The 61074-nt window shown below is 47.3% G+C and overlaps 2 protein-coding genes across 5 annotated transcripts; one reads left to right on the top strand and one right to left on the bottom strand.

Annotated features, from left to right (window-relative positions):
- Positions 1-16142: 16142 nt before the first annotated feature.
- Positions 16143-28043, bottom strand: SSC4D (scavenger receptor cysteine rich family member with 4 domains). Of its 4 annotated transcripts, XM_066274494.1 has the most exons (11): positions 27782-28043; positions 25563-25759; positions 24063-24098; positions 23510-23815; positions 22030-22107; positions 20956-21270; positions 19869-19946; positions 19234-19308; positions 18828-19139; positions 17792-17860; positions 16143-17163 (listed from the first exon to the last, which is right to left on the bottom strand). In XM_066274494.1, the coding sequence occupies exons 2-11, from the start codon at positions 25723-25725 to the stop codon at positions 16847-16849; spliced, it is 1749 nt and encodes a 582-aa protein (XP_066130591.1). In that variant the 5' UTR covers positions 25726-25759; positions 27782-28043; the 3' UTR covers positions 16143-16846. The 4 variants fall into 4 exon arrangements, with proteins under 4 accessions (XP_066130591.1, XP_066130593.1, XP_066130592.1 ...); XM_066274496.1 differs by lacking the exon at positions 20956-21270; XM_066274495.1 differs by lacking the exon at positions 24063-24098.
- Positions 28044-48518: 20475 nt separating this feature from the next.
- On the top strand, positions 48519-58050 carry ZP3 (zona pellucida glycoprotein 3). The gene is given in 8 exon segments (XM_066276828.1): positions 48519-48803; positions 51361-51479; positions 53536-53639; positions 53722-53899; positions 54000-54117; positions 57046-57137; positions 57276-57403; positions 57830-58050. Coding segments are annotated over 8 exon segments (1245 nt in total).
- Positions 58051-61074: the final 3024 nt, after the last annotated feature.

Raw genomic sequence — 61074 nt, 5'->3', positions numbered from 1 at the left:
TGTCACACCTTTCAGTTCTACCTGGCACAGAGGTCATGCCACCCTCAGATCTTGCTCCCCTCTGGGCCAGCACTTCCACCTCTGTGAGATGAAGACAATTAGAGGTAGCCCAGGGTTTAAACAAATTGGAGTATGACTACAGTATTCCCCTGCTTTGTAATATTTTCATCCACTGGGTCATGCAGGCAACTGAGGCCAGGAAGCAGGCAGAGTGCGGATAACTGTGATTCCTGAGGGGCTGAATGTCCTGGGGTTACTCCTGGAGCAGGGGAGGAAGGGAGTTACTCGTGGCCAGGAAGGAGGCTCTGAGGCAGACCAAAAAAAAAACCCCAAACTGATGAGAAAAAGGTAATGACAGAGAGATAGACCCAGTGGCAGACTTATACCCAGGAAAGAGGGGCAGGGGCATGAATCCAACAGAGAGATAAACAGGAAGACAGATTGCCTGAGACAGAGACAGGGAGACAGAGCAGGCTGGCCAGGTGCCGACGACTCATCCCAGAAGCTGCTGGGCTGGACCCAATCAGTTCAAGATGGATAGCTCCTCTGGGAAGGCAGAGGTCGCCAGGCCAGGCAGCTGGGCCATCTCCTCCACCTACAAAACCTGCTGCAGAAAGCTCAGCCAGGAACCCTGTCTGCCCAAAGCAGACTGAATGCCCCTGGAGGGCTTCCTCAAGAGCAGCCAGAGATCTGAGAAGGGGCTGCTTTGTAGGCATGGACCCCTGCTCTGCCTCTCGCTAGCCATGAGGTTTGGCAGCCACTGAGCTTCCTGCAGTCTTAATTCCCACCTGTCAAGTAAGAACAACCACCCAAACCTCAGTGGTCCTGACACTTTCAACTGTTCCACAGAGACAGGGACCTAGATAGCCTGGGGCATTGGGGGTGTTTTTTAGGTCCAACAAGAACTTGGAAGTAATAGATGCCTTCTGTTCCCAGCACTCTTTGAGGATAATTCCAAAAATCTGGCCAAGCAGATTGTGCTGAGGGTGATGAGTCATGACAGTAGGTTGTGGCCCCAGCTCCTGGGGCTGCACAAGTGATAATGATCCCACCAAGTAAGGGTTCCTATTCACCTCCCCTCACACCCAAACCTCAGCACTGACCATCTGTGCTGGTGGTCAAGCCTTGTCACAACAAGGAAAAAAGGACATGTTGCCCTGGCCAGACGGCTCGGATGGTTAGTATTGATCCAATGAGCAAAAGTTGTGGGTTCGAGCCCTGGTCAGGGTACAGTACAGAAACAGATTGTTGTTTCTGTCTGTCTGTCTGTCTGTCTCTCTCCTCATTCCTCTCTCTAAAATAAATAAATAAATAAATTTTAATTAAAAAAAAAAGAAAAAGCCTGACCAGGTGGTGGCGCAGTGGATAGAGCATCAGGCTGGGATGCAGAGGACCCAGGTTCGAGACCCCAAGGTCGCCAGTTTGAGCACAGGATCATCTGGTTTGAGCAAAGCTCACCAGCTAGGATCCAGGGTTGCTGGCTTGAGCAAGGGGTTACTCAGTCTGCTGTAGCTCCACGGTCAAGGCACATATGAGAAAGCAATCAATGAACAACTAAGTGCCACAACGAAAAACTGATGATTGATGCTTCTCATCTTTCTGTTCCTGTCTGTCCCTATCTATCCCTCTCTCTGACTCTCTCTCTGCCCTGTAACAAAAAAAAAAAAAAAAAAAAAAAAAAAAAAAAAAAAAAAAGAGAGAGAGAAAAGAAAAAGCCAGAAAGGACATGTGTCATTACTCTGTCCTAACCATTCAAGGGATCTACCCCAGAACGGTAGCCCTCCACAACTGGGCTGGAAGAGACTCTCCTGATCACCAAGGCCACCTGCACACTGGCCTAATCCTGTCTTTCAGCCACTTATTGGCCCTTTCATTTGTTCAAATGTGGAGTGCCTACAAGGTACGTAAAATCTGGTAAGTGAGACAAGTAATACGTGAACAGAGGGCAAGCTGGGAGAGGACATAGAGGGGACCCATCACCTTATCCTGGCCTATCCAAATCTGTGGCCTTCAAGTCCAATTTAATTTAAATATTCCCTCTTGCAGAAGGCTTTCCAGAACTTCTACTAGGAGTGACTTATACCTCTAAGCCCCATACATTGGGATCTTATACAAGAGCTAGGAATGTATATGCATTATATCCCTATAGATTGTCTCCTCTTTGGAGAACCCAGATCCCATTCATCTTTGCATCCTATCAAGTACAGCACAGTAAGAGGGCATCAGAGTTCGATGGATACATATTAATTGTGTGTCTTAGAACTTTAAGGGAGTTCAATAATAGATGTGTAATAGTTGTGTCTTTAAGCCTCATTTGTTTCAGTTGTGAGGTGGGGATCATCTTCACTTCCCAGTATGGTTAGATGGAGCAAATGAGATATTGCATCTGAAGTTCCTTGGCAAGCTGGAAGCTGTACAGTTCTGCGCAACTGTAGGCTGTTGCTAATAATATAGCAATCTCGAGGTTTGAGCTGGACACAGAGAGGCAGAGAGCAGGTGCCTCTCTGTCTGCAGCTTCTCCTCCTGTCTGATAGTGGCGGAGGGGCTCTCTGAGTCTGAAATAACCCATGTGGGCAGCCAGGCTGCAGTGTAAAGAGAAGCCAGTGGGAGCCCAAATCTCCAGGTTCTAGGCCTGCCTCTAGCTCAGGGTAGGTGACCTTGGGCAGGTCAGTCCCTTCTCTGAGCATCAGTTTCTCTATCTGCTAAGTAGGAATAATAATCTCTGGCCAGCTGGCAACAGAGAGGTGGCAAGTCTTTGGTGAGAGTTGGAATACACAGGAACCCCCCCACAACCAACATCCAAATACTATACAGTTGTGAGGTCACAGTGAGGTCTGCACCAACCTCTCCGCAGACATCACCTCTTCCCTTCCAGACCCTGATTGGGTCAGGAAGTAGCCCTTCTCCCTGAGAGACTGGGCATATTTATTGAATAAGAGAATAAATGAACAAAAAAAATAAATGGAGCCCTAGAGAGGGAGTGAGATTCTAAGTCTCCTGAAACATTAGGGCCCATTTTAGACAGGTCAATTCATCCCTTTGTTCACTGTTTCTGCTACTTCCACCAGAATCCAAACCATCATCATCTCTTCTTGCATTACTGCAGTGCTCTCCAGACTGGTTTCCCTGCTTCCATCTCATTCTCCTACTAGTATCTATCTCTTCTCCACAGATTCCCAAATACCTTTTAAATATTCCAAATCTTTTATTTATTTATTTATTTATTTATTTATTTATTTATTTATTGTGACAGAGAGACAAAAACAGGGACAGATAGGAACAGATAGGGACAGACAGGAAGGGAGAGAGGTAAGAAGCATCAATTCTTCATTGTAGCACCTTAGTTGTTCATTGATTGCTTTCCCATATGTGCCTTGACCGAGGGCTACAGCAGAATGAGTGACCCCTTGCTCAAGGCAGTGACCTTGGGCTCAAGCCAGTGACCTTTGGGCTCAAACCAGCAACCACGTGGTCATATCTATGATCCCACGCTCAAGCCAGCAACCCTTCGCTCAAGCTGGTGAGCCCATGCTCAAGCCGGATGAGCACGCACTTAAGCCTGTGACCGCAAGGTTTCGAACCTGGGTCCTCTGCATCCTAGTCCGACTCTCTATCCACTGCACCACTGCTTAGTCAGGCTGAATATTCCAAACTTCCAAATCTTTTAAATTCCTAAGATCTTTTAAGTATTCAGATCTTATGTCTGTCCTCTGTTTAAAACCCTCTAGTTAGCTTCCTAGTACCCTCAGGTCAATGTTGGTAGTCTTTAATAAGCTTACAAGTCTCTCCTTCCATCCCAATCCACTTTCTCCCTTGAATCTGTTACAGCTTATTTTTTAAATTTTTTTGTATTTTTCTGAAGTGAGAAGCAGGGAGGCAGAGAGACAGATTCCTGCGTACACCCAACTGGGATCCACCCAGCAAGCCCATTAGGGGACGATGCTCTGCTCATCTGCTCACACTGAGAATGTGGCCTCTATGGTCTCCAGAGTTGTCCCTGAAGTCCTTGGAGATGTAGGCAAGGCAGGGAGGGTGATAGCTGGATCTCAGGGTTTTGCTTCTCAAATTCACAGTCAAGGTCTGAGGACATGTCCCCGCCACCCCGTGGGATCCCTGTCCTCTCTCTTACACACACACACACACACACACACACACACACCCCTTTTGCTCATGATAGGTCTTGTTTGGCTGGAGTTTATTTCACTCTCAAAGACTACTTTCAGTCTTTCTTCCTTTCAGCTCACTTAGCTACTCAGCAAGTATTTGGGCCCCTTCTTGTGCCAGGCTCATTCTCAGAGCCACTCTAGCACCTGAGGCAGAGGCCATGGAGCCATCCTCAGTGCCGGGGCCAACTTTGCTCCAATGGAACCTCGGCTGCGGGAGGGGAAGAGAGAGACAGACAGGAAGGAGAAAGGGAAGGGTGGAGAAGCAGATGGGCGCTTCTCCTGTGTGCCCTCGCTCGGAATCGAACCCTGGACTTCCAGACACTGGGCAGACACTCTACCACTGAGCAAACCGGCCAGGCCCACAGCTGATTTTTATTCCATTTCTTCAATAAGGATAAGCTCCCTTTCCCCTCCTTAAAAGCTTTTCTTTGTTGTTCCCCAAAAGCTTTCCATGGATCCTCCCTCCCAGACTCAGGGCACCCTGCAATCTCCCCCCACTTAGCACTCTGTTCTTTCCCATCCCAGCTCTCATTAGGCTTTGATGTAACCATTGGTCTGTCTCTTGCTAAACTGTAAATTCTAGAAAAGCAGAGAACTGGTTTCCCTTGATTGGCCTTTTCACCCCTGCCTGGCACAAGAAGGGGCTCAAATACTTGCTGAGTAGCTGAGTGAGCTGAAAGGAAGAAAGACTAAAAGTAGTCTTTGAGAGTGAAATAAACTCCAGCCAAACAAGACCTATCAGGAGCAAAAGGTGTGTGTGTGTGTGTGTGTGTGTTTGTGTGTGTAAAGAGAGGGGACAGGAACCCCACGGGGTGGCAGGTGATGGGGACGTGTCCTCAGACCTCGACTGTGAATTTGAGAAGCAAAACCCTGAGATCCAGCTATCACCCTCCCTGCCTTGCCTACATCTCCAAGGACTTCAGGGACAACTCTGGAGACCATAGAGGCCACATTCTCAGTGTGAACCCACACCCCCATGCCTTCACTGGGGTACTTACTCTTACACAGCTGGTTGTTAAACTCTCAGTCTAGTACTCATGTCTGTGAATGTCCTGGCCCGCTCCTTTTTAATTTCACGTTTTTTGAAAGCTGGCCTTATACTTTTAACAGGCCTCTCCCTAGGTTAATCTTACCCGCTGAAAACAAGAATCAAGAAGATCCCAGCCTGAACCGATTGGGGAAACTAAATGCTCTTTTTCAGCTGCGAATGACCGCTCAGACTAAGAAAGTCACCTCTACCCAGGCTCTTGGGGGCCCTTCCAGACCCTTCCCGTCCCCGTGTAGGCCACACCAAGACTCTGTGTCCAGGGCCCGGCCAACCCGCCCTTCCACCGGGCCGATCCCTGGACCCTCCCAAAAGATCTCAGAGGCGCGTCGGGCGGGGCTGACTGGAGGGGCGGAGAGGGCGGCTCCTTTGCCTTCCGTCCTAGGCTCTCCAATCAAGAGGCTGACGCGGAACCAGGGGTGGGGCTTCGGCTTTCCCGCGGGATGGGCTCCCGCTCGCCCTCCACTTCCCTGCCGGGTCCGCCCCACCCGGCACTACCGCGGTGACTCAGCAGGAAGGCGCGACCCTGCTGGGGCGAAGTGCCCGGCCACACCATCACCTCCAGGTCCTATCCACTGAGCCGACTGTGGCTGGAAGAAGGATTTGTGGCTGAGGAGGGAGTTCCTAGACCTGATCCTCGAGCCGAGCTTTCTGTGTGACTCAGAAAAACTGACGCTATCTGCCTTTGGTTTTCCTTCGGTACAGTGGAGACAATGATAAATAATTCCCAGGTGGTCAAGAGACAAGATAGTATGAAAAGTGTGGGGCTTTTCAGAGTTTGTCCATTCAGGGTGTGAATCCCGCCCCCTAGTTAGCTAGATGTGTGATCCTGGCTAATCTTTCAATCCTATTGTATAAAATCAGAGAACTATTTTACCTCCATCTCAGGTTGTGGCAGTGCAATGAGACAGTGTATACAAGTTGGGAGGGAAAACAAAACGACTTAAATTTCATAGGTGGTTGTAGAATTCTAATTAAGAGGACCAGCTTTGACTAGCAAAACAAAAGAGACAATTTTGGAAAGCTAGTCCTGGAAGCTAAGCAATAGACAAGATAACTGGACAGTTCTGCATAAGAAATAAACAAGAACCCAATGAAAAATGGGCAAAGGGCCTGAAATCCAAAGAAGATATACAAATATCCAATAAGCACAAGAAAAGATACTCAGCATAATTAGTCATTAGGAAAACCAAAACCAGGAGATAACACTTTAATTTTAGCCACAAGAATAGCTAACATTTAAAAAGAGGAGGTGGAGTAGGGTAATAAGAATTAGCAAGGAGATGGAGAATTGGCACCCTTATGCTTTGCAGTGGGACTGTAAAATAGTGCAACCACTGTGATAAACAGTTTGGCTGTTCCTCAAAATGTTAAACATAGAATTACCATATAACCTAGCAATTCCATTCCTAGGTGGTATATACCCAAGAGGTTTAAAAACAGTTCTCAAGCAGATACATGTATAGAAGTATTCATAACACTACTTAATTCACAGTAGCCAAAAAGTGGAAACAGCTCCTCTCTATCAACAAGACTGGATAAACACAATTTGCTAAGTCCATACAAAGGAATCTTATTTCACCATTAAAAGTAATGAAGTAGCCTGACCAGGTGGTGGGATAGTGGATAGAGTTTTGGCCTGGGATGCTGAGGACCCAGCTTCGAGTCCTCCTGAGATCCTGGCTTGAGTGTGGGCTCACTAGCTTGAGCGCAGGGTCACCAGCTTGAGTGTGGGATCATAGACATGACCGCATGGTTGCTGGCTTGAGCAAGGGGTCACTGGCTCAGCTGGAGCTGCCCACCCCCATCAAGGCACCTATGAGAAAGCAATCAATGAACAACTAAAGTGCCACAACTATGAGTTGATGCTTCTTATCTCTCCTCCCTTCTGTCTGTCCCTCTCTGTCTCTGTCTCTCTCTCCCTCTAAAAAAAAAAAAGAACAAGTAATTAAGTACTGATATAGGCTACAATCCAAATGAACCTTGAAAACTTTATGTTAAGTAAAGAAAGCCAGACACAAAAGGTTCCATATTGCATGCTTCCATGTCTATGAAATGTTTAGAATTGGCAAATCCATAGACAGAAAGTAGATTAGCAGTTGCCAGGGGTTGGGAGGAGTAGGAATAGGGAATGACTGCTAATGGATATGAGGGGTATTTTTGGTGAGGATGATGAAATGTTCTGGAATTAAGATGGTGGTTGTTCCACAACCCTGCAAATATAACCCTCTAAAGAACTACTGAATTGTATATTTTAAAGGAATCAACTTTATATTATGTGAATTTTATTCCAGTAAAACTGTTATTTTAAAAAGAGCAATGAGAAAAAATGTGGGGGTCAGATGGCTTGCAACAAGGTAAGAAAAGAAAGAAGACAGTAATAAGAGAGAGGAAGAGTCCTAGCATTGGGGTAGTCCATTAGGGCTAGAATAAAGAAAAATGAATGAAAATTATCTGGGAGTGTGTGTGTATGTGTATGTGTATGAGGGCTTTTTAAAAAACAGGGTATCAGTGTCTGCCCAGTGTGTGGAAGTCCTGGGTTCGATTCCTGGCCAAGGCATACAGGAGAATTGCTCATCTGCTTCTCCACACTTCCCCCTCTCCTTTCTCTCTATCTCTCTCTTCCCCTACTGCACTGGAGCAAAAGTTGGCCCGGGCTCTGAGGATGGCTCCATGGCCTCTGCTTCAGGTGCTATAATGGCTCCAGTTGCAATGGAGTAATGCCCTAGATGGGCAGAACATCGCCCCCTGGTGGGCATGCCAGGTGGGTTCCAGTCAGGCGCATGCAGGAGTCTGTCTCTCTGTCTCCCTGCTTCTCACTTCAGAAAAATACAAAATAAATAAATAAATATAAATTTAAGACAGGGTATTTAGGCCCTGGCCAGTTGGTCCAGTGGGAGAGCGTCAACCTGGCATGTGGATGTCCCGGGTTTGATTCCCGGTCAGGGAACACAGGAGAAGTGACCATCTGCTTCTCCACCCCTCCCCCTTCTCTCACACTCTCTCTTTCTCTCTTCTGTACCCACAGCCATGGCCCAGTTTGCGCTAGTTGGCCCCGGGTGCTGAGAATGGCTTCATGGCCACAGGAGTTAAAAAATGGCTCTGGTTGCTAAGCAATAGAGCAATGGCCCCAGATGGGCAGAGGATCGTCCCCACGCCCGGATGGATCCCTGACTGGCACATGCAGGAGTCTGTCTCTCTGCCTCTTGTCCTTTCACTAAAAGTTAAAAAACAAAACAAACAAAAAACAGGGTATCTAGCCTGACCAGGTAGTGGCGCAGTGGATAGAATGTCAGCCTGGGACACTGAGGACCCAGGTTCAAAGTCCCAAGGTCACCTGACCAGACAGTGGCACAGTGGATAGAGTCAGACTGGGACACAGAGGACCCAGGTTAGAAACCCCAAGGTCACTGGTTTGAGCGCAGGCTCACCAGCTTGAGCTTGGGGTCACTGGCTTGAGCATGGGATCACAGATATGACCCCATGGTCACTGGCTTGAGCAAGGGGTCACTCGCTCTGCTGGAGCCCCTCAGTCAAGGCACAAATGAGAAAGCAATCAATGAACAACTAGGGTGTCATAATGAAGAATTGATGCTTCTCATCTCTCTTCCTTCCTGTCTGCCCCTGTGTGTCTGTCTGTCTGGTTCTTTCTCTCTCAAAAAAAATCAGGTTATCTAATTTTTAATTTTTAGTTACTTGTTAGGTGCTTGCTCTAAGTCATCAGACAGGTGTGCTATATGCATAGCATGGAATTGGTAGAACTTTTGAAATAAAAGCTTAGTTAGTGTCCAGGAAAAGGGAGAGTAACAAAGGAGGCAAAAGCAGCAAAACTCAGAAATCAGCTAAACTCAGGGGTGCACAGCAGAATCTAAGCTCCCTAAGAATTCTGAGATTTTTTGGTAGGGATGCTGGGAATCCTACTTTAATAGGAGATACCTGACTGGGTCCTTGTAAAGATTCGTACTTTTTGATTTTACAGAGAAAGTAGAGGGGAGCAAGAAATACCAGCTCATAGTTGCTTCACTTTAGTTGTTCATTGATTGCTTGTCATATGTGCCTTGACTGGGCAGCAAACTCAGGGTTTTGAACAAGCAACCTCAGCAGTCCAGGTCAACACTTTATCCATGGCACCATGGCAGGCCAAGTGTGATTGGATCCTTTTAATGAAATCCTTTTTTCCCCCTCCAACATTGTATTTATTGATTTTCGAGAAAGGAAGTCAAGGGAAGGAGTGGGAAGCATCAACTCATAGTAGTTGTTTTTTGTATGTGCCTTGACCAGGCAAGCCCAGGGTTTTGAACCAGTGACCTCAGCATTCCAGGTCAATGCTTTATCCACTGTGCCACCACAGATCAGACCAGGCAAGGGTCCTTTTAATTAAATCTTAAGAGGCATGGTGCTCTTAGCAAGCTGAATGAGGAGAAAGATATTCAAGAGGATGATATCTGGGGTACCTATATCACTCATTTTCTAATGGATTCTCACCACTCTAGATAAAACTCCTTCTATGGCCTAAAAACCCTGAGTGGTCTGGTACTTCCCAGCTTTTCTGACTCATCTTTTTTTTTTTTTTTTTTAGATTTTATTTATTTGTTTTTAGAAAGAAAGAGATTGAGGAGAGAGAGAGAGAAAGAGAGAGAGAAGAGGGGAGGAGCAGGAAGCATCAACTCCCATTGTATCTTGACCAGACAAGCCTGGGGTTTCGAACCGGTGACCTCAGCATTACAAGTCAACACCTTATTCACTGTACCACCACAGGTCAGGCCTGACTCATCTTAGTATGACCCTCTTTGCTCCAGTCACAATGAGCTCCTCATTGGTCCTTTTGCAGGTCAGGCTAAATCCCCACTAAAGGACCTGAAATGGCCAAAAGCTCATGGCCACTCCCTGTCACTACTGGGGTATAGCTCATACCTCACCTCTTCAAAAGCCTTTCTTGACAACCCAGTTCCTATCACCACACCTGCTTTATGTTTTTTCATAGCACTAACAGTAGGTCAAATTTTCTTGGCTATTGATTTAATGGCTTAATATCAATCTTCTCTTGAAGGTAATCTCTGTGCCATGCAAACCAGAACCTGGTCTACATCTCTTCTTGCTCTACAGCCCTAGAGCCCAGCATGGCACTTGGCCTAGCATACTAGGGCTCCAGAAATATTTACTCATGCCCTACATTCAATCGACAAATATTATTTTTGAGCACCTACTGTGTGTGAGATCCTGTGTACAAAATCGGGCACAACAGATCCAGACCCAGCCCTCCAAGGCCCCTTGGGCTAGTGAAGGATACAGCCAAGTTAGCAGTCTGCTGACATACAGGGGTGAGTGCTCTCACTGGGGAGGTACAGGGTGCAGTGTGGGCTCCTAGTCCAGACAGGGAGGGGGTGGTATCAGCGAAGGTCTCTGGAGAAAATGAAAGCCAAGACATGAGGCTAAATAAGAGTTGACTGAGGGGAAGGAGGAGAGAGGGTGATGCCTATTCCAGGCACAGAGAACAGCATGTGCAGAGGCTTGTTGGGAAGAAAGCCCAGACATTAGAGGAACTGAAAGTAGTTCAACCTGGCTAGATCCTGGCAGCAAGTGGCGGGGATGATGCTGAAAACACAGGCAGAGTCAGACTGTGCAGGATCTTGTAAACTGAGCTAAGGAGTTGGGGAAGAGCACTGGGGAACCATAAAAGAGGTCTGAGCAGGGGAGTGATACCATCAGATATGTAAATATTAGACAGTGCCCTGTGGTATGGGGAATGGGTTGGGAGACAGGAAGACAGTGAAGAAGCCATGTTAAGAAATGTAGCACCGCCTGACCAGGTGGTGGCGCAGTGGATAGAGCGTCGGACTGGGATGCGGAAGGACCCAGGTTCGAGACCCCGAGGTGGCCAGCTTGAGCGCGGGCTCATATGGCTTGAGCAAAGAGCTCACCAGCTTGGACCCAAGGTCGCTGGCTCCAGCAGGGGGTTACTCGGTCTGCTGAAGGCCCGCGGTCAAGGCACATGTGAGAAAGCAATCAATAAACAACTAAGAAGTCGCAACGCGCAACGAGAAACTGATGATTGATGCTTCTCATCTCTCTCCGTTCCTGTCTGTCTGTCCCTGTCTATCTCTGCCTCTGTAAAAATAAATAAATAAATAAATAAAGATATTGGTATTCCAGTCTCTCTCTTTCCTTTCCTCTCTCACTAAAAAAATGAATAAAAAATTTAAAAGAAATGTGGCACCTGACCTGTGGCAGCACAGTGGATAAACCTTCAACTTGGAATGCTGAGGTCTTTGATTTGAAACCCAGGGCTTGCCCGGTCAAGGCACATATGAGAAGCAACTATGAGTTGATGCTTCCTGCTCCCCCCCATCTCTCTCCTCTCTCTAAAAATTAATAATTGAAATCTTTCATTTTTTAAGTTATAGTACGGGAGAAAAGACTCCTGTATGCACCCCAACTGGGATCCACGTGGCAACCCCCCATCTAGGGCCAATGCTGTGCCCATCTGGACTGCTGGCAACCGAGCTATTTTTAGCACCTGAGGCAGAGGCTTGATGGAACCATCCTCAGTACCAGGGCCAATGCACTCGAACCAGTCAAGCCATGGCTGCAGGAGGAGAAGAGAGGGGGAGACAGAAGGGAGAGGCAGAGTGAGGAGAAGCAGATGATCCCTTCTCCTGTGTGCCCTGACTGGGAATTGAACCCAGGACTCCCACATGCTGGGTTGACATTCTACCTCTGAGCCAAGTGGTCAGGGCCAATAAATAAAATCTTGAAAGGAAGGAAAGGGAAAGGGAAAGGGAAGAAAGAAAGATGAAAGAAAGAAAGAGAAAGAAAGAAAGAAAGAAAGAAAGAAAGAAAAGAAAAGAAAGGAAAGGAAAGAAAAAGAAAGAAAGAAAGAAAGAGAGCCTGACCTGTGGTGGCGCAGTGGATAAAGCGTCAATCTGGAAACACTGAGGTTGCTGGTTCAAAACCCTGAGCTTGCCTGGTCAAGGCACATATGGGAGTTGATGCTTCCTGCTCCTCCCCCTTCTCTCTCTCTCTCTCTCTCTCTCTCTCTCTCTCTTTCTCTCTCTCTCTCCCCCCTCTCTAAAATGAATAAATAAATAAAAATTATAAAAAAAAAGAAAGAAAGAAAGAAAGAGAGAGATGATGGAGAGAAGTGCACAGATTCTAGCAGGATTTGAGAGATAGAATCAGTAGGATTATTTTTTTGGAGGGGGGATTGTTGGAGATACTTCCCAGGTATCAAGCTTAAACTAGTGGTTGGTAGTGCTATTTATTAAACAGGGAAACCCAGGTGTACGTGTAGGTGACAACACTGTCAGTGGGACAGGTTGAGTTTCAGGAGACTACAGGGCACTAAAGTCATCATTAGATTATTCTATGAGTTTCTCAAGGGCAAAAGCCCCCCCCCATTTTTTCTTTTTTAAGATTTTATTTATTGATTTTAGAGAGAGGAGAGAGAGAAAGGCAGAAGGGTAAGAGGGGAGAAGCAGGAAGCATCAACTTGTAGTTGCTTCTTGCGTTTGCCTTGACCAAGCAAGCCCGGGACTTCAAACCGGTGACCTCAGCATTCCAGATTGACGCCTTACCCACTGTGCCACCATAGGTCAGGCGCCCTGTCCTTTTTATCTATGTGCTCCCAATCCCACTAAGCCTTTGTACATAGAACACTAAATGTGCTGAATAAAACAGCAAACAGAACCAGCTTTAATAACTGGCTGGAACCTGACCAGGTGGTGACACAGTGGATAGAGCATCGGACTGGGATGCAGACTCAGGTTCGAGACCCCAAGGTCACCAGCTTGAGCCCAAGGTCGCTGGCTCGAGCAAGGGGTTACTCGGTATGCTGCAGTCCCACTGTCAAGGCACATATGAGAAAGCAATCAATGAACAACTAAGGTGCTGCAATGAAAAACTAATGATTGATGCTTCTCATCTCTCTCCATTCCTGTCTGCCTGTCCCTATCTATCCTTCTCTCTGACTCTCTCTCTGTCTCTGTAAAAAAAAAAAAAAAAGTAATAATAACTGGCTAGAAAATGGGTTTCAGGTAACCCCAAAGGAAAGTCTCAGTTGGGATGAGCTATAACCCCCAATCTGAGGAGTTTACAACAGCAAACATTTATTTCTCACTCACTTTCTGTCCATCTTGAATCAACGAAGACTTTGCTCCGGGTGGCTTTCACTCAGGGACACAGGTTAATGGAGCCCGTTACCTGAAACATCACTGGTCACTTTGAAGGAAGGGAACTTGGCAATTGTGTTTTGGGGTACTCACATTTCATTGTCATAGGGCCTCACAAAGCATGTCATAGGGCCAGACCTCACTTCCAGAGAGCAGGGAAGTGCAAAGCTACCTACCATACATGAGGAAGGGAAAGAACTAGACATGGCAGTGACCAATATTAATGGACATCAAGAATCTTAGTTCTATAATGGATGGTGTTTTTATGTTTTGTGTTTGTGTTGTTTATAATGTAAGACTTTCTAAAATAACCATTCTGTTTTTGTGTGCGTGCAGCATGTAAATTTGAAGTTATCTGAATGTCAAGATTCTTTCCTAATCTCTATTCACCTCCATGGTGTTTAGGGCTTTCAGTTGCCTTATTCCAGTATGAACATAAAAAGTCCATATTATGTGGTTAATGTTTTGATGTGTCATGTAAAGAGTAGTTTATAGAAAATGTTGGCACCATCTTAACTTCTCAGTAGCTTGTGAAATTATATATTGTATGTCTCTGTGTGTGTGTACATAAATCTTTATAATGTTCTGTGTTTGGTAGTATAAATGTTCTGAGCAAGTTTTAATATTTCAAATGCCTTTGGATATTCTTGCAATAAGGCAATGTGTTCTGGGGGGGAAAATGTTTGGTTCTAGTCCTGGGTCCACTGCACCAACTTGGAAAAGTCATTCCTCCTCTGAGCCTATTTTCCCTGTCTATAAAAAGGACAATAATACTTCCCCCCACAGGGCTGCTATGAGTGTCAAATGAGAGATCATCAATGAAAGCACTTTTTTTAAATGGGAAAGGGGACTCAAGGAGTGGGAAGCTGTGATATTTCTGCAGACAATGGAGAGACACACTCAAATGTGATTATGGCTGGAGTGGCTATGACCACAGGCTAAGCAGAATCTGAGTATGCTGCATTTACATCTGGGGACTGTGGGATGGCTAAAACATCCCTTCCTGTCCAACTCCCCAAATTCTTTTTTTTAATGTATATTTTAAAGATTTTATTTATTGATTTTAGAGAGAGGAGAGAGATAGAGCGGGGGGGGGGGGGGAGAAGCAGAAAGCATCAACTGATTTCTCATATGTGCCTTGATCAGGCAAGCCCAGAGTTTTGAAACAGCGACCTCAGCTTCCCAGGTCGATGATTTATCTGCTGTGCCACCACAGGTCAGGCCCAACTCCCTAAATTCTTAAGCATTTTCATTCCTTTCCTTTCTCCAGTCCTCATTTCTTCAATGACACAGTGGATCTCAGAGAGATCCCTAACAACTGGATACAAAGCCATTACTGCCAAGAGCTGGTGGAGTTTGGAGCTCAAGTATCTGCCTCCCTCCTTAGCTGGGAGCTAGACCCAGGTTTAGAGCCTGTGGGAAGCAAAATAATGGCCCCTCAAAGATGTCCACATCCTAATTCCTAGAGCTCCTGAATTTGTTACTTTATATGGCTAAAGGGATTATGTGGATATGATTAAATGAAGGACCTTGAGATGGGGAGATTATCCTGGATTATCCAGGTAGGTCTAACATAATCACAACAAGCTTTAGAGCAGGGTTAGTCAACCTTTTTATATCTACCGCCCACTTTTGTATCTCTGTTAGTAGTAAAGTTTTCTAACCGCCCACCGGATCCACAGTAATGGTGATTTATAAAGTAGGGAAGTAACTTTACTTTATAAAATTTATAAAGCAGAGTTACAGCAAGTTAAAGCATATAATAATAATTACTTTCCAAGTACTTTATGTCGGATTTTCACTAAGTTTGGCAGAATAAATCTTTATAAAACAACTTACTATAGTTAAATCTATCTTTTTATTTATACTTTGGTTGCTCCGCTACTGCCCACCATGAAAGCTGGAACGCCCACTAGTGGGCAGCAGGGACCAGGTTTACTACCACTGCTTTAGAGGATGGAAGAGGGAGGCAGAAGAATCAGAAGAGGAAACTGAGCTGGTAGAAGCAGCAGTCAGAGTGATGTATTAATAATTGCTGCCTGGAAGAAGGTCATGAGCAGGAATGGACAGCAGGTAGCTTCTAGAAGCTGGAAAAGGTAAGGAAACAGATTTTCCCTTAGAACCTCCGTAAAGAACCCCACCCTGCAGACACTTGAATCTGCCCATTTCAGACTAGTGACCTCAGGAACCGTAAGATATTCAATTTGTGTCGCTTTTAGCCACTAAGTTTGTGGTCATTTGGCTATAGGAAACTAACAGTGGCTGTAAGAAACTAACGCAGAGCCTGTGGACTGGACCTAGAGGGCAGAAGCTTGACGCCATAGTTGCTACTAGCAAGAATCGGAGTGAGAGAGGCTCTGGCAGGATCCCCTTCTCTCTGCTCCTGGAATGGCCGGTGAGGTGCCTCAAAAGCAGCCTCTGGGGAAGCCCCAATGCTGCTTTGCTCTCCCTTATTTGCCTTCCTGCCTCCTCTCCATTTTTTTCTGTTCTAGTGACTCCACCAGCTTGTTATGTGACCTTGAGCAGAACCCTTCCTTTCGCAGAACCTAGAATATAAAAGAAAAGCCAGAGATGGGCGAGAAGACCCTCTAGAGGCCTTCCAGGCCTGACACTGTGAGTCAGCATTTCCAGGATATGAAATGCCCGCAGAGAGCTCTCTGATGATGCTCTTGAACCGCCCTCCATCCCCAAGCCTCCAGAGACTCCTATGAGAGTATTTCCTGCTGCCACAACAATGTACTTTTGCCCAAACACTGACCTCAGTTAAAAGACAGAGGGGACAATGCTTTATTGACTTGGCACCTATAAATGAGTGGCTACAGGCCCCCATGGTTCTCTGCTACTGCAAAGTAGAGGCTCTGTGGTGGGGGCAGCATAAATCAGAGATACTGGTTCCAGCTGCAGGGAGGGGCCATTGTCCCTGCTTTGGCCCCTCCAATCCCCTTGTGCAGCCAAGCACCATCTGAGTCCAGGCCCTCATGGAGCAGGCCAGGGCAATGACACAAGTTCTTCTACAACCCCAGGCAGACTAAGGTAAGAGCTGCAGGCCTCTTCTGCCTTCCCTCTTCTTGGGGATCCCAAGATGGGTGGGGAGAAGGGAGATTCCCCATTTTCAGAGAGCCCCTGAACCTCCTGGACTGAATTCCAAGAAGGCAGGATCAGGGATGCTATAACTGGAGCCCTACCAAAGAGGAGAGTTAGAAGTCACTGCCTTACCCCAATTTTGTTCTGACTGAGTGGAAAGTGGGAGTTTTCATTGAATTGGGCCCACAATAGTTGATAACAGGTGAGGTCACACAATAAGTTGATGGGATAGAGCCAGGCTGCCCCATGCAGGACCACACCATCTGGGCAGGCTCTCTCCCAGGCAAGGGAAAGGAAGGGCTGAGTGGACTGTAGTTATCCTGGAGGAAGAAGGGCAGGCCACAGGAGGTTCCCAGAAGAGGTGGTCTGCAGAGTGGGCTGGGTCACAACGGCCGGCACAGGACACTGGCATCCTCACTGTGATCACAGTTGTGGGCATCCCAGCGGATATGAGAGCAGAGCAGAAGGGCACTCTCATCCCCACGGCACTTGACATTGTCCAGAAGGATAGGTCCTCGGCCTGGGCCAAAGTGGGCCTCTCCAGGGGCTGCCAGAGCCTGGCCACAGCCCAGCTGGTGGCAAAGGACACCGGCTGCCCTCAGGTCCCAAGCATCATCACAAACAGTGCCCCACCGCTGTCCTAGGAAGAGTTCTACACGCCCCTCACATCGGTGAGCTCCATTGGCCAGACGTAGGTGCCCTGTAGGGGGGACAAGGCCAGGAGCTAGAAGGTGCTGGATAATGCCAGGCCATTCCCAAGCAAGTCCAGGGAAGAGGTAGAGGAGGCAAAGGGTGTTGGTCTGAGACACAGCACTGCCCTGGGTGTCACACTGGACAAGGGCAGATAAATGAGATTCAAATAGGATAGGTATCAGTCCAGTCTCCAGATGGAAGTACATGTACAAGCCTTTGTAGAGTGCTCTAAGCATGTTGGGTTACATGTCTGCTCTCTCCTTAGTCTTGTGTTCATAATCCCAGTATCTCAGCCCCAGGGCTACTCTCTAGAGGCAGATTGTGTCCCATGAAGTCATCATTGCCTCCTGTCACCCCCTTGACTCCCCGGTCTAAAGAGTGAACTCTTTCATTTCTCTCCTCAAAAAAAGGAGCCCTATCCTCTCATTTGGGTTCCATTTCTAGGAATTTCTAGATTCCTCTAACTTAAAACCCATCTCCCTCTTTCTGAACACCATACCTCTATTAATGAGACTAGCATAATAGGACAAAGTTTCCAGAACATGGTGCAAATCTGCAGAGCTACATAAGCCCATCCTAGTCCTTAATATACTGATGCCTGCCTCTACCTGCCTCTTAGGGGTGTGGGCACCTACCGTCCCTGGGCCGAGGAGTGGGGACTCGGGTGGTCTCCTGCTGGACTTGCAGTCCTGGTTCCTCTGGGCCTGGCTCAGCAAGGACAAAGAAAAAGAGGTGACTGTCACATTGGGGAACATGTTACTTGAGGCCAGGTCACTTCCTACCCTCGCAAGGGGAGCCTGATCTAGGGACAACGGACTTCATAGGTTCCTAAAGGAGAACTGCTCCCCACTACCCTACCCACCTACCCCTACCCCCAACCCCACCCTGGTGGATCAGAAATGGTGATTGTGTTTCTTTCACCCTGGGGCCCAAAGCATAATTTATGGTAGCCTACCCTTTGTGGCCTAAGCTACTAGGCCCATTGCACCAAATCAGGAAGAAGATATCAATTCCCACACCAAACAATGAACAGAAGCATTTTAAAATGTGTAAGATTCTACAAAACCCCTTTCCATTGATTTTTCCCAAAGGTGAGACGCTGCCCCCGAAAACTGATCAACTCGGGTTATTCGAGTTTTGCGGGTCCTTAACCTAGCAGAGTAATAGCGCCTCGACCCCGCCCTTTACAGATTTAGAATTAATCCCCGCTCCTCATTGCGGCAAAACACTGACGCTCCCTAGGCCCGGCCCCACTCTCTCACTGCAGAGGGCGCTCCCTTCTTGCCCCGCCCATGCAGCCTAGCAGCAGAGTGCAGGAATGGGCGGGCTCTGCCTCTCTGCGTGGGGGGCGTCCTCTCCGGCCCCGCCCACGTTATTGTGCAGCCGAGGGCCCTCGTGCATGGCCCCGCCCATTTCTTACAGATCCCGCCCGCCCCCGCCGCAGTGCGTGACTACGTGCGGCCACGCTCATTGCTCAGAACCTGTTTTGCCCCTCCCACGTCGCCAAATGACGCTGCGCGCGCCCGCGCTACAGTGGCTGCCTACGCGCGGCCCCGCCCACTGCTGAAATCCTCTTTTATCCTGCCTGTTCCGCACTACGGCCCAACCCGGGGCGGTATTCCTTCGCTCGGGCATTATTCACCTTTTTGCGTGTTCCTGCCGCAGCCTCACCTGAGCAGAGTGCTCCCGCATCCTCATGGTGGCCGCAGTTGTGCTGACCCCACCCCAGGTGGAAGCAGTCGCTCAGGCGGGCCTCCGTGCCGGCGCAGCCCACGTTGTCCAGCAGCACTGGGCCGCGACCGTAGCCGAAGTGGCCAAGGCCAGTGGCGCCCAGCGCAGGCCCGCATCCTGCCTCGCGGCAGGCCACGCGCGCATCCGCAAAATCCCAGTCGTCGTCACACACGGTGCCCCAACTCCCGGCGTACATAACCTCCACGCGGCCGCGGCACGGTCCCGGGCCGCCCACCAGTCGCAGCCGCCCGCCTGCATGGCGCACAGCCCCGCAGCCAGAGGAGGCTGGGCTGGAGCCAGCCCCATCCTCTCCCACCCACCTCGGAATCCCTGCTTTGCGACTTACTTTTCTTCCTCGCGGGCCAGGAAGCTGTGGTGAACAGTGCTGTCTCCTTGGAAGGCAGGGCACCAACTCTTGTAACTGCAGAAACAGGATACCTCGATAGAGCATTTGAAGGGGACAAGGAAGCCTTCTGGCCTACAGCGGGACACGGGGGCTCCTGAGATGCCCCAACTGTACCACACGGGTACCCCACACTCGACTTCAACCCCATAGATTCACCATGTTGATTGGTGAGGTGGTAGTCCACAGACAACTTGATTGGGATGAACCAGATCCTATTTCCAGGCTTTATCCTAATTTCAGGTGTATTTCTATCCTTACTATATAGCCCTATCTAAACCCTCTCACAAGGCCTCTCAATTCCCAACTTCAGCACCAACCCAAATTTTACTTAAGAGCTTTGAAACAATTTACTACCTCTTCCTATCTTGCTGAACGTTTTTCGGGTCTAGATTTTTATCCTTGCTCTATCTGATCTTCCATTCTCTTACATATTTCTACCATCTGGCCTAAAGGTCTGGTCTTCTAGTCAGGCCTTCTTTTTGTGGACCCAAACAGCCTTCTCAATTCCCTGCCCTACCAATCTTGCCCCTACCATTATAGCCTGGAGGCTAGCAGGCTCAGGCGGGGCTCCTTACCTGCTGGCTCTGTGTGCCAAGCCCAGTCCTCTCTTGTAACGGAGGATGGCAGTGCTGTGAGAGTCGGGGGACCTAGAACTAGAGCAGGAGAGAAGGGAGCAAGGTCAGAGGCCAAGATTCTGGTTCCTGGTCAGCCTTTGGCTGTCAGGAGGATAAAAGGGTTTCTCTGAAGAAAACAACAGATTTTTACTTCTAGAGCTGAGGCTTAGCCCCAGCTGGGGTCCAAAGAGGTCTGCCCCACTTTGACAATGGATGTAATCACTTGTGCTGTACTAGTGTACACATCATAATTTGTACAGGACTTTCACAGACATGCTTTCATTTCTCTCCAGTGTTCTCAGAAGCCCAAATTGTGTCCAAAATGGGGAATTAGGGAAGGTCTTGCCCACAAGGGAGGGCCATGCACAGTTCTGAAGGGCTTACAGAATAAGACTCCTAATACAGAAATAGGACTAGAAAGGGCAAAGGGCCTGCATGAGACCATGCAGCAAGGTTAGCTGTGACTGCCTGGGCTGTGTGACTACGGCTATGGCTCTGTCGTACTGGGCCTCAGCTTTCCCAACTGTAAACTGGGAATGATAGTACCTGGTTTGCTGTGAGGCATGGACAAGCATTGTAGAGTGGAGTTCATCTGTGAAGTGCCATAATTGGCTCTACTATTTGTATTTTCTTAGAAAACCTCTCAAAATGGAGAGGGGCCCAGAGGGGGAAAGATAAGAGCATCAGGATTAAAGAGGACTGTGCTAGGTAATTCTGAAGACATACTTGGGCTACAGTGGAGTGCTTAGAACATGCTGGAAAATTCCGGAGGCATTCTTGAGGTATTGCTAGATAATTCTGGAGTATTGATATTGCTCTACTACAAACGGATGTGCAGTTCACCAAAAGAGTACTAGGGTTTTCTGAGACACTTTCAAAGAAGTACTGAAATATTAAAAATAATTTCGGGGCCTTCCTGGATTACTCTGGGAAACACCAAGGTAGCCACCAAACCCCTCCCCGCCCAAACCCCACTCAGGCTCCTCCTGCATAAAGACACAGCTGGGTCCCGCCCACTGGCCCCGCCCCATCCCCCTGGAGCCTGCACCTGCGCATAGAGCTCCGGCATCCTCATGGTGGCCGCAGTTGTGCACACCCCAGCCCAGGCTCAGGCACGCTGCCAGGCGGGGCTCGCTGCCTTCACAGTGAACGTTGTCCAGTAGGATATGCCCGGTGCCATAGCCGAAGAAGGCGTTAGTGGTGGCGGCCAGGGCTTCCCCGCAGCCCAGCTGGCGGCAGACCACGGTAGCGTCTGGCAGCCCCCAGTCATCGTCGCACACAGTGCCCCACAGGCCGCCGTGCAGGATCTCCACTCTGCCCTGACACGGGCCCGCGCCCCCCACCAGGCGCACACTGCCCTCACCTGGTGACGGTGAGGGAAGGGGAGGGGGCAAGGAGCAAATCCCACAGGGCTGCACCTCCCCTCCCCACCTAATCTAACACACTTCTATAAGACCCTAGGTCTGCCCCATACCCACCGCGCATGCTGCCCCACTACCTAAAACCCTGGAGGAGCTACTCACTCATCCCCAAAGAACTGTCTCTTCTAGTCCAGGTTGAGGGTGGTTTGTGGGATCAGAGGACCGATTGGCTTTGGCTGTCACTTCTTGCCTAAAAGCAGCTCTCCTTGCCCTTGTCCAGGATCTCCTAAACATCTAGTTTGTGCTACTTTCTCATCTAAGACTGCAGTGAAAGCCGCCCCAGTTGTAGCAACAACAACTCTTCTTACAGGGAGCCCTGCCTGATCTCTGATGGATTGGACCCTCTTCCTCCTCTGGACTTCCTTGGCTTTTTATCTGTTCTTCTTTTAAGTCACTTTTCATTTTCTTGTTCTACATCATTATCAGCATTTCTGTGTATATTTGATTCTTCTACTAATTAGCCTCCAGTGCTAGCTCACTTCTCTCACTTTCTCCAACCTCATGCTGACTGTTTTTAATCATCTCATAGGAATGAATCGTCTTTCCCTATTCAGAAGGTGAGTGGCCTGAAGGGATACAGGGGGCAGGATGCAGAGGGGGAATGACCAATGATTACTGGTTAACATCAGTAATCCCCCTCTTCCTGCCTAGGGTAGGTATTGGGGACTGTTCTTTGGGTCCCTTATGTTGCCCTTACTTACCTTTCCCATTCCGGGGAGTTGTAGGAGGCGCCCTACTGGTTAACATTTTCTTTGTTGGGGGCTGCGTGGGCAAGAACTCTGGAAAGGAAGGGAGGAGGACAAATGGATCTTTCTGTTCTCCATCCTCACACCCGCAGGTATATGAGTGGCAGGGCATGTATCACTAAGATATTTTCTTCTCAGGGCCTCTGGCTACAGAAAGAATTAAAGTGTCCAGAACACAGAAGCTCTACAGAGAAAGGGATAGATAGGGACAGACAGACAGGAACGGAGAGAGATGAGAAGCATCAATCATCAGTTTTTCGTTGGGACTCCTTAGTTGTTCATTGATTGCTTTCTCATATGTGCCTTGACTGTGGGCCTACAGCAGACTGAGTAACCCCTTGCTTGAGCCAGCGACCTTGAGTCCAAGCTGGTGAGCTTTGCTCAGGCTGGGTGTTTTTTTTTTTAAGTGAGAGGAGGGGAGATAGAGACAAGACTCCCGCATGCACCCTAACCGGGATTCTCCCAGCAACCACCATCTGGGGCCAATGCTCGAATCAACCGAGCTATCCTCAGTGCCCAGTCCAGATGCTTGAACCAGTTAAGCCACTGGCTGCGAGAGGGGAAGAGAGAGAAAAGGGGAAGAGAGAGGGGAAGAGAAGCAGATGGTCGCATCTCATGTGCCCTGGCTGGGGGTTGAACCCAGGATGCCCACATGCCAGGCCAGTGCTCTATCCACTGAGCCAACCACTTAGGGCCCTTTTAATTCTTAAAGCAGCATCACATTCCTTGAGAACTTGTTAGAAAGCTAAGTTCTCAGGCCCCACCTCAGACTGCAGAATCAGAAACTCAGGGATGGGGCCACAGTCTGAACCTTCCAGGGTATTTTCTTAAAAATTAAAACTACTGCTCTCAGCCTGACCTGTGATGGCACAGTGGACAGGGCACTGACCTAGAACACTGAAGTTGCCAGTTCAAAACCTGGGGCTTGCCCGGTCAAGGCACATACGAGAAATAATAAATGCACAACTAAAGTGAAGCAACTGACGCTTCTTGCTCTCTCTCTCATTCTAAAAAAATCAATAAACAAAATCTTTAAAAAAAAAGAAAATTATAACTACTGCTCTCATGATTAAAGCCTCTCAGGGATTTCTGCTGCAACTCTACGTGAAGTGGACCTATGGCCAGTGTGGCCCATGTTGACTCCATTCATCTGGTTTTAAAAAATGGTAGGGGGCTTTGCTGTAACTGCCAAAGTGCTACATGGAAGAAGTAATGCTGGGTTTTAACCAAGGTCACACAAAAAGCCAGAAGCACCACTGGGGCCCAGCACTCCTGACAGCCAGCCTAGGGCTCTTCCCCAGCACCATGCAATTCAGACACTGGCCTGGTCTCCTACAGGGAGCAGTGTTACCACTGGGAAGTCCCTTAATTTATCTAGCCTTCAGCCCTGCTGCCTGACACACTCTGCCCTCCTAGGTGACAGGCCTCTGCTCACCATCACACAGGACAGCCACGTCCTCATAGTGAAAGCAGTTGTGGACTCCCCAGCCTCGGCTGCCACACTCACTCAGAGCAGCTTCCTGCCCACGGCAGTCCACGTTGTCCAGCAGGATGGGACCTCGGCCCTGGCCAAAGGCAAGGGGCCGCGGCACAGGCAGTGCTAGGCCACAGCCCAACTGACGACATACCACATTGGCGTCCACCACGTCCCAGTCATCGTCGCAGACGCTGCCCCAGGAGCCACCATGCAGGACCTCCAGGCGCCCCCGGCAGCGGTTTGGACCCCCCACCAGCCTCAGTTCTGTGGAGAGGGTTGAATTGGCACCAGGGGGATCCCTGGGTCCAACCTACAGGATACCCACCTTGCCATAAAGTTATGGGAGCCTTAGGAACAGTCCCTGCTAGGTCTTATTTCTCCCTTTCTATAAAATGGGGAGACTGGTGCAGTTCCTTTGGGGCATCTAAAATAATAGAGGTCTTCTGTCTGAGCATCTGAGTACCTGGGGGGTCAGGGCAGGGGTGGGGGAGGGAGGAGCAAGGGCACCTACCTGGAAAGGGCAGTGGGGTGGGCTGTAGGGCACTGGCTGAAACAGAGTGAGGAGAGCATTGGCCCCCTTCCCCCTCCCTTTGCTGCCTGGCTCTGGGAACACAGCCTCCCCTCCCACCATGGTCCTTACCATTATCCCCCTTCTCTTCACTACTCTTCTGTTCCTGAAGCCTCATCTTCTCTTTTCCTTACTATCCTACTTGGTTTCCTTGCTTTACCCCTCTCCCATTGGCCCATGGCTCACCCCAGATCTGTTTATGCCATTCCACTGCTATATTTCTCAAAGACTCCCCATTTCTTATAGGAGTCCCAACCCCTGAGCTTTCTCTACAAAGCCTCCTAGTATCTGACGAGCCTCACCTTACTTCTTAATATCCCATCAGTCTTGTTTTCAGGACTTTAACCATGCAGTCTCCTCTGCTTGAACAATTCTGGCCAATCATGCTCATTACAGCCCTTCGGAGCCTTCAAGACCCAGCTTGGAACCCATTCCTCCAGAAAGCCTTCCTGGAGCCCTCAGCTAAAAGTGCTCTCTATTCCCTCTGAATCTATGAGCATCATATACAGGCCCCTTTCCAGGCCTTCTGCCTGGTGACGTGGCCATGCCGGTCTCATCTTGGTGTCTCCCAGAGCCCCCTGCCCAGAGCCTGTTGCTCAGCAGGTGTTCAGTAGCTGTGCCTTAAGTGTGTAATCTGGTTTCGGGATTCATTATGATTTCCCCCAAAAGCTTTACCTAGACAAGTCCCTCTGCGTCAGCTCTCATGTATGTATGGCCAGGCAGTGTGCTCATTCCTCTATGGGGCCTGGCTCACTTAATCATTAGGACAATTTAAAAGAAAGGTAAGATTTTGCAGATGGGGAAACTTCTGGTTTAGTGAGATTAGGCAACTTGCTCAAGGCCACACAACAGAGGATAGAACTGGTATTCCAACCAAAATAGCCACATTCTTCTTCACCATACAATTCTGAGTACATGGCCTGAGAGGTGGGGAGGAAACAGGAAAACTTGCCAAGCATGGGAAATGGAAAACTCCGTAACAGTCCAATTGTGAACAGGGTGTTACTATGTTTGGACACGTTCATATCACCTCAGAGAATCTTTACAACAATGCTCTGAGGCGGGTACTAAGGTACCCATTTTACAGATGAAGAAACTAAGACTTGGTTTCTTCTTTTTAAAGTTAGGATAGTTTCTAGGTAATTTGATTCCATCCATTCTACCAGCTGCCTTTTCAACAGCCATTGGTAAGTCCACCCCCTTTGCCTCTTCTCTATTTCCAATGTCCCTTAACTGCCCATACTCTTACATTGATCCCTTACCTGCAGCATTGAGCCCTCTACTTGCCCAGCTCAGACCCTTAGCTCTCATCAACCCTGGGCAAATGTTGGAACTGGAAAGAATGTTGGAAACCACCTAATTTACAAACTACTTCCCACCATAATTTTACAGCTGGGAAAACAGCCAGGAAGGGAAATAGATGGAGCTTAGGGGGACACTCACCCAGTGGCAAGAGGAGGAGGAAAGACAGGGCTGGAGGCATGGGTGCAGGGGCTGTACTCCTCTCTCCGGGTCTCCATCCCCTGCTCTGATCTGGTTGGGGTCCAATTTGAATCTCTGCTTCCTTGTGTGTCCAGCCAGCCACTGGCATTTCTGATGGTTCCATTATGGAACTGGTAGAGAAGTCACAGCAGGAACATCTGGAATTAAAAATCCCAAGTCACTTCTTCCAACTAGAAGGGCCCAATGAGAGCATCAGGGGAAGTGACATTTCCACTTGGGTTTGGCATTCTGAGTGGAGACAGCAGGAGCAACAGCTTGGGAATGAGAAGAAAGGGAGAACAGATGGAAGCTTATGAGGAGTGAGGTCTGTCTGGAGCAGAGAGCAGGTAAAAGCAAATGGTGGAGATGAGGCTGGAGGGCCCTAGCCCAGCCAGGCCATGCAGCTGTGCCCAGGGCTGAGTCATCCTCCACGGCAGAGCATCCCAAAGAGTGGTGTTGGTGCCACTGGTGGCAACCCACAAAAATTTAGAGGGAAATAGATGGACATTTATTGTTTCATTTTTTCAATGCCTTCTATTTATGGCAAAGGATCCTGGTTTTTCATTTATTGGAACAATATAAAGTTTTTCTTTAAAGTTAATTTAAATGAGAAGAAATGAGTCAATTTAAAGAAAAAAAAATCAAGAAAATTTAGTTCCCGTGACTCACAAATATACAAAAATGGTGAAGGGCTGTGAAAAGTAAATGCCATTTGGAATGCTCTGCCACTTGGGGAAGAGAAGTCCTTGAAGATTTTTTTTGGTTAAATTTTGGATTGAGGTATACAAATAAACAAGTATTTAAATCATAAGTGTAGATCTTTGAACATTCACGCCATGTAACCAGCATTCCAGAAGCACCTCATGTCCCCTTTCCTCAGAGACTAAAGCGGGTGGGGGGTTTGCTGGCTTAGGGGATGGTTCTGTTTGGGATATACAGTATTGAGAGTGCAGGGATGGGGGATCCCTACCCACACTGCCCCCCATCTCTCCCTGGCTGTGCTTCGGCCCTGGCATATAAAGAGTCTGGCTGGGAAGAGGATGAAAACCTATCTGGATGTGGGCACGGGGTTTTCAATACCCCATTCATGGGGCTCAGGACAGCCCCAGTGGAATAATCAGCTTTTGTCTTCCCTTTGCCTGGCCTGGAGACAGCTGGGAGGTGGGAGTTGAGAGCTGTGAGGAGGGGGAACCATGGTCCAATCTTGGCTGAGGAGAGCCATCATGGTCTGGGTTTGCTTCCTGTCTCCTAGGCCTCAGGCCACCCAACTCTCAGGCTGCTGGGATGCTGGCCCCCAGGTCAGGTCAGCCCCCACTATGTGAGTATAGGGACACACAGCTTCCAGGGAACCTGGCCAGTAATCCTCAAGTCCTCCCACTGCATCTCCTGACACCCCTGCCTAGTGATGAGGGATAAGGACCCTTGATCCTGATCCCCACTGACCTCAAGTCCCAGCTGACCCAAGAGTTCCCAGTGGGCCTCTTGTAGCCTGCCTACCTCTAGCTCCAAATTTGGCTCCAAACCTGCTCCTGCCTTACTCCCTGGGAACATTGGTCAAAGTGAGGCTTAACTGTTTCCTGTTCTTTTTGAACTTGGCTCTCTAAAGGACTCCTGCTCCCTCCCCACCCTTCATTATGGCACCTTTTGCCCTAAACTCTCTCCCCATCCCCAGCTGCTGAACAGTGTCTTTAAATGTGGAGCAGGCAGCATAACACAATGGTTAGAAACATCAGCTCCAATATCTATAGCTGTGTGACTTCACTTTGCTAAGTAAGCCTCACTGTCCTCATCTGTAAAATGGGGTTAGTAGTACACTCATTTCTTACAGTTGTTGCTAGGTAAATAAGCTAAAATTTATAAAAGATTTAGCCCATTGTGTGACCCACAGTAAGTATGGTAGCTATTATTACTATTACCATCTCCCCATCTAAACTGTGAACCCTTGACAGCAAAGACCAGATCTTACTCAATAGTAGCACCTAGGCCAGGGTGGGTACTCAGGAAATGTTTATTGAGTGGCCGGATGAAGTTTAGTGCTACAGAACCACGGAATGAAGTGGTCAGAAGGGCCCTGGGAAATCATCAAGGACAACTCGACAGCTGACCAGTGGAAAACGTATCACACATACACACACACACACACACACACACACACACTAGCAAAAGTGAAAGATTCATACCCGGAGAATGTTCTGGGCTCTTTCTGTCCCTTCTTCTACCGTCAATCCAAATTCAAATCACTTTTTCTGCCCTCAGAAATTTGGGAGAGGGTAGGATCCCCCAAATGCAAATCAACACAGATCTTTCTTCTTTTCTTTCCAAAGCTGGAAGGTGAGCAGAGGCCAAGTCTCTGTCCATGGAGCTGGCCGGTGGCCCCAGCCTGTTCCCACCAGACCTTAGGGGCAGAAAGAGGCACAGGGAGAGTAGAGGTGGCCTGCACAGTCTGGAGCAGCCCCAGAAAAAACGGGCACCCAGGCGGAGGAGGAGCTATAAGGGTGGGGGAGCCAGCTGGACTCTCAGGGCCAGGCAGCCCCTCCCACTTTGCTCCCCCTACTTTAGGACTCAGGTTTCAGAAAGGCCTGGACAGGTCTCCACCCCTTTGCAGGGCAGCCAAGCATCCCTGATTTCCTGTGATGGCCCCGATTCAACCTCTTAATCCTGTTGCCTGGGGAGTCCCCTTGACCATGCCCTGACCCACATCCCACCTGGGGATTTGGAAACATGCTCACAGGAGCCAAAGTGTGCATGGTGGTTTTCCTACTTAGGCAGGGCCTCTGATTTTGTTGCTGACTTTGCCTTCATGTGGTTCTTCTTGAGTTCTGATATGTTTTGGGCTTTTGTCATAGGTGACAGGAAGTAGCATATAGCTTGTTCTATAGTTTGTAGCTTCATTAAAACACTGTGCTGAGATTCTGCACCTTCTGGCTGGAACCACAGAGCTAGAGGCCCCGCAGTGTGGTTCCCAAACCTGGCCATGCATCTCATTACCCCCAGGGGCACTTTTAAAATTTATATAGGTTATTGCCCCCACCACTTATTCCCCAGAGGTTCTGACCCAGCGGTTCAGGGATGAGGTCCCCCTAAAAGTGTATTTCTCAAAAGCCCCTGAGATTCAAACATGTTTGGGGATCAGGGTTAGGCTGAAGCTGTTTATGGTGCAGGTGGGAAGACAGAGGCTGAGAGTGGAAAGAGGACCTGCAGCCCATGCATCTCACAGGACTTAGTGTCCTGACTCTCCGATCTCATCTTGTTTCTCACTTTTCAGACAAAGAAAACTCTCTTCTAGGAAGTCTGCCATCACTCCACTTCCATCCCTACTTTGCTCCTGCCTCTTCCTTCCTCCCCTGACCAGAGGAATGAGTCCCCCTCAGTCCAAACCCCATCTCCTTCTGCCTTCTCAGGGACCTCCCTCTCTCCATCTGGGTGTCCTTTCTCTCCTCTAGTCAGCTGCTCTTTTCCAACTGGATCTTCGCTTTGATTTTCTAAGCGTACTCTAATATTAAAAGCAAACAACAGAAAACCCTTTCAACCACTGTTGGTTGGATCTTCAGGGTTGAAATGGCCAGGCACTCACTGGTGTCCCTTCTGGGCTAGGAGATGCCCAGGCAGAGTGTGGCTTTGGCTCAAACACTGAAGTACATCCGGAAGGTGCTAGACTGACGTCTGTCAGCTGACTGATTTCCTCACAGAAAGTTATTTCTCCAGGGCAGATCTGAGGGACGCATCTGCAAGGCTGCCACTGGACTCCACCCCCGTCCTCCAGCTTGTGCTCCCCTCTCCTTCCCATCACAGGCACACTTAAAGAACTGTCTGCTCCCGCATCTCCATTGCCTTACCTCTCACTCACTGCTCAGCTTGCTCCAGGCTGCCTTCTTATTTTTTAAAAAATAGTTTATTGATTGCCTGACCTGTGGTGGTGCAGTGGATAAAGCATTGACCTGGAACTCTGAGGTCATTGGTTCAAAACCCCGGGCTTGCCTGGTCAAGGCACATATGGAAGTTGAGGCTTCCTGCTCCTCCCCCCTTTCTCTCTCTCTCTCTCTCTCTCTCATTCTAACTCTCCTCTCTAAAATGAATAAATAAATAAAAATTAAAAAAATGTTTATTGATTGCTTGTAGTTAGAGAGGAAGGGAGAGAGAGAGAGAGAGAGAGGAACATCAATCTGTCCCTGTATGTGCCCTGACCAGGGATTGAACCAGCATCCTCTGTACTTCAGGATGATGCTCTAACCAACCAAGCTACCTGGCCAGGATGCTCCAGTCTCCAGGATGCTCATAATTCCACTGAAGCAACTCTTCCTAAAGTCACCAGTGACCTTTGTATAATGAAATTCAAAGGACAATTTTCATGTCTTGTTTTAGTTAGAGTATGAGCTCTGATATGGTAACAGAGAGAACTTGTATTCATCAGTTTTTGCTGTGATAACATGCAAAACAATCCCTAACTTGTAATGGCTTAATGCAGTAATTTTCAACTGGTATGCTTCAAGAATTTTTAAAACATGTAATACATGCCTGACCAGGCGGTGGATAGAGCATCGGCCTAGGATGCTGAGGACCCAGGTTCAAAACCCCAAGGTCGCTGGCTTGAGTGTGGGCTCATCCAGCTTGAGCATGGGCTCACCGGCTTGAGTACAGGGTCACTGGCTTGAGTGTAGGATCATAGATATGATCCCATGATTGCTGGCTTGAGCCCCAAAGTTCGCTGGCTTGAGCAGGGGTCACTGGCTCAGCTGGAGCCGCCCCACCCCTGTCAAAGCACATATGAGAAAGCAATCAATGAACAACTAAGGTACTGCAATGAAGAACTAATGCTTAGCCTGACCAGGCAGTGGTGCAGTAGATAGAGCATTGGACTGGGATGCGGAGGACACAGGTTCGAAATCTGAGGTCACCGGCTTGAGCACGGGCTCACCAGCTTTAGTGCAGGGTTGCTGACTTGAGCGTGGGATCATAGACATGACCCCAAGGATACTGACTGGAGCCCAAGGTTGCTGGCTTGAACAAGGGGTCACTCTGCTGCAGACCCCCCCAGTCAAGGCACATATGAGAAAGCAATCAATGAACAGCTAAGGAGACTAAGGAGCTGCAACGAAGAATTGATGCTTCTCATCTCTCTCCCTTCCTATCTGTCCCTCTCTCTGTCTCTGTCACAAAAAAAAAAAAAAAGAATTGATGCTTCTCATCTCTCTCCCTTCCTGTCTGTCTGCTCCCGTCTATCTGTCTGTCTTTCTCACTACCAAAACAAAGCAAAACAAAACAAAAAAATATGTAATACAGCCCTGGCTGGGTGGCTCAGTGTATAGAGTTACGACCTGGCACACAGAAGTCTCAGGTTTCATCCCTGGTCATGACACATACAAGAAGCAATCAATGAGCAAACAACTAAATGGAACAACTAAGTGGAACAGTGAGTTAATGCTTCTCTCTTTCTCTCTCTCCATCCCCCCTTCCCCTTTCTCTCTCAAATCAATGCAAAATAAAATAAAATATACAAAATAAAATAAAATGCAAAAAAACTCACAGATATCTTAAAAACAAACACAGACCTCTTTTTCTTTAGATTGCCAAATTAAAAATGACAACAGCCAACACAACAATAGCACTTGGTATGAATGGATCAAAATTATACCTTTTTTTTATCTCAGATCAGCAAAAATATAGTTTTTTGGTGTGCCACAGAATTTTACTCATTAGTTTACATATGCCATAAGATGAAGAAGGTTGAAAATTGCTGGCTTAAAGCGACAATTAATTTTCTCCCACGGTTCTGTATGTTGTTTGTGACGGCTCTATTTCAGGCTGTGGATTAGGTTCAGGTCTGTCTCATTCCAGGATACGGGAAAGGAACAGTGCTTACCTAGGGCATATTCTTTCCTGTAGAGGAGGCAGGAACCTAGAGACAAAGCCAGACCACACAGGCACATCTAACGCCTCTGCTTTGTCAGGATACACATCCTATCTGTTCATGTTTTAATGTCTAATGCAAGTCACATGGCCAAGCCTGTGATCCACCAGTGGGGCAGGAGAAATAGACCCCCTCTATAAAGGGAAAGAGGACAGAGAATAAATATTAGTTGAAAAGTAGTATAACCAGAATATAACAGGCTTAAACATTTTATTTTTCTCTCTCACAAGTCCTGGTAGGAATCTGGAATTGAAGATCTAGAGCTTTCATGATTGTTTGTGATAGGTTTTTTAGAAAAAAGAGAGAAGAGAGAGAGAGAAGGGGGAAGGAGCAGGAAGCATCAGTTCCCATATATGCCTTGACCAGGCAAGCCCAGGATTTGAACCAGTGAACTCAGCATTCCAGGTTGACGCTTTATCCACTGCACCACCACAGATCAGGCTCATGAATCTTTATTATTATTATTATTATTATTTGTTCATTTTAGAGAGGAGAGAAAGAGATAGAGTGAGAGAAGGGGGGAGGAGCAGGAAGCATCAACTCCCATATGTGCCTTGACCAGGCAAACCCAAGGTTTCAAACCAGCGACCTCAGTGTTCCAGGTCGACGCTTTATCCACTGCGCCACCACAGGTCAGGCTCAAGATTGTTAAGGATGCAAATTTCTTCTCTCTTCTTGCTCTGCCATTCTTTTTTCTTTTTTTTATTTTATGTTTATTACTAGGTATTTTATTTTTTTTGTTGCAACCATGAAGGGTATTATTTTTTTTATAAATAATTTTTTATTAATTTTAATGGAGTGTCATCAATAAATCAGGGTACATATATTCAAAGAAAACATGTCCAGGTTATCTTGTCCTTCAATTGTGTTGCATACCCATCACCCAAAGTCAGATTGTCCTCCATCACCCTCTATCTAGTTTTCTTTGTGCCCCTCCCCCTCCCTTTTTTTTCTTTTCTGTTCTTTTCTTTTCCTTTTTTTTTTTTTTGAGAAATAGGAAGAGAGAGAGAGAGAGAGAAATGAGAAACATCAATGTATTGTTCCACTTATTTATGCATTCACTGGCTGATTCTTGAATATGCCCCAATCAGGGATCAAACCCACAACCTCATCATGTCAGGACAATGCTCTAACCAACTGAGCTACCTGGCCATGGCTGGTGTCTCTTCTTTTTTTTTTCTTTGGAAAAGGAAGGAAGAGAGAGAGAGGGGGGGAGAGCACACACAACAGGAACATCCATCTGTTCCTGTATATGCCCTGGTGGGGGTTGAACCAGCAACCTCTGTACTTCAGGACAACACTCTAACCAACTGAGCTATCCAGGCAGGGCACAGTGTCTCTGCTTTTCTATGGGATCACAGCCCCATCCTTATCACCTCATTTCACCTTAATTCTTTCCTAAAGGCCCTGTTTCCATATACAGTCACATTGGGGATTAGGGATTCAACATAAAGTTTAGAGAAACACATTCAGTACAAAACAGACAATAAAAAGGGAAAGATAGGAGAAACAGAGAGCATGCTTATGCTTCTTCCTTAAAGGACATGACCAGCCTGACCTGTGGTGGTGCAGTGGATAGAATATCAACCAGGAGTGCCAAGGTCACTGGTTCAAAACCCTGGACCTGCCTGACCTGTGGTGGCGCAGTGGATAAAGCGTCGACCTGGAAATGTTGAGGTTGCCGGTTCAAAACCCTGGGCTTGCCTGGTCAAGGCACATATGGGAGTTGATGCTTCCAGCTCCTCCCCCTTTCTCTCTCTCTGTTTCTCTCTCTCCCTCTCTCTCTCCTCTCTAAAAATGAATAAATAAAATAAAAAAAATTAAAAAAAAGAACTATTAAAAAACAAAAACAAAAAACCCTGGACCCAGTCAAGGCACATACAAGAGACAACTACTACAAGTTAATGTTTCCTGCTCTTCCCCTACTTTCTTTCTCTAAAATCAGTACATTAAAATATTTAAAAATAAATAAATAAAGGACACAACCATATGTCCTTCTGCTCATATCTCATGGCTAGAACTTCTTCTCATGGCCACAGCCCAGCTAAGAATTCTATTATTGCAAAGGAGACAGAGCAGATACCAGGGGACAATTACTGTTTCTGCATTATCCTTGTATTACTTGATATCTCAGCAGCATCTGATACTCTATCAGTAATAGTGCTTTTGGCTACAAGTAACAGAAAACACAAGTCAAAGTCCCTCAAAGAGGGGTTTTATCTCACTTAACAAGAAGTCCAGAGGTAAGCCCATTTCAGGATTGGGTAATTCAGTAAAGTGACATCATCAGGGACCGAGGCCCTTTCTATCAATCTACTCTGCCAACATTAGCAAGTTGTCTTCTCTTCTTAGGTCACTTTCCTCATGACTCAAGATGGTGGCCTTAGTTCTGAGTATCTCATGAATGTTCAGAGCCAGAAGAAGGGACATATCTCTTGCCTAACCTGTGGTGGTGCAGTGGATACAGTGTTGGCCTGCAATGCTGAAGGTGCTGGTTTAAAACCCCGGGCTTGCCCAGTCAAGTCACATGCAAGAAGAAACTGAGAGTTGTTGCTTCCTATTCCGCATTCCAGCCAGCCTTTCTCTCTCTCTCCTCTCTCTAAAAAAATCTTTAAAAAAAAATTTTTTTAAGCCTGACCAGGCGGTGGTACAGTGGATGTAGCGTCAAACTGGGATGTGGAGGACCCAGGTTCGAGACCCCGAGGTTGCCAGCTTGAGCGCGGACTCATTTGGTTTGAGCAAAAAGCTCACCAGCTTGGACCCAAGGCCGCTGGCTTGAGCAAGGGGTTACTTGGTCTGCTGAAGGCCCACGGTCAGGGAACATATGTGAAGGCCATCAATGAACAACTAAGGTGTTGCAACAAAAAACTAATGATTGATGCTTCTCATCTCTCTCCGCTCCTGTCTGTTTGTCCCTATCTATCCCTCTCTTTGACTCTCTGTCTCTGTAGAAGAAAAATAAATAAATAAACATCTCTATTTTGTGTCCTGTTTTTAAAGCTAGGAAGACTTTCCCAGAAAATCCCTAACAACTATCTTGTCATGTCTTGTTGGCCAAATCTAGTTACTTGCCCATTGCAAAGCATGATAGACAAGTGAGGGGAGTCCTGGGCTCCGTCTTGGGCCATCTTCTCTATCCACACTCCCTCTCTAGGAGACTTCAAACAAGCTCAAGGTGTATGACTCATTGGTTTCACAGAGTTGTACAACCATCACCATTATCTAATTACAGAACATTTTCATCACCCCAAAAGAAATCCTGTACCCATTAGTAGTCAATCTCTCTTCCCACTCCCTCCAGCCTTTGGCAACCACTAATTTACTTTCTGTCTCTATGGATTTGCCTATTCTGGATATTTCAGATAAATGTAAGCCTACAATATATGGTCTTTTCTGTCCCACTCCTTTCACTTAGCATAATTTTCAAGATTCATCCATGTTATAGCATGTATCAGTACTTAATTCATTTTTATAGCTCAGTCAGTAATATTCCACTGTACATATACCACATATATGAATTAATATATTGCTATCTAGACTGTATAAAGAACTCTCAAAATTCAACATTAAAAAACCAAACACTCTAGTTAGACAATGGACTATCCATAAAGGACATTTCACCAAAAGGTATATACAGATGGCAAATGAAAACATGAAAAGATATTCAAGCCATGGCTTGATGGCTTGATTGGTTGCAGTGTCATCCTGATGTGCAAAAATGTATGTTTGATCCCTGGTCAGGGCTCATACAGGAACAGGTCGATGTTTCTGTCTTCCTCTCTCTCCCTCCCCTCTCTCTCTCAAAAGTCAATAAGCAGCCTGACCTGTGGTGGCGCAGTGGATAAAGCATTGACCTGGAAATGCTGAGGTCGCTGGTTCGAAACCCTGGGCTTGCCTGGTCAAGGCACATATGGGAGTTGATGCTTCCAGCACCTCCCCCACTTCTCTCTCTCTCTGTCTCTCCCTCTCCTCTCTAAAATGAATAAATAAATAAATAAAAAATAAAAAATAAAGTCAATAAACAATAAAAAAACAAAAACAAAAAAACCCAACTCAGCAACACTTTAGCCACTAGGGAGATGCAATTTAAGATCACAATCAGATATCACCACACACCTATCAGAAGGCTAAAATAAAAATAATGACAATACCAAATGCTAACAAGAATGTGGAGAAACTGGATACATTGCTTGCAGGGATGTAAAAATGGTTCAGTCACTCTGGGAAACAGTTTGGCATTTCTTTTTTTTTTTTAAACTAAACATACACGTAATTATACAACTCAGCAAAATGTACTCTGGGCATTTATTCCAGAGAAAGGAAAATTTATGTCTACATAACAACCTGTATAGGAATATTCATAGCAGCTTTAATTGTAATAGTAAAAAACTGAAAACAATCTAAATATCCTGTAATAGTTAAATGGTTAGAGTGGTACAGCCAATCCATGGAATAATTCTCAGCAACAGAAAGGAACACACTATTGATATGTGCAACAATTTGGATGGATCTCAAAGGCATTATGCTGTGTGAAAAAGCTAATCTCTAAAGGTTACACCGTATATGATTCTATTTATACAATATCCTTAAAGTGAGAAAATTACAGAGATGGAAAGCAGATTAGTGATGCCCGGGGTTTAGGGACTGGGAAGGAGAGGTGTAACTGTATAACTGTTAAGGGCAGCTCGAGAGAGAGCCCTGTGGTGATTGAATAGTTCCTTATCTTGGTGGCCATGATGATTACAGGAATCTGCACATATGATGAAATTATAGAACTATCACATACACATTTGACAAATATCACATTGCTGGTTTTGATATTGTACTATAACTATGTAAAATGTAACTAATCATTGAGGAAGGTCAGGTAAAAGGCACATGGCACTTCCCTATACATTTCTTTGTAACTTCTTGTGAATTTATAATTATTTTAAAAGAAAACATTTTAAAAAAAGTCTTAACTGATTTACAAGAACAAAACAGATTAATAGTTAAAAATACAAGCAGAATATTTTTGCACTTCTCTAAATCATCACCCTGAAGTGTGAAAAATGGATTCAGACGAGCAGTTTTTCCTGGTATAAGGAACTGCAGATGCCCAGGGTTGATTCACTGGTTTACCTCCGCAAAGATCCTTTGGAAGCACCTGGGCTGGCTGGAGGGTAGGAAAACCTGGTGTACAGTGTGGGAGTGGGTTTCCCTGGGCCTCCACATTCTGGAGTGCCTTTCTCAAGCAGAGTGCCTCCTGCACTCTTCAGCTTCCTGGGAGGCAGACACACTCAAATGCTTTGATAATTCTATTTAGGTCAGTTATGAAAAGACCTTCTAATGCATTTCTAGTTTTTCTGATTAATAAATGTAGAAAATTATTAATAAAAATGGCAGAGTATTTAGTGCACATACACAAGGGAGGGTGTCAAAAGGGAAAGAGGATAAGTGGAAGCAGTTTCTTGATATGTGATTTGGGAAAACTGTCCACTTGGTGGTGCTGTCTGCTTCTGGGATCTTTGAATTTGCCCTGGAAAACTTTAGTTTAAGGCCCGCTGTTTGGACTACCTCCAGATGTCTTGAGAGCAATCATGATTTGGGTCTGTTTGGCATGGTTTGCATGGATCCAGGAGGATTTTTCTTTTATTTTAATGGTAGTGTAGGTAGTCAACAGTTGTTCATAACATCCTTCCCATCGAGGTGACAGTACATGTTTTCTTCTAAAGACCTTGCCATTCATCTGGTCTCCTGGTCAAAAGGGATGTCAAGGCTTGTCAGTCTGTGGGCCACTACTGCTTTTTTTTTTTTTATTGATTAATTTTAGATAGAAGAAGAGAGAGAGAGAGAGAGAGAGAGAGAGAGAGAAAGTTGTTCACTTATTTATGCATTCATTGGTTGCTTCTTGTATGTGCCCTGACCAGGGATTAAACCCACGACCTCAGTGTATCGGGAGGATGCTCTAACCAAGTAACCTACCCAGCCAGGGCCTTTTTTACCTTTCACTATGACGGCTTAGTCAGATGTTCCCGGATCCCTTGGTCTGCCGCCGTCGTCTGGAGGAAGCAGCTTCTTTCCCATCCAGGGAAAGCAGATTCTCAGCTAGCCAATGTATAATTTTAACCAGTGGTTAAGATCCTGCTCATAAAGCCAAAACTGGGGAAGGGAGCCCTAATGCACTTCTAATAGCTCTCCCTAGTCTCAGAAAATTTGTTGCATTAAATCTGACAAGAGTACTCAAATCACTATTCTTTCTTGGTGTGTGTATCTAGGCAAAATGGCCAGAGTGGAAATCCAGCAAAGCCCTTGGTTGTGAAGTGAAAGTCTCATTATGAAATGCATTTGAGCTGTCACAAATGCAATTTCCACATAATATACAAAAGTGAAATCCAGATAGAAGAGGTGCCAAATATTTCCCCTTAGAGTCGCTGAAGTTTCATTCTTTGATCTTTGCATAGACAACTGTAGGGAGTGTGTTTGGTGAAGCTCTGATGCTGATACAGAATTTGGTAGGACCAGAACCAGGGGTCATTATGTTTGTCCAGCACCTTCTTTCAGAAGCTGCCAGCCTAAGGGCTGCCAAAGCAGAAACATCCCAAGGGAAAGTGCTCCTGTGTTGGAGCAACCAATGCCCAGAGGAACCTTCTGGCAGCAGCTGCCACATTCTGAGAATCAAGCAGAACTTACTGGCCACTAAAAAATGAAACTGCATTCATTTTTAAAAAATACAATATTTAACATTTTTAATTTAATTTTTAATTGTAGTAAAATACATGTAACAGTGGATAAGGCATCGAGCTGGAATGCTGAGGTCGCTGGTTTGAGGCCCTGGACTTGCCCAATCAAGGCACATAGGAGAAGCAACTACTATGAATTGATGCTTCCCACTACTCCATCTCTTCTCTCTCTCTCTCTCTCTCTCTCAAATCAATCAATACATTTTAAAAATCTTTAAAAAATAAATAAAATTTACCATCTTAATCATTTTAAGTGTACAGTTCAGTAGTGTTAAGTATACTGTATTAACATGGTTGTGTAACCTATCTGCAAAATTTTTTCATCTTGCAAAACTAAAACTTTATACCCATTCCTCCTCCAACCACCATTCTGCTTTCTGTCTTTATGAATTTGACTACTCAAGTACCTCATAAAAGTGGAATCACACAGTATGTGTCCTTTGTGACTGTTTTATTTCACTTAGAATAGTGTTCTCAAGGTTTATCCATATTGTAGTATGTGTCAGAATTTCTTTTCTTTTTAAAGCTGAAAAATATTGCATTGTATGTATATACCACATTTTATTCATCCACTGAAGTCATTTTTGATTCTTCTTTTTCTCACATCCATCAGCAAATCTTTTCAGCCCTACTTTTAAAATATATTCAGAGCCGCCCTGGTTAGATAGTTCATTTGGTTAGAGTGTCTGATCGCTGGTCAGGGCACATACAAGATCAACCAATGAATGTGTAAATAAGTAGAACAACAAATCGACGTTTCTCTCTCTCTCCACCCTTCTATCTCTCTCTCTAAAATCAGTAAATAAAAATTTAAAATATATATACCCAAAGCCAACCTCTTTTTACCTTCTCTATGTCATTCTAATGTAGTAACATATTTCTCAACTGGGGGTGATTTCACCATCCAGGGGACGTTTTGTCAACTTCTAGAAATATTTTTAGTTGTCATAGCTGGGGAGGGTAGATAATTTGTTTTCACAACTGGGTAAATGCTGCCAAATATCCTATAATGCACAGGACAGGCCTCTACAACAAAGAATTATCTGGCCTACTAAACTGTCAATAGTACTGAGGCTGAGAAACCCATGAACCATGTTGCCCCTGAACTTCTACAGTTGCCGATTTGGGCTCATTGCTTCCATGCTTGCCCCTTGAAATGCATTCGCTACACAGTGACCAAGTGTCCTTTTGAAACGTAAATCACATTCTGTTACTCTCCTGCTCTGATCTTTGAATGGCTTCTTGTTAGAATGAGATCTTAAGGCCCACAAGGTCCTTCATGAATTGATCCCTAGTCACCTCTCTGAACTCACCTCCCACCCAACCCTCTCTCATTCTTTCTTCTGTAGCCACACTGGCCTCCCTGTCCTTCCTTGAACACACAAGCCTGCTCTGAATTTAGGGCCTTTGTACTTGCAATTCCCTTGGCCTCGAGCTGTCTTTCCCAATATTTGCACAACTCAGTCCCTCACCTCATTCAAATGTCACTCCCCCGGAATGTCTTTTCCTGACCACCCTCTCCAAATTAGCAGTCCCCATTGCTCTCCACTTTCATGGTTCTGTTCAAAAAGTGTGATACTCCTGCCTGACCAGGTGGTGGCGCAGTGGATAGAGCATCGGCCTGGGATGCAGAGGACCCAGGTTCGAAACCCCAAGATTGCCAGCTTGAGTGCAGGCTCATCTGGCTTGAGAATGGGCTCACCAGTATGAGTGTGGGGGTTGCCAGCTTGAGCGTGGGATCATAGACATGAGCCCATGGTCCCTGGCTTGAGCCCAAAGGTCGTTGGCTTGAAACCCAAAGTCACTGGCTTGAGCAAGGGGGGGTCACTGGCTCAGCTTGAGCTCCCTGGCCAAGGCATGTATGAGAAAGCAATCAATGAGCAACTAAAGTGCCGCAACTATGAGTTGATGCTTCTCATCCCTTTCCCTCTCTGTCTGTCTGTTCCTATCTGTCTGTCTGTCTATCTCTTTCCCTCTCACTAAAATAAATTGTCATGACTGGTGGTAGTGTAGTGGATACATGTCAATCTGGGACGCTGAGGTCCCAGGTTCAAAACCCTGAGGTTGCCTGCTTAAACTCAGGCTTACTAGTTTGAGTGCAGGGTCACTAGATTGAGCTCAAAGGTCACTGGCTTGAAGCCCAAGGTCACTGGCTTGAGCAGTGGGCTTGGCTTGAGCCCCCAGTCAAGGCACATATGAGGAGCAATCAATGAACAACTAAAGTGCTGCAACTATGAGTTGATGCTTCTCATCTCTCGCTCTTCCTCCTTTCCTGTCTCTCTCTCTTATAAAGAATAATTAACCTGGCCTGTGGTGGCACAGTGGATAAAGTGTAGACCTGGAATGCTGATGTCGCCAGTTCAAATCCCTAGGCTTGCCTGGTCAAGGCACATACAGGAAGCAACTACTACAAGTTCATGCTTCCCTTATCTGTCCCCTCTTTCTCTGACTCTCTCTCCTCTCTCTCTCAAAACAAAAACAAAGAACAAACAAACAAAATAATAAATTCTAAAAGAAAAGAAAAGAAAGAAATTTTTCTGTGAGTAAAGCATCAACCTGGAATGCTGAGGTCACCAGTTCAAAACCCTGGACTTGCCCAGTCAAGGCACATAGAGAAGTTTATGCTTCTTGCTCCAACCCCCTTTCTCTCTCTCTCTCTCTCTCTCTCCCTGCCCTCTCTAAAATGAATAAATAAAGTCTTAAAAAAAAATTGTACTTGTCTGACCAGGCGGTGGCGCAGTGGATAGAGCGTTGGACTGGGATGTGGAAGGACCCAGGTTCGAGACCCCGAGGTGGCCAGCTTGAGCGCGGGCTCATCTGGCTTGAGCAAAAGCTCACCAGCTTGGACCCAGTGTCGCTGGCTCCAGCAAGGGGTTACTTGGTCTGCTGAAGGCCCGCGGTCAAGGCACATGTGAGAAAGCAATCAATGAACAGCTAAGAAGTCACAACGCGCAACGAAAAACTAATGATTGATGCTTCTCATCTGTCTCCATTCCTGTCTGTCTGTCCCTGTCTATCCCTCTGACTCTCTCTCTCTGTCTCTGTAAAAAAAAATAAATTAATTAAAAAAAAAAAAGAAAAAAAAAGTTGGTGAGCTGCTATGGAGGCAGCAAGGCTCATTCAAAAAAAAAAAAAAAATTGTACCACCATTGGCAAAAAAAAAAAAAGAATTTATTTGATCTAAACTGACTATATGCTGACTATATATGCCAAGGAGCAAGATATCAAATGCTCCCTGATCATTTTCTTCAAAAGTCTTATCTTCCTTGCTTGGCCCTTAGTCTTTTTTTTTCTTTCTTTTTTTATCGAGTGAGGGAGAGCAAGAGAGAAAGAGACAAACAGATAGGAAGGGAAAGAGATGAGAAGCATCAATTCTTCGTTGCAGCATCTTAATTGTTCATTGATTGCTTTCTCATATGTGCCTTGACCTGGGGGGGGAGGGCTCCAGCAGAGTGAGTGACCCTTTGCTTAAGCCAGCAACCTTGGACTGAAGCCCATGACCTTTGGGCTTAAGCAGTGACCATGGGGTCATTCATGTCTATGATCCCATGCTCAAGCTGGCAACCTCAGGGTGTTGACCCTGGGTCCTCAGCATCCTAGGCAGATGCTCTATCCACTGTGGCACCACCTGGGCCATGCCCTTAGTCTTTCCAAGTAATTTTAGAATCAGTTTCTAAGTTACACACACACACACCTGTTGGAATTTTGATAGGCATTATAGATTAATTTTGGGAGAATGGATATCTTTATAATATTGCATTTCCCATCTATGAATATGGACTATGTCTTTGTGTATTCAGATATTCTTTGATGATTTTCTTTTTAATTTATTGATTTCAGTGAGAGAGGAATAGAGAAAAAGAGAGAAAGGGAGGAACATCAAACTGTTCCTGTTAGGTGCCCTGATCCAGGATAAAACCAGCAACCTCTGTGCCAGGACAATGCTCTAACCAACCAAGCTATCCAGCCAGGGTATCTTTGATGTTTTTTTGTTTTGTTTTATATTGTTTTGTTTTATATTGTTTTGTTTTGTTTTTTTGCAATTTTCTGAAGCCGGAAATAGGGAGAGACAGTCAGACAGACTCCCGCATGCGCCCGACCGGGATCCACCCGGCACGCCCACCAGGGGGCGACGCTCTGCCCACCAGGGGGCGATGCTCTGCCCATCCTGGGTGTCGCCATGTTGCGACCCTCCTGGGTGTCGCCATGTTGCAACCAGAGCCACTCTAGCGCCTGGGGCAGAGGCCACAGAGCCATCCCCAGCGCCCGGGCCATCTTTGCTCCAATGGAGCCTTGGCTGTGGGAGGGGAAGAGAGAGACAGAGAGGAAGGCGCGGCGGAGGGGTGGAGAAGCAAATGGGCGCTTCTCCTATGTGCCCTGGCTGGGAATCGAACCCGGGTCCTCCGCACGCTAGGCCGACGCTCTACCGCTGAGCCAACCGGCCAGGGCGTTTTGTTTTGTTTTTAAGTGAGAGGAGGGGAGATAGAGGAACGGACTCCCGCATGTGCCCTGACCAGGATCCACCCCGCCGTCTGGGGCCAATGTTAAAATCAACCAAGCTATTTTTAACACCTGAGGCTGACGCTCAAACCAACTGAGATATCCTCAGTATCCAGAGCCAATGCTCAAACCAATCAAGTCACTGGCTTTGGGAGGAAAAGAGGGAGAGAAGGTAGGGGAGAGAAGCAGATGTTTGCTTCTCTTGTGTGTCTTGATCAGGAATGGAACCCGGGACGTCTATTCACTGGGCCAACACTCTATCCACTGAACTAACCAGCCCAGGCCTCTTTGATGATTTTTAATAGTTTTAAAAATTCTTTATTGATTGATTTTACAGAGAGAGGAGGGGGAAGGGAACAAGAAGTAGTTGTTTCACTCTAGCTGTTTATTGGTTGCTTGTTGTATGTGACTTGACCAGGCAAGCCTAGGCTTTCTGACTGGCGACCTCAGTGTTCCAGGCCGGCACTTTATACACTGTGCCACCACAGACCAGGCTGTTGGTTGCCTCTTATATGTGCCCTGAACAGGGATCGAACCCGCAACCTTGGTGTATGGGGATGGTGATCTAACCAACTGAGCTACTGGGCCAGGGCTCAATAAAGTTTCATAAAGTTTTCCTCAAAGATCTTACAATTCTTTTGTTTTTTTATTTTATGCTTAGTAACCTCATATTTTGTTTCAGCAGCTGCTTTTGAAAACTGGTTAATAACCTTCTTCTGAAAATAGATCCCATTGTCTTTTCTTTCATTTGAAGCTAACTTAGAGAGGGTTTATTTTTAACTTTTTATTTTGAAATTTCTGTTTACCCTTTACCCAGATTCAGCAAATATGAACATTTTACTACATATGCTTTCTCTATCTCTTTACACTTGTGTGTATATGTCTGTCTGTATATATGTATGTACACATATACATATATTCATATATACACATGTGTGTACATATATATCTTTATTATATGCGGCTTAAGTGTCTGTTTGTCGCTGATAGCTTATTGGTTGCTTGAGTAACTGTACTAGCCAATGGAGTGAAGTTGCCACTCCATTGTTCTCTTGTGTGTCTTGATCAGGAATGGAACCCGGGACGTCTATTCACTGGGCCAACACTCTATCCACTGAACTAACCAGCCCAGGCCTCTTTGATGATTTTTAATAGTTTTAAAAATTCTTTATTGATTGATTTTACAGAGAGAGGAGGGGGAAGGGAACAAGAAGTAGTTGTTCCCTATTTGAATGCCCAGAAGGCATTCAAATAGTCCCGCCTTCTGGCATGCCACCTCACAAATTGAGGTTAAAGATTGGAGCAATTATTATGCTGTTAAGAAATCTTAACACCAGAAGGGGTCTTTGCAATGGTACAAGACTAGAGGTTCTCCAATTGAAAAATAATGTCATAATAGCTAAGTCTTTGACTGGCTCCTCTAAAGGTGCAATACATGTCATTCCAAGAATTGATTTGGTTCCATCTCAAACAGGGTTGCCGTTTCAATTGAGACGTAGACAATTTCCTGTAAAACTTGCCTTTGCTATGACCATCAATAAGTCTCAGGGCCAAACGCTTAAGCGTGTTGGCATTTTTTTACCTGAGCCTGCATTTGGACATGGTCAACTTTATGTTGCCTGTTCAAGAGTTCGTGAAAGAACGGACGTAAAATTAAAAATAATTGATGGTCCTCTGCAAGGCGAGCTTAAAAATGATGGAAAGATCTATACAAGAAATGTTGTGTACAAAGAGATCTTTGACATGTGAATTAACATTTTATTATTTAAATCACCTTTATTTATTGAGCTAGCGGTGGCTCTTAAGAAATGTACAGCCAGTGGTTTCCTTCATTGCACTCTACTTTAAGCAATTAAGCAAGTAGAAGGGGGAAACCCCGTGGGGCAGTAAGCAAAGGGGCGTCCTCGCCGCCTGCCCTGGGTAATTCAGTTTGAATTAGCAGACACCTTTGCACAAATCATTTTAATTACAATTTATAATATCTAGAACAGCGGTCATTTCGTATGACCGCCGGGCTTTCTAGTAATACATATGTACATATACAAACATGCTTTTTTCCTAAACACTGGGTATCATTCCCTCTCATCAGGAGGTATCTGATGTCAGTTTATCCCACTATTGGGATAATGTTTATCTAACCAATGGTTAGTTAGCTTTGACAATGTGGCTGAAGTGGTGTCTGACAGATTTATCCACTATAAAGTAACCACTTAATCCTTTGTAATTAATGAAGACTCTTTAGGGCAGCTTTAAGGAGAAACTGTGAGACTACCCATTCAAATTTCCATCAACTAGTTTTATTGTGGTAAAACATACAAACCATAAATTTTACCTTTTAACCATTTTTAAGTGTACAATTTAGTGGTATTCAGTACATTCACATTGTTGTGCAATCCACTATCCTTCTCCAGAACTTTCCCCCCAGTTTTTTTCCCTAAGATTAAAAGTAAATTATTGATTGATTTTAGAGAGAGAGGAAGGGAAGAGAGAAACAGGAACATTGATCTGTTCCTGTATGTGCCCTGACTGGTGATTGAATCGGCAACCTTTGTGCTCTGGTTGATACTCTATCAATTGAGCTATCTGGCCAGGGCATTTTAAAGATTTTATTTATTGATTTTGTAAAGAGAGGAGGGGGGGACAGGGGAAGGAGCAGGAAGCATCAATGCATAGTAGTTGCTTCTCACATGAGCCTTGACCAGGCAAGCCTAGGGTTTCGAACCAGTGACCTTAGCCTTATCAGTTTGATACTTTATCTACTATGCCAGCATAGGTCAGGCTTTTCCTCCAGTTTTATCAAGATGTAAGTGACATATAGCATTATATAAGTTTAAGATGTACAGCATATTGATTTGGTGCTTTTATATATTGCAAATGATCATCACCATAGATTTAACTAATATCTCCGTCATATCATCAACTAATTTTTAACATGTGCTGGTAATTTTTGCCTGAATCTATTACTACTATGATGATTGCAAATGCTTATTAACTGTCATTCTATTGTAACGAGGTTTCCCTTTTATGGAAAGTTTTCCCACTTACATGTTTTTATGTAGGTCTTATCATCAGCATACATGCTCATGGATTCTTATTTTATTTATTTATTTATTTATTTATTTATTTATTTATTTTCATTTTTCTGAAGCTGGAAACAGGGAGAGACAGTCAGACAGACTCCCGCATGCGCCCGACCGGGATCCACCCGGCACGCCCACCAGGGGCACGCTTTGCCCACCAGGGGGCGATGCTCTGCCCATTCTGGGCGTCGCCATGTTGTGACCAGAGCCACTGTAGCGCCTGAGGCAGAGGCCACAGAGCCATCCCCAGTGCCCGGGCCATCTTTGCTCCAATGGAGCCTTGGCTGTGGGAGGGGAAGAGAGAGACAGAGAGGAAAGTGCGGCGGAGGGGTGGAGAAGCAAATGGGTGCTTCTCCTGTGTGCCCTGGCCGGGAATCGAACCCGGGTCCTCCGCAAGCTAGGCCGATGCTCTACCGCTGAGCCAACCGGCCAGGGCTCTTATTTTATTTATTGTGTAGTTTTGTTTTGTTTGGGTTTTTAAAAATATTTTAATTATTGGTTTTACAGATTGTGTGTGTGGGGGGTGAGAAGTAGAGTTGCTTTACTTTAATTGTTCATTGCTTGCTTGTTGCTTGTCGTATGTACTTTGACCAGGCAAGCCCAGGGTTTCAATCCGGTGACCTCAGCATTCCAGGTTGACACTCAATCCACTGTGCCACCACAGGCCAGGCTCAATGTGTAGTTTTCATGTCCTACTCATTTTGATGTACAACTGTCCCCAATTTGTACAACCATTCAATTTGGCTCCTGTGTTCTTTTGACACCTTCTCATCATTTTGTGAACAATGTTTTGGCTTAACAAGATGTTCCAGAGTTTCCTTGTATTTTCTGGCCCTAACCTGGAATCAGCCCACTCTTCAAGGAGCCCTAGATCCTGTTTTACAAAGAAATACATGTAGTATTTAGAAACCAACATCTGGGCAATAAGGAATTTTAAGAAAAATGCTTAGATGGCCACGGCTTTGGTGCATTCTGGCTACCAGAGGGCAGCACTTCCTAGAAAAATGCAAAAGACAAGAACCTGGGTTGGACTGGCCATGTTTCCTAATGTAGTCTCTGGTCCTTTTTCCAAAAAAGGGGAACACAAGACCCCCACCACAGGCTTACCACCTCTCCACATGCAAAAAGACACCGCTATCCTCAACTAGACTCTCTCAACCAGTACATACCTCACCCCACCCTCACCAATTTCTTCCTATATATTTTTTCTGAAGTCTTCTAAGGGGGGTTAGCTCTGAGGCAGAGAACAAGAGCAGATGAATAGGAGGCTTCAGGGAGGTCTTGATCACTCGCTCATCGCCAGCCCACCCCACCCTACTACCAGCACTGTCTGAAAACACAGCTGTGGGTAACAAGCATGGAGAGGCCCCTTCCCCAGTGGGTCAACACTCTGAGGACACAGCCTCTCAGCCAGCTGCCCCTCAGGGGCCTCCGGCCACATCTGGGGCCCCCTTCTGGGCCTGGTAGACAGGAAACCCACAGAGGAGAGTCTGCAGAGGGGTAGGCCACCCAGGTGAGCGTGGAGTCTGAGCTCTGAGTTCCTACCTGCTTCTCTCTGTTGGCTATCTCTACCCTCTACCCCATGTTGATAGCTCAGAGGAAGTTGTGGGGGGTAATCTCTTCCCTCCATTTATTTATTTTCCCACAAGTGAACCAGAGTATTAAAAAAACACACACAACACAAAAAAATACCAGTGGGGTATTTTAGCAACTTAAATTTATGGTTTAATTACTTTAGAAGCATGCATTTACAAGTGAGTACATACTTCTATCTCTAGGAATTTTAGTGCCATTAATTTTTGTATTTCTCTTTCCCTCCTGAAGGAATTTCAGGCAGGCTTAGCAGCGTGTAGGCCCTCAGTAAACACTGACCTGCTGGGCCTGCTCCACCCTCTCCCACCAGGACTAGCTTCCTGACCCTTGACTCTAGTCCTACAGCTTCCAGGCAGAGCTAGCCGGATCACTCACCCGCTTCGCACCGTTCTGTGGCATCTCTCAACCACAGAGTAAAATGCAGCCTCTCAGCCAGTACCTTCATGATCCTCCCCAGCCCTATAAACTGCCACTCTGCCCTCGCATCTCTGAGCTCCTAGGGTTTTCTCCCAAGCCCATCCAGGGCCCTTTCTACACCTCTGTTCACACAGCTGCCTCTACCTAAACTGACCTCCTCTCCTACCTTCCACAAAATCCTCCAACTCCTAAAGATACCTCCTCCTGTTCTTACTTGGGATGAGCTCCCTGCCTTCTCTGATCAAATTCTCCCAACCCTTCAATCAAGACCTTTCTCTTGGCCTCCCCCATCGACCTGGGACAGCTCTTAGCTCCCTTGGTGGGCTATGAGGGCAGGGCCAGCAAAGGGTGGACACATGTGGGGTGGGAGTTTCTAGAAAGGGATGAGAAATTTTGACTGACCAGGCTGCCAGCCCACTTTTCACAAACTTTAATGTGAATACAAATCACTTGGGGAGACAGCGAAAAACCAGATTCTGACTCAGTGGTCTAGGGGCGCTGAGAGCATGCATTTCTAAAGAGCTCCAGGTGCTGCCCATGCTACTGCATGAAGCGGGGGCAATTTGAGCAGAAAAAGCCTAACTGACTGGATTGGCTGGGGCAGGGGGCCAGCTGGGAGCCATCTGGCCATTGTCCAGGGTATAAGAAGGCGGGGCTGGCTGCCCAGCAGCTACTAGTGGGAGCATTTGTAGGCATCATGGCGCTGAGCTATGGGCTCTTCACCTGCCTTCTGTTCTGGGGATGCCCATGGCTGTGTCAACCTGAGAACCTCATGCATGATGAGGCCCACCACATTGTGGTGGAGTGTCAGGAGGCTCAGCTTGTGGTCACTGTCAGCAAAGACCTTTTTGGTACTGGGAAGCTCATCAGGCCTGCAGACCTCACCCTGGGCCCTGACGACTGTAAACCCCTGGACTCCACGGACACCAAAGATGTGGTCAGGTTTGAAGTTGGGCTACATGAGTGTGGCAACAGCCTTCAGGTGAGGCGTGGGTCCCCTTCATGGCCCTGGCTTGGGGGAAAGACACGGAAGAGGCAGCCTGAAATGGGGTGGGGGAGTCTGGGTTCGTAACCAGTGCACAACGGGACTGGAGCAGCTTCCTTTCTCTTGTGGGTGAGCAGCTGAGGCCCGAAGCTGGGCATTGGTAATATGCGATGGGCTTCTAGTTGCTCAAATTAGGTAGGTGGGGTGGAGTCTAGAGGGGCAGGGCATTTTGGGCCAGATTGGAGAAAGCTTAATGTGGGAGGTGTGTGTGGGAGGAGAACCAAGTAGTTCAGGCCACACCACTTCCCTCAGGTGGGGGTGGTGGGGCAGGGTACACGTGATGCTGGTGGCAGAGGCCAGGCAGGTCCACACTGGATTCGGACAGATGCTAGGAAAAACTGCGGAGCTGGAAAGGGTTGGACCATTCCGTTTAATAAAGCCTCACAATGGCGGACAAGCACATAGGCAGGGATTGTGTGCAAACCACCTCTCAGGCAAACAAACAGCAAAATGGCCCCTCAGAGTGATGGGCAGGCAATCTGAGCATCTGCAATACCCCTGAGTGCACCCATAGCCTTATATAGGTCATACACACGTGGTGCTGACACGTGCTCACACACTAATCCAGCAATGGGCTTGCAGCCGGTAAACCGGTGAGCAAGCCTAACACAGCTGCCCCACAACACATATAGTAAGTTCTCGCTGTCATGAATAGTTTCTGTGACTTTCATCAAAAAGAGGTACGTATAAAGAAACCAATTTTACTGTAGGCTAATTGATTTAAATAAGAGTTATATTCCTAGGGCATCTCATCAACATCATAATGAAACTGCTTAAAAAAAGAAACTGCTGTCCTCAGACTAGGAGAGGACTTCCAGCAAGCCTGGGTTGGCCTGCACACAGGTCCCCAGCTGGTCCTTGGTCCCCTGGACCAACTTCCTCCTGCTTCACAGAAAACCTGCTCCCCCTTCCATAACAGGACCCCAGCTTCTGCCCACCCAGCTCTGAACCCAACTCTTAGTAGTTTGGAGAGGGAGGCAACGAGCCCAGCCCTGGAGCCTTCCACCTGGAGCTCTGGTTTTAGGTGTGCTCCCAGGGTGTTTGCCTTGAGGTCTCCTGGCCCCTTGTATTCCTGGAGAGAGGGCTGGGAGACTAGAAGGGTGCAGCAGGTATTTAAGGAATTATTCTAGTTTAGTAACTCCCAAACCCTGTGCATTAATTAGACTCAGCTGTTAATACTAAGATGGGGCTTTTAAAACTCCCGATTCCCACATCCTATGCTAAATCAGAACGGAAGTGGGAGCCAGACATTCGCATCTTTAAGGTCCCAGATGACTCCAACGAGCCTGACAAGTGCAGTGTTTCCCTTGATTGGTTCCCAATCTTGCCTGATAAGGACCACCTGGGTTCAGGGCCTCTTGGGAATGACACCTGTGCAGTCCTTCAGGACAACACTTAATGTCCTGTTGTCCTGAAATTAACTTTTGAACATTTTTGTTTTGCAATGGGCCCCACAAATTATGCAACTGGTCTGTCTGGGGCACTCATCAATGTTAGGTATGACTGAAAGAAGTCACAGGGTATCAAAACAAAAAATATTTCTTTGAGGCTTGTTTGAACCATTTCATGAGGCTTGTTTGAACCTTAAGAAGGGCAGCCTCTCCGAGCAAGGGTAGGGGAGAGGTTATATAGGGGAAAGGTTGGTGCAGGCTGTTGGCGTCCGGTTAGCTTGTCCATCAGTCTGACAGTCTCTTTGTGCCCTTGGGGGTGGAAGATTCCTTCCAGCCTGAGGTTAGAATTTAGAGAAACAATCCTATTATTTTTCTATAGTTACTTATTTTTACAACTTGACTGAAACAGGTTTGGGGCTAGGCTAGTGAGATTTGGTTAGGGTCAGTTATTTTTATAATCTTAAGTGAAACTGGCAGCTGCTGGCAACAACTTTTAGCTTACATCTAACAATTAATAGAAAGCTAGGACTCTACCCTGGATATCTGAGGGTTAGGAAGGTGATTGGGAGGTTGCAAATCGCCCCAGTAGCACCTGCCTGTGCTCTTCCTGCCTCAGGCAGCCAATGAACCGATTGGGCTTTCTGTGAAATGAGCTTGATAGCAGGGCAGCAGAGGGAGGGTGTCATCAGTATTAGCTGCTGTGGCAATGAGTTCAAGTTCCTGGAACTTGCTGGCTTCATCCTGGGGACTTGTCTGGCCTCTGGCCTCCCCTGAAAAAGGAAACTGCGTGTGTGTTGGGGTTGGGGTGGCAGCCTGAGCAGGGGGGCACGTGCCTGACTCCTCTGGTACCTGCCCAGCCAATGCCTGACAGGGAGCTGAGGGAGACCCCTGCAGTGCCATCAACACTTCAAGGGCAAAAAAACAGGTGTGAGGGTGGTTGGTACCTGCCCAGACTCTCCCATGTATCAGCAGCAGAGCAAACTTTGAGTCCAGGGCTTATGTTTTCTCCACCTCCTCCAGGCTGCCCTCCATGCCTCCTTGCATAGGTTGGGACCACCTCTGGCAGGTGAAGCCGGTGGGGCTGACCCTCCTCTTTCTTTCAGGTGACCAAGGATGCCCTGGTGTATAACACTTTTCTGCTCCACAACCCTCACCCTGTTGGAAACCTGTCCATCCTAAGGACTAACTACGTGAAGGTGCCCATCGAGTGCCACTTCCCCAGGTCAGTGTGGGAGGTGCCTGTCGCTGCCCCTGGTACAGAGGCCTCTTGGCAATCGTTAGGCTCTCAGCAGCATCTGGCAGCATGGCTGCAAGAAGTGGGAAGGGCTTGTGCTGTGGGTACTGCCCTCAGCCCTGGGTAGATTTGGGGGCCTGCTGAGTCTACGAGCCTCTGAAATGCACCTGGGCCACAGCTGCCTCTTGGTAAAAGCTGCAGGGCTGCGCAGCCCAGGCCCCCTCAGAGTTGAGAACACTTTCTCAGGAGTGTAGAGAGAGGTATAAGCCCTGAGCAACACAACCTGCTTTCCCTGTAGTTTAACCCAGTACATGTGTGTGGCTGGGGGGAGCCCTTCAAGCCGTGAGCACTAAGCAGTGCCTGTGAACTTGGGGCACTGAGGTGTGAGGAGAGGGTGACAGTGGCTTATAACACAATGCAGAGTCCTATGCCGAACTGAGTACAGAGCACGTGAGCCTTAATCCCTGCCCTCTGGGAGCAGGTAGGAGAGGATGGTGCTGACACCATGCAGGAACAGGGATGAGCCAGATGCCCTCAGAGGAGTTCAGGGAGGGGTTCCCAGAACAACAAGATCCACGATGGGGGCCTTGGGGCAGGTGGGTCTGAGGCAGTCTAGGCAGAGCCACACACATCTCAGGGGAGGGCATTGTGTCACTAGTAGGGGCTACGGCTGGGGGCCTGGAGCCTACAGGCCAAGAAAGGGAGGGGAACAGGTGGGTTCTAAAGGCCAAGAGATACAGTGAAGGTATTCAGGCTCACAAGTCAGCGGGTGCCCCTCCCTAAGCACCAAGCAGAATGAGTAAGGACTGGTCTTTTTCTTTCTTTCTTTCTTTCTTTCTTTCTTTCTTTCTTTCTTTCTTTCTTTCTTTCTTTCTCTTTTCTTTCTCTTTCTCTCCTCCTTCCTTCCTTTCCTCCTTTCTTTCTTTCTTTTTTTTTAGAAATTTATCCCTTTTCTTTATTGATCTTTTAATGTATATTGATTTTAGAGAAAGGGAGAGAGAAACATCAAATTTTTTTTTTGTCCCACTCATTTATGCACTCATTGGTTGATTCTTGTATGTACCCCGACTGGGGCTCAAACCTACAACCTTGGTGTATCGGGATGAAGCTCTAACCAGCTGAGTTAACCAGCCAGGGCAAAAACTGATTTTCAACCCGAAGGTCCTCTGGTAGCTGGTAGGGGAGAGGGATGAGAGTTGGTGCGACCAGCTGGGAGACTGGGATGAGATGACACGTGACCCATGGCAGCTGGCTTGAGGGAGCTAAGGAGAGCTGGAGGAGCTGGGCGCCTGACAGTGCTGGGTGGGGACACAGGTGCCAAGAACAGGACTCTGAGCCTGCCCTCCTATTGGCCAGAGATTGAAGACTTCCTGGGATCCTGGCTCTTTCACTTTAAAATTACTCTGCTTAGGACTGACCTGAGAATGTTGGTTCACTTGGCCTGATGGCTGCAGACAGTGTGGGGTGGTCCGCCACAAGTGGAGACACTTTATCCTGGCTCCAGTTAGCTGAGGTCTGGTTCTTAAAGTAGCCTCTGCCATGAGACTCCATAGGGTAAGCAAGGCAGATGTCCGGAGACATCTGACTGCTTCTAGGGAACTTCCTGTCCCAGTATTGGCTCAAGAGTATCACACTGGTTCAAGAATGTGATACTTCTGCATGTATCTGTGATGGACTTCCTTCTCTGGGACTGGCCTCAGGAATCCTGAGTGGTACAGAGAGGACTGCTGCCTGAGACCCCAAACCTGAGCCTCCAGGGTAACCCTTAACAAGGAGCAGATGTGGGTCTTGAAACCAAAGTAACTTAAGATATCTGTCTTCATGCTACAGCTCGGGTGTCCTCATGGATAGGAGGGCCCACTCACAGGTGTCAAGGTTAAGGGACAGACTCAGACTTCGTGTATCTGTTCAGCTGCCTTGCCTAGCTGCCTGGCTGGGTCAAAGCTAAAGACTTTGTAATAGGGTAGAAGTGGAATCCCTTCCATGGTGGAGCCAGATTGGGTGAGCCCCATGTCAGGTGTGGGTAGCTCTATTCTCTTCCCAGGCAGGGCAATGTGAGCAGCCAGGCCATCCTGCCTACCTGGGTGCCCTTCAGGACCACCATGTTTTTGGAGGAGAAGCTGATTTTCTCCCTGCACCTGATGGAGGGTAAGCAAGGAGGGCAGGCATGGGGAGCTGGCAGGGAGAGCTCGGCCAGAGAGAGTCTCTCACCCCTGTCTTTGCCCTTCAGAGAACTGGAGCTCCAGGAAGACATCCTTCACCTTCCAGCTGGGAGATATAGCCTACCTCCAGGCTGAAGTTCACACTGGCAGCCATGTGCCACTGCGACTGTTTGTGGACCACTGTGTGGCCACGCCCACGCCAAATCGGAATGCCTCCCCTTATCACACCATCGTGGACTTCCATGGGTCAGAGCTGGGCTGCCCTTCTGGGTAACCAATATAACAGCATAACCTACACCACCTTTCTCGGCCTTTAACTTCATTCTTCACTTCCTTCTCTTCAAAGCTGTCTCGTGGATGGCCTCTCCGATGCTTCATCTGCTTTCAATGCACCCAGACCGGGGCCAGAGACTCTTCAGTTCACAGTGGACGTGTTCCACTTTGCTAACGACTCCAGAAACATGGTAATGCCTTTCTTTAATAACCCGAAATAAGACTGAACTTTAGGGGTCAGGCTGATCAACCTTATTGTGATGTTTTAGCTCACTAGCTGTTTCCTCAAGTAATAACTTGATAGCTCTGCCCCATCCTAGTAACTCGGCAACTTGCCAAGTAGGCAAAGCCATGGATAGGCTCTAGAGAGAGTTTCAAGGAGAAGGCATGGGTGACCATCCCTTAGATAGTTAGAAAACCCTTGAAGGATAGAGGGAGAATCAGGAGTCCTAAAAATAGAACAAACTAGGAAAATAGGAACCCAGGAGACTTATTTGACAGTTCAAATAGGATGGACACCAACAACCATGACATTTGGTGACCAGGTCACTAATCTTGTCCTTGCCAAAGTCAGCAGAGCCAGAACCCAGATGATGGCGGGCTGAGTGAAGGAGCTGACAAAAGCAGGTGTCAGCCTTCCTGGAGGCTTTCTAGAAGGGCAAGGAAAGTGAGCATAAACTTTTCATACAAGGTAGCATCTTGACCCTGACCATAGGTGAGACCAGTGACTTTTTGCATCAGCATCACCGGGAGGGCTTATTGAAATAGATCACTGGGCCCTGCCTCCAGGGTCTGGTTCAATAGGTCTGGAACGGAGCCTATGACCTGCATTCCTAACAAGTCTCCAGTGGCTGTTGCTGCTGCTCTGGGGGACATCTCTTCAGAACCACTAAGCTTAGAAAGCTCACCTGAAACTAAGAGATGGGAGCTAAGATAATGGACTGCTCCTCATACCTGAGCTATAGACAGATGGGGCAGGAAGCACAGGTAGATGGGACTGGCCCCTAGTCAGAAAGTGCTGCTAGAATCTTTTTTTTTTTTTGTATTTTTCTGAAGCTAGAAACAGGGAGAGACAGTCAGACAGACTCCCGCATGCGCCCGACCGAGATCTACCTGGCACGCCCACCAGGGGCGATGCTCTGCCCACCAGGGGGCGATGCTCTGCCCCTCCGGGGCGTTGCTCTGTCGCGACCAGAGCCACTCTAGCGCCTGGGGCAGAGGCCAAGGAGCCATCCCCAGCGCCCGGGCCATCTTTGCTCCAATGGAGCCTCGGCTGCGGGAGGGGAAGAGAGAGACAGAGAGGAAGGAGGGGGGGGTGGAGAAGCAGATGGGCGCTTCCCCTGTGTGCCCTGGCCAGGAACTGAACCCGGGACCTCTGCACGCCAGGCTGACGCTCTACCACTGAGCCAACCGGCCAGGGCTTAGAATCTTACAAATAAAAACCAAATAGCTTTTAAACAACTTTCCCGAGATAGAAGTGGGGAGGGGAGGGTATAAAGTTTCGAATAGCTGGTCAGGAGGGGGAAGTGATTAATGCAGGAGTTCTCAACTCTGGCTCTATACTAATTACCTGGAAAGGTCATAAAAACATTGATATTAGCTCTTGAATAAGGTGTTTCTTCTCCCTTGTGCCATGGCCACATTATTAATATATCACCTCAAATATTTTCACTTAATCGGGGTGGGTCCTGGCATTGCCTTTTTCCAACATCTTATGAAAATCTTCTAACATTAAACTGAAAGAATTTTATAGTAAATGCCTATATACCCACTATCTCATCATCAACTAGTCTATCTTGTTTTACTTGAAAATGCATCAAAAGCCACTTAAGTTCCCAGGTGACTCTAATAATCAGCCAGGTGTGTAAACCACTTGAACCAGAGGCTCAAAAGCATTAGGGGCAAGTAGTCTGAATTTGGAGAAGAGGACGTTGATGCTCCCTCACCCTGCCCAGCAGTTCCGTGCTGAGAACAGAAATGGTTTGTGAGAGACTGGTGGATAGCAGGAAGGGCAGGAATTAAAGCTGTTAGTGAGATGTCCCGAAGTTTCTGATGACAGGTCCTGAGTTGAATGGATCTGGGGGAAAAGGGAGAATGGAGGTTTTAGTCCCTCCATTGGTGGCCTTGTTGGTCACAGGCTAGAGTATCCTTTTGGGAATAGAGAGTTGATGTAAACTTCAGAAGTGGTCCAGTGGAGAGGATGGGCATAAGGTTTTATACAGGTGATGGTCATCAGCAGGGGTAAACCTGAGCTGGCACCTGCATCTCCAGGGATTGGAAGGTAACTAAGAGATCAGAAGACAATGCCAATCAATGGAAGGTCGCCTGAACTCTGGGAGGGTTCTCTCTCAAAGGTGGGCCAAATGGCCTGGCTGACTGTGGCCATGGCATAAGGGAGAAGGAACACCTTATTCAAGAGCTAATGGGGAACTATCCTAGGATCTTAGGCCTCATTTGGCATCAGAAGAATATACTGAGAAGAAGCAGAGGATAACAGCAGTTCCCTTCCTGGAATAGGGACCCACCCTTCTCTGATGGGGCAGATAGACGTGCATCCTGGCTTGTTCAAGTTTCTGCAATGGTTTACTTGGCCACTAGGTGGCGGCCAAGGTTTTGTGGCTCTGCAGAAGGCTTCAGAGAAAAGGTGGAATTTCCAGGCTCTTGCAGGGTCAGCAGGGACTGTTGATGGACCATGTAGAATATAAAATAGGACCTCTGACTGAGGATGCCTCTGTCAAGAGGAGCAGAGCTTACTTGAGGCCTGGATTTATCAAAATTCCACCTACCCCAGGTGGTCTGGGGGATATTGGCCCTTTGGGGCTTGATTCCTGGCCCTGACCCCAAGGTTCCAACTCAATGGGCCCATGTTGGGCACGCTAAATGGTTGGACACGTTTGGGAAAGACTTGGGCAATTAAGATGATGGGTTCCAATTCAGAATCCAATTTTCTACTTGCCCTGAAGTTTTAGACAAGTTAATCTGACCTTCTATTGCCCCATCTCTAAAATGAAGCTCTTCTTCCCTGCCCCTCAAAGGTTGAGGGTTATATAAGAACTGACTCATTAAAGTTACTGACACAGCTTAGAACTCCACCTAGTAACAGCTGCTTTTACTTCCAGATATATATCACCTGCCATCTGAAGGTCACTTCAGCTGACCAAGTCCCAGACCAACTAAACAAAGCCTGTTCCTTCAGCAAGTCCTCCAAGAGGTGAGGAGACAAGATTGGCTATGGCTCAGGGAGAAACCCTAACCGGCCACCCTCATGTCTATTCCCCAGCAGGAACATTATCAGCAAACGGCTTCCTGCAGGCAACAGAGTCATCTAATCTCTTGTCTTTCCTCTCAGCTGGTCCCCGGTAGAAGGCACTGCTGACATCTGTCAGTGCTGTAACAGCGGTAGCTGTGGCACTCCAGGTCGCACCAGGAGACTAGTGGGACAGAAGCAAAAGTCTGGTTCCCGCAGTCGCAGGCACGGTAGGTCCTAGGGTAGGTCTCAGGGTGGCCACAGGGCTATTGCCCTCCCCTCTCCCTCAGTTAAGGATACTTACCCCTGCAGATTCAGTTTTGAGCCTTCTCACTTAAAACGTAAACCTAATTCAGCCCACTGAGGCCTGACCTGTGGTGGCACAGTGGATAAAACGTGGACCTTGAATGCTGAGGTCGCTGGTTCAAAACCCTGGGCTTGCCCAGGGCACATATGAGAGTTGATGCTCCCTACTCCTCCCCCCTTCTCTCTCTCTTTCTCTCTCTCTCTCTCTCTCTCCCCCTCTCCCCTCCTGCCCCTCTAAAATGAATTAAAAGAAAGAAAAAAAAGCCTAGTTCATCCTACTGAGGCAGAGCAAAACCCCTAACCTGATTTCTGGTGAGGGATTAAGGTGACCTTTAGATCTTGTCTTTCAGTGACAGAAGAGGCAGATGTCACAGTGGGACCTCTGATCTTCCTGGACAAGGCTGGTGACCATGGTGTGGAGGAGTCAACTTCTTCTCTCACCTCTGTGATGCTGGGGTTAGGCCTGGCAATGGCGGTATCTCTGACTCTGGCCACCATTGTCCTGGGTCTCACCAGGTGGCATCAGGCTGCTTTCCACCGTGTGATGTGACCTGTGAATGGTTCTAAATAAAAGAAGAAAGTAACCTCAGGGATGTAGTACAGTGACTACAGAGGGGGGTGAATTGGAAGTGGCTGTGTTGGGGAGAGGACACCCTGTAAAACAGAGCCATGGGTTCAAATAGCATACTCTAGGTAGCGGTATGCCTCTAGTGCAGAGGTCTCAAACTCGCGGCCCGCCCACCAATTTTGTGTGGCCGCAGACTGGCCCACAGACTAATCCACGAAGTTTGATTAGTCTATGGGCCGCACAAAATTGGTGGGCGGGCCGCATGCAGCCCGCGGGCCGTGAGTTTGAGACCCCTGCTCTAGTGTGAGTCTGCCTATCTACATAGTGGAGAAGCCAGGCTGGTTTGTGAAGGCAAGCCTACGGTTCTCTGGCTTTATGTTGCATATTCTTCCTGGGGCTTGCAAGGCTCATCTTCCCAGCTGCAACTATAATGTCATGTTTCCAAGGATGCCAAGACAAAAGCTAGGGGCAAAAGTGGGGTAGGTGCTTCTAGCTCTACTTCTAGGCTAGCAAGGGTCTTGGGGGTCCCTTTGGATCTGATCTGAGGTGGGCGGATGGGGAGGAATGGACTAAAGGACTTCTAGCCCCCTTTCCTAGGAGCAGCAAGCAGAAAGCCACATGTCCACATGCCAGAGGCCTGAAGGCCAGAGGTGGCTGGGTCTTGAGCCATAGTCTGGGCAACAGTCATCTTGGCCTGAAGTCACCGTAGAGAAGCTCATCTGAGGGCATGTGTGCCAGGGGTGCCTCAGGAGGGCTCGGACCTGCTTTGTGCTTCCTGCTTCTGAGGGGAACTGCATCTTTGCCTCTCACATTTTCATATCACTCTCCCACATTGCCTTCTTCCCCCAGGCTCTGGCCTCAGCCTCCAGCTGGGAGTGCCCAGCAAACGTATGGTTCTCTCTCCAGGGCAAGAGGTCATGCTTCCTCTGCTGAGGGCCTTAAAGCCCCTCAGTGGGCTGGCCCTTAGCTCATTCTAGATCTCCCAGCTCCTCAGACTAGAATCTGGCTCCAACCTCATTCTAGATCTGACTCTTCTTCTCATTGGGTAAGATTTGCCTTCGCTGCAGAATGCCAGCTTTGCTAGTTCTCTGCTCTGACTCCTGGAATCCCCAGAGGCAAAATAGAATGGTACCTGCTAGGCAGGGTGGTTAAGCATAAACTGATTGGAGCCAATAAATGCTGCATCTAAGGCTTTCTGTGGTCTTGGGTCTGGTTGAGGCGAGGGGTTCAAATGTGTTGACATGGGCAAAGAGGCAAATGTGTAAAGTATATTTAGGGTCTGTTTCTCTGGGTCTGAGAAGTACAGAAAGACCCTTGACCTAAATGCTTGCCCCCAAATGTGGTCTGCAAACACCATTGGCATCACCTGGGGATTTGTGGGAAGGGCAGAGTGTTAGGGCCCACCCCAGACCTAAGAATCTGCATCTTAGCAAAATCCCCAGGCGTGTGTGGACAAAAAAGGGGCCACACGCTGACCCTGACGAGCTCGGGGAAAGCCTGCATGGTGGCCTCGCAGACTCAGGGACCTAAAGTAACCACACAGGATGGTCTGAAATGAAAACTTTCTAATTAAAAGCAGTTCCTGGCCCTGGCCGGTTGGCTCAGCGGTAGAGCGTCGGCCTAGCGTGCGGAGGACCCGGGTTCGATTCCCGGCCAGGGCACACAGGAGAAGCGCCCATTTGCTTCTCCACCCCTCCGCCGCGCTTTCCTCTCTGTCTCTCTCTTCCCCTCCCACAGCCAAGGCTCCATTGGAGCAAAGATGGCCCGGGCGCTGGGGATGGCTCTGTGGCCTCTGCCTCAGGCGCTGGAGTGGCTCTGGTCGCAACATGGCGACACCCAGGATGGGCAGAGCATCGCCCCCTGGTGGGCAGAGCGTCGCCCCCTGGTGGGCGTGCCGGGTGGATCCCGGTCGGGCGCATGCGGGAGTCTGTCTGACTGTCTCTCCCTGTTTCCAGCTTCAGAAAAATGAAAAAAAATAAATAAATAAATAAAAAATAAAAGCAGTTCCTGGTGGGCAGTCATGTCCTGGGAAGGTAAATTTTTTTAAACAAAAGTCAATGTTTACCTTAATCCTGTGTTTTCTGCATCTACAGTAATGGTACCTGAAAACATGCCTTTGAAATATAAGGGTAATCTTTTCCTGCCCCCCTCAGGGCAGGCATCCCACCAGAGCAGAAAACAAACACCCTCATTGTTATTATCATGTTAACTATTATCTTATTCTTGCCTATGTAAAAGAAGTTTCAGTTTGTACATCTTTTTTTTTTTTAAATGAGCTGGGAGGCAGACAAACTCCTGCATGCGCCCTGACTGGGATCCACCCAATAAACCCACTAGGGGGCGATACTCTACCCATCTGGGACTATTGCAACCGGGGCCATTTTAGGGCCTGAGGTGAGGCCATGGAGCCATCCTCAGTGCCAGGGGTCAACTCGCTCCAGTGGAACCTTGGCTGCAGGAGGGGAAGAAGCAGATGGTCGCTTCTCATGTGTGCCCTGACTGGGAATCGAACCCGGGATATTCATGCCAGGCTGATGCTGTACCACTGGGCCAACTGGCCAGGGCCTCAGTATGTACATTTTTACTTTTTATCCAATCCCAGAAATTCCCCCCCCCCATACCCCCTCACCCTGCTTTGCTTTCTCTCGCCTCTCTAATCATTCGCCAATCAATTTCATGCAACCCCCTCCCATTATGTCTTTCCCTTTGATTTTTATGTATAAAATAAGTGGTGAAACAATCATTTTCCAGAGCATTTTCTCAGTCTCTTGAGACTTTGCTTCCCCACAATTGTTGACAGTTTGGCTCAAACTCAAAATTCTTACAGGTTTGGAAATTTCTTACATTGACATGATTCAGGTGTGCGTTGAAGCGCACTGGGTCAGGGGGTTTGCATCAAGGGGGAATCGCGTTCCCCCATCCCCAAGTAGGTTATGGCGTGCTGTGTAAGGGAGTGAGAGAGTAGGGGTAGAAGGGCTGGACTTCTGGGAGCCAGCGATCCTGGAGCAAATCCTCAAAAGAGCTAGC

This window comes from Saccopteryx bilineata, chromosome 4, assembly GCF_036850765.1.
Source record: "Saccopteryx bilineata isolate mSacBil1 chromosome 4, mSacBil1_pri_phased_curated, whole genome shotgun sequence".
NCBI classification, from domain to species: domain Eukaryota; kingdom Metazoa; phylum Chordata; class Mammalia; order Chiroptera; family Emballonuridae; genus Saccopteryx; species Saccopteryx bilineata.
The sequence above is the reverse complement of the archived record's forward strand: the minus strand, read 5'-3'. Positions and strand labels throughout refer to the sequence as shown.

Excerpts from the sequence above, each read along its gene's own strand:
- SSC4D (XM_066274494.1), bottom strand. The coding sequence starts at position 25,725 with ATGGAACCATCAGAAATGCCAGTGGCTGGCTGGACACACAAGGAAGCA. Across the intron at positions 19,309-19,868 it reads TTGGCACACAGAGCCAGCAG|TTACAAGAGTTGGTGCCCTG; the intron begins GTAAGGAGCCCC and ends CTGTTTCTGCAG. Across the intron at positions 19,140-19,233 it reads CTGGCCCGCGAGGAAGAAAA|GCGGGCGGCTGCGACTGGTG; the intron begins GTAAGTCGCAAA and ends TGCGCCATGCAG.